The following is a 61,727-nucleotide window of genomic DNA, read 5'->3' as shown; positions in this document are numbered from 1 at the left end:
GGAAAAACCCCCCCCCCCCCCCCCCCCACATACATGCTCAGTATAGCAGGGAGTCATAAGAACCGGATAGATGGGACGTAAAACTTCATTTAATTTAGTTTCTTGTATCTGTTCAAATTCTCAATGTATTTTCAGGGATTTTTTTACTACGTCTGTTAATAACGAAGTCAATATCTAGATTCCTTTACTTACGAAGTATATACAACTTTTTCTGCAGTTTCGGGTGGCGATTACCGATGCATTACTTTGGCATATTACTATGCAAATTATATCTAGTGTTTCAAACATCTTATACTCCCGAATATCAAATCTACAGACCTTTCGACACTCCAACCTCATAAACAATCCAGTAATTACCTACATCAAAATTATGAATTTACATAAAAGTTGGACTGTTGGACTTGTATACCTATAAAAAAAATCCCTTACTTTAGATCAAAAATCACAAATTTGCAACGTCAAGCGACCTATCATTATCCCGGGTTATGTTTGAAATTTTGAAAAATTAAGCCTGAGACCTTATTCACATACACAATCAAGTAATTATCTATAAAAAAATATTCTCTATTTCAAAGTGTGGATCGAATCTTATACTGTCGCGAATACGTGTAAAATGATCACTTACATTCGACCAGAATTCACCTATTTGCAACACCAAGCGCCCTTTTAATATTCGTAATTATGCTTTATGAAATTTGCAATTTCTTTAATACCACACCAAAACACTACTTAAACGTGGACCTTGTCGAAATTTCAATACAATTTGAAAATCATTCCTTATGCCAACTAATAATCTAAAAAATAAAATCAGACGCATTGTATCAAACTTCTTTAAGGTCGGATTTTGATAATGAGAAAACACCACATTTTCGTTAAAAAATGTATTTGTAACACCGAGCGACTGTCACCACCTAAAATTATGCTTGAAATTTCAAAATTTAGAATTTCTTTGAAACTACACCCAAATAAACAATTGTGTATTTACCAACATCAAAAAATAGTTGACTCTACTTAAGAGGTAGAAATATGATAAGTGTCTTGAATGCATGTAAGAAAATCTCTTCTTTTTGAGTAAAAAATCACATATTTGTAACACCAAGCACGCTATTACTTAGGTATTTCTATAGGGGACAAATTATCTACATGTATATCATTGTAAAGCTATGAATAAAAGGGTTATTGGGAACAGATAGAACATTTTGTACCTGCCTATAAAGGATACCTGATCTTAGGGCTCTGACAGCCGCCCTACAGGGTACATATAACATCGTACCATGTAACAAATAACTACAGGTTTTCAATGAAAGGCGATTTCATACGCTAGATGTAATCTTTTATATAAATATGAACTCCTGTGAAATGGATAATTGGTGGGAGGCCTTCAATATATGAATTATTAAGAAAAATAGAGAACGACTGAACATTTTTTTTACGAATCATGGATTTCAAACTTAAGAAGTTTGACGATTGTTGAAATATATGATAACTTGCAACTCAAAAAAGAAAGTATTTGAAGAAGTATCCATTGTATGAATTCAGCAAGCTGAGGGATTTGCATTTATCAGGTTTGTAGAATTCCTCATTTACCAGAAACAGGTCGACATAATTTCAAAATTTACATTTTGATTTCAAGATTTACATTTTGATTTCTAAATTTACATTATAATTTCAAGATTTACATTTTGATTTCTAAATTTACATTATAATTTCAAGATTTACATTTTGATTTCAAAATTTACATTTTGATTTCAAAATTTACATTTTGATTTCTAAATTTACATTATAATTTCAAGATTTACATTTTGAATTCAAAATCTACTCTGTAGATATGATTTCAAAATTTACATGATTATTTCCAAATTGACCAGTTGGATACTATGTCCAAATTTACCAGGCAGACATGATTTTCAATTTACCAGGTAAGTAAATTCAAAAATTAACCCGAAAAATAAATTTTCTTACGAAGAAAGCGCAATACTGAAATTGAGCATAATTCTCAAAATTACCAGTTGGGTGTGATTTTCATAATTTACCAGGAAGGTATGATTTATACATTAATCAGCATGATGCAATTTTCAGACTGGCTCCTAAATTAAGACTAGGATGATGCTGTAAATATGCTGATAATAATGATGTCTGTTGTAAGGTTATATATGTCTAGTTAGACTAGGTGTTGATGTATTATGTCTACTGTCTATATATCATGCTATTATTGCGGTCTGCAATAACACAACTACTCAAGATACTATAGACTTCTTTCAACAAACTCTTTCTCTCTTACTATAAACTAAACCCATAACGTTCACGTTTTCTTCAATTTTTTCGTATTCTAAAAGAACGTTTTTATGCCTTCTTGTATTCATTATGTAAATAGAGAATCTGGCACTCATTGTCGAAATTAATGAAAAGATTTTGACTGAAAAACTACTCCTTATCAGCCTTAATGTAACGATATTTGTGGTAATTTTAGATAGGTTCAAAAATTTTATATACTATTCGATAACGGACATGCTGGTTATAGCCAACATGTATGAAACTTATTTTGTCTGTTGCATTTAGACGGTTAAAAATTGTTACTGTTGCAATAAGTGAGATTCGTGTAATACTCAATTAGGTTCATATTACCAAATCTAAGATATACGGATTTTGAACATTTCATTGATGCATTAAAAAGATAAGCAAAACAGTGGTATGAAAAGCAATTAAGACGTCAAAATCTAAATCTAAATCAAATTATTCTAAAAATGAACTTACTTAATGATTATGTTTTTAAATCGGTATAATTATGAGTAAAAATAGACTGGTTCATATAAACAGTAAACCACCTTCAGAGAAAATCAGAACTAATAATCTTTGTATAAACCAGTCAGATACCTACTGTTCTGTTTTATTAATGTGTTTCCTGTTGTAATATACTGAGAACAGAGACTTGGATAGACATAACACAATGTTATAGTGTGTAAAACTGTTACATACGATAATATAGTTATATTTCGGGGAAGGGAGGGTTTGATTCTCCCAAATGTACAGGCCTAGGGTGGAGCAGACACTTTATTTAGAAATTAGGATTAAGGGTCTTGATATTGGGTTTTCTTCTGTTCTTATTCTGATCTGAAATTAGAAAAAATAACTCGCCCGATGGGCGAGAAGTATAGTATCTGTTATGTACTGATTGTTTTTAGTTTACTATGAAATATATCATATAATATAACGCAATGTTATAATGTATAAGTGTTACACACGACAATGTGATATCGTGTTACAAAACATGATGTAATGTAATGTAATGTTATATCATGATACATTACACGATGCTATGATGTATAACATGTTAATAAAACAATGTGATAGTTTAGATCTATCACGATGCTATGATGTATAACAATATGTTACATAAAACAATGTGATAATTTTAATATATCATGTTACATAACACGATACTATGATGTATAACAATATATTACATAAAATAATGTGATAATTTTAATATATCATGTTACATAACACGATACTATGATGTATAACAATATATTACATAAAATAATGTGATAATTTTAATATATCATATTACATAACACGATGCTATGATGTATAACAATATATTACATAAAACAATGTGATAATTTTAATATATCATGTTACATAACACGATACTATGATGTATAACAATATATTACATAAAATAATGTGATAATTTTAATATATCATGTTACATAACACGATACTATGATGTATAACAATATATTACATAAAATAATGTGATAATTTAAATTTATGATGTAACATAACACGATGTTATGATTTATTTGTTTTATCACATAAAGCCCTTCGCGATTAGTGACGTCATCAAACACTTAGTTTTAGTGCAATTACAGGTTCAGAGACGTCTGACTGAAAATTGGAATGAAGCAAAATGGTGATATCAGTCTCCCCGATACACATAATCTTTTTACAAAACCTCTTTACAATCCCTTTAAAAACAGAATAACTCAGTAATAACGAGATAAAAACAAAGTAAAGTAACCATAATGTAAAACAGAAGGAAGTCGAATTTGAAAACAATTTAATCCACTTTACAACTTCTTTAAGAATTAAATTTAACCGGGTGTTTATTGTTTAGTGGAATTTTTAAACATCCTTTCCACCATTTCTATATTCAAATATATTTCACCTAATGATAAACTGAATGAAGGGAATTTATTTTGAAAAACATCAAAAAGTTTCAAAACGTGTAAAAAATTCCCACACGGCTTAAAATGGATAAGAATGGATATATTAAGATCTTATATTTTTTAAAAATGTATGTGAGGAAAACCTGTAATTCGATGATATAATTCTTCACAGATGTACATAAAAATTGATATAAAATTGTAGTTATTCCATTGTTGACTAAAATAATCCAAAAAAATATATACATGAAATTTTCCAACCACATGCTGTAAAGAGATTTTTTATCAATCGTTCCTAAGTCTCCAAGCTAAGCCAATCAGTAATAGTGTTCATCGGTCGCCGTCGAAATTTGAGGCTTCAAATCCATGTGTACAGAATTATCCGCGTTTGAGAGTCGTTTGAGTCGTCTTTTCTGGGCATTAGAAATTACTAGTTCGAGATATTTTTGAAGAAATATTATTATATACATTTCCATTACTTCTGAAGGCCATTTCTATATAATCAAGACACAATTTAACCAAATGGTACACCTATGTATATGCCAAAATAAGTAGCTTGCAGATAAAGCAGTGTTGTTCATTGCATTTAGTCAGATTTTGTTAGGTTACTTAAAAATGTCTAGAAGCGTCTCGCCTTATCTTCTGAATCGAAAAGGTAAGCATGTCGACGCTGTAAAACATTAACAAGACAATAACAGTGGATGCTTTCCTGCTACCCCTCGCATCACAAAACATCGTACATCCTTTATTATAAATTCCCAGAATTTGTAACGATTTCATACATTTTGATACGAAAAAAAAACCTGAAGACCTAGCCCCTCAAAGTTTTTTTTAATTGCGTCTCAAGAAGAAAATTCAAAAAGCGTAATTGTTAACGATCCAATGTGATGAGATAATGGTCTTAGTTCAAGTACATCATTAAACTGGGTAACAATCGGGTCATAGTTGACATTCGCGGTAATCTTACTTTAATATGTTTACTTAGAAAAATAATAGGTTGACGTGTTTACTTTAGTTGCTCTATAATCATACCACTTCATTTACAAGTACCGTATCGTCCTTACTTTATGACGTATGGTACCGTATAATCAAAGACTGAAAACGTAAGTATTAATGATTCAGTGAAAGCAAGAAGATACTAGAACAAGGATGCAAGCCCTTAAACTTATTGATGAGTGGATATATGGTAAATACGGTACAGTGTTAGTGAAACAATTTCATTTATCCATCTGGATAGTAGGGCATCAACTCGGGGACTGATTTCACTGTGGAATCAAGACATTTCATCCCTCAGGAACAGCAATGTCACTGTATGACTCGGTCTTGTTAACCCTGTTCTTTTCAGAGACAATAAAGCCAAAAAGCCAATAGTTTATTTGACCGAAGCGCTTAAGGGGTCTCCGTCATATGCAACTTGTTTTAGACGTGTCTGAGACCACACAGGATTAAAAAAAAAAGCATTTGAAACATGTAGCCTTGAAATGTCTGTGGTTAAGACGCCCTGTTAGTATGGTAGTGGGTGATGGTATACTAATATATACAATCATAGTGACGAACATACAATTCATGGTGAGTATGATAATAAAGATGGTACTATTACAATAACAGGTGGTGTATGGTCAGTAATATAAGTAATCTAGTATCAACAGACATCTTACAAACACCAGACAAACACTATCAGGGTAAATGCCAATGTTTGACTCATTAAACGTGGTACGTTCCAGCGCAATAGCAAAACTCAGATGCATGGCTCTAGTTTCAAGAGGTAGCTGAAAATACACGTACTGCTATTCTCCGTCGTATTGGACTAATGCAGCATTGTATCACTATTCATTTTGATATCGGCCGATTAGCCTCGCTCTTTCGAAGAGCATATTTCATTTTTGCCCCACTTCGTAGGACCAAAGCTACCGGAAAGTCAAAACAGTAGCCTACAACTCAATTAATGGAATCAATGTAGAATTTCTCTATACTTTACGTGATCCACCAAGTCTGAGGAAGTAATGGGCCAATACGACAGACTCGGAGCCCTTAGTGGTCACTAACTAACTAATCATATTCGAGGAGTTTTCAACTTTATTAGAATTACTGCTGAAGAATCCAAATAGGGTGCTAAATGTTACTCTTTTGTGAAATTCAAGCTTTATTTTCATAAGATTTCCATTTGATTACAACAAAATATTTTACATCATCAACGATTATTTAATCAGAAACCGTTTTGATCATTTGAATGCTTCAACACAACAGGTGGAGCGTCGCCTTTGTAGGTCTAGATAGTATCGAAGATAGGTTCTACTGACACAGAAAGACTAGTCGTATCTAGTCATCAGTCATTAACTAGTATTACTAAAATACAACACCTTATTACTATATCTACTAATATCACGTATCAGTTACTATTACAATATTGGTTTAGATTACTGAAAAGGGGTTCACCGTCATAGATTTTACGTGTAGATAACCCCAGTCAGAAATCCATCCCTGTTGATTTTTAGCGAGATAATCTCACGATGAGCTAAACGTCATCTCATTCAGAGTATCTTATTGTGTTGTCGAAATCAATCTGTCGGAGCGAGCAAATTATCAAGGTTTCAAATGTTGCCGCAATGTTATACGACTGGGTTATATTAACTCTGACATATTTTGATAAGATTAGATTATTTCAGACGGATCGAATCTGTGACCTACATACAAAAAAAAATCATCTTCGTGATCTACTTTCAGAAAACAAAGTCTCTCTCACTTTTACCCTCATTGCTAACATCAGTCCGACATTTTCCAGATTTCAGAACTATATTTTAACCGTGGCTTTATGTCAGAAAAACGCTACTTCTTGGAGCTACTTTCAGAACTAATTTCTCTTCTCGAAATGTTTTCAGAACGATTTCACCTTGTTGGAGTGGAGTGTTGGATCAAGCTTATTTAGACAAAAGCAATGTGCAATTGAAAGCACAGACATTAGCTGAAATCAGAGTAGACTGAGCACTAGCACCCCCAGTAGAACATAGATTAACTCTGAACCACTAGTATTCAAAGATGAAAAATCCAAATGAGTAGGTGAATACGTTCCCTTTTCAGACTCAATTTTGTCCTGAGTTATAGAATGTAAAAGCATTCTATTTGCGTAGCAGTGGACCAGACTTTCATTGGCATTAACGGCACGTATTTATGGTATACCAGCCACTACAGATTGTATGATGATGGCAGATACAACCACAATAAAATGAAAACAGTCACATGGTGATCAATCCAAGGAAGTGGTAATTAACAGAAACAAAAGATTTTCAGTATAGCACCAGGTTATAACTCCGGATCAGTGATCAGGAACAATTAGTGCTATAATTGCTTTGATTAAACATTGATTTGTACTAATATTCACTTTTCTATTTTTAATGGATTTGAATGACTAGAAATTGTCTTAAAAACTAGTCCGAAGCTCTCTTTCATTTTTGTGGAACCAGTTGTCTAGTTATTCGAATGTAATCGAAACAAATATCATTAAACGAAAACAATCAACAGACTTATGAATTGGATGAATCAGTCTGTGTTGATAGTTAAGATTGTAAGAAATATGTAGAACTGTCGGGCATAGCGTTGGATTGATGTCAATATCTTGGTCACGTCAAATGCAGGTCGTGGGTTCTATGCACGTTAGGCGTGAAAAAGACCCATGCCAAGAGGCTTGACCACGGATCAGCTGATAGATAGGACTCTCATGAATCTTAGTTGTTATCCTTGTAAAGAAAAGGTGGTCGTTTCTTTCCTTCTGTAGAATACAATGCAAGGAAATGATGACGTTACACGGATTATCATTAACCTGGGAGATTATTGATTAAGGCGGGAAATATCGAGTCCATATATATGATATTCGATCCAAACACTTCATTTAAATCGTCTGCTTCACAGATTTCAAACATACCAGAAATATAAACATCAATGGTGCAAGTGAAGTGTAACATCACACGTTGATTATTATAGTATTTCAAAATGGCTGAACTTTTTACCTGTTGACATATGTCGACTGTTCGTTAAAAGTCGTCTGGTCGATTTTGATCGTCTGCTGAATGAAGTCAATAATATTTACGTCTTGAACATGTTCATCATGCACGTCAATCAAACCTCCATATTGGAGTAGTTATTATCACCTTAGATAAGATAAAAACGTTTAAAATTGAAAGAAACCAAGCTGGATATCACTACCTATCATGATGTAGGATGTCTTTCTAACGATAACACCCAAAGAACGGAATTCCGTTATTATCTAATCAAATGAGTCATTATTCGGATTGATCAGCGGCATTCATTAACGCATTGCAATGTTAACATGAACTGTGCACCAGTTTAGATATTCGAATTTGTGTACATGTATGAGTTAAAAATGCAATATATATTGTTTATTAGTCTGTCCATAGCTTAGAAGAAGAAAAATAAATTGTAACCCAACTGTTTTATTCCTTATTGACACAACTTTAAGACAAACCGGACATCAAATTTTCATTCCGAAAATTCCTTCGGATAGCTGAATTAAAACTCTTATCACTTGGAAAGTGCCCTTTGTTATCTTTTTCATACCGTATTGAAAGATTGAGCAAGAACATGCGAACTCTATTTTTGTGATCACGTCTGTTAACGAACAATACGAACCGACTTTAAGTTGTATTATATTCCAATTAAGTAAATGTTAAAGTTTCTGGTATTCCTTTATAGTTGACGGAATCAAAAAGAAACAAGGGCGATCTGATTACTGCACCCATCTTAAAGCACTTTCATAAACTCAAAACATCTCCAACATATCTTGTACACATTTTTAACAACCATTTGTTCGCCATATTTTAATAATTTCGACACAATGTACAATGTTCTTCTTATGTCAAATCTTCAATTTAGATCTATGTTAATTATTTTTATGTGTTAAAAAAAAGAGTGCAAAAAGATATATTTCAACGTAAATTTACAACCTGTTAAGCAAAATGTAGTATTTTTTTTGTGCGATTCATTAAATACACCCATTTGTTCATGTATTTCGATTTCAAACATTCTATGTCAGCCAATAGAAGATGTAAAAGATTTTAACATAAAATTATGCCTATGTTTCAAATGCGTTTCATGCGAATTAATTTAGGGTAATGTATATGGAGTTGTTGGCGCAAAACGCTACAAAAACCAAATTAATAAGCAAATAATTGTGTTTCTCCGAATTCGTTATTACAAAATGTAGGTTGAACCTATTCAACTCAGCACAAACATCGTAAGCTATTTTGGTGGAGATGGATATCTGCATTTTTGAGCAGCAATCGATTTATAGATTTCAATTGATTATATCCTTATGGATCTTTCGAGATTTTAGGCATGATTAAAGCTTCTATAGGATCGACATCAGAATACATCATATCGATATCTCACACCCAAGACTTGAATTTGCGAACAATCTAAGGACTAATTTCTGCAAAGTGTGGATTATGAGTGGAACACTACACAATTAAAAGTATACTTATGTGTACCTTAAAGTGTACTTATGTAAGTGGGGGTAAGTGCCTCACCCGAGTGAAGTATATAATTGATTCCATTCATTATCAACTTCAAACAGGTCTGAAGAATAGGAATTACATAGTAGGACTAATTAGAAATACGGCGTTATTCACTCAATGTCCAAGATATACCTTGTTTGTTACAATGTTTATTGTCATAACAAGAAGTAATATCTATTCGATATAGAGAGTTATAGTTTACATACTTTTTCTTATCACCATAGGTGTGAAAATGTATGTAAGTTTATTTACCGAATCATCATTGGTATTGCCCCCATTTTTCATGTATTTCGTTTTGCCCCGATTAACTAAGACGTTCCAGCAACACAAGTTCAAGTAGTAAAGTATGTCAATGTCTTTTGCAGTAAAATAAAAAGCAAAATCCCTTGGCTCTCTCATCCTCAATTTCTTTCCATTGAGTACTTTAATGCCCGGATCTGCGAGCCCTCTTAGCAATTCTTTGACCCCTCACCCCCCCCCCCACCCCCGTAACGATTCATAGAAACGTTACCGCTAGACAAACACCGCTTATAGCATACACTCGTACACTCATTAAATACTAAAATACCAATATATTATCACTGGACATAAACACTTTCAAACTAGTGGAACAGTCACCATTTCCAGATATTCAATTCGAATCAGCTGTAACACTCTCTAAATCGAAAATAGCCACAATTTTTCGAAAATTGCATCAAAGGCTTTCAATAACTACTCAATATACAAAGTTGTTGAAAGGCCAAAAGCTTTATGTTTACTAAACAGACTTGAAAGTAATAACTTTTTCTTTACAATCATATAAATAATGTTCCTACACAAAGACTGTGTGGTCAAGTTATTTAAAGCAAGGCAATAAACAAAATCAAAATGTCCATTGACAAAATGACTACGGGCCGTGAAAGTGTCCTGTAAAGGTATTCAAAAGGCGTGGTTTCTAGTGGAAAGTAAACAAATTCCCAAACACAATTTCATGGAACGCTTAATTTTATTGAATCAGTACATACCGAGGACATTAAATTGACAAAACCTATGACATATTAAAAGGTGGTCGATATGATACATAAGAAGTAATCAGTAGAAAATTAACATAATAGGATTATCAAGACTACCTCAAGAAGTCACCAAGGCTCGCTTCTGTTGCCTTGAACAACCTTCTCTATTTTGGTTCCTTCATGCATTTAGACATACCCATCCGTTTCCAGGTCGGATGTGGTTGTTTGTATTGGGAACGTGAAATATACCGTAAAGGTATTGTAAAGAGGATTTCTTAGTTGTTTATACTTATCGGGGACACTGATAGCATCAATTTGCACCATTCCAATTTTCAATTAGACGTTCCCGTAATTCCATTAAAATTAAGTATATTATGACGCCACCCCAGCAAAAAAGACCTTTGCGGGGATGACGTCATAAAACAGTTTAATTTGTAGAGAATTGTAAATTCGTATATTTGATGCTGCTGATACTCAAAAATATATCTCAAAGCCTATAACATTAAGTATTAAGTGAAAGTCAAAAACTTTTTCATGGAAATATCGAACATATCCCAAGTTTACTCCAATTGAAAACAAGGTACAGCACAAGTGATGTGAAACTAATAAACGAGTGGGCCCATTGTTTACCGGCAGATCTGACATTAATCAAGCGAAAATTACTACAAATAAAATGTTTTAACGAATTTAACCAGCAACAATCGACTTTTCTTGACGTTAATACAAGTCCTTCCGGCCAAAACTTCTTGGTTAGTAATTAAGTTAATAAGCAATTTCTTTTATATATATGATCAATTTATCTGTTGTTAACCCCCTTCAATATAACCCTTTTATAAGCTTTTAAATATAACCCCATACGGTCAGCGTACAATGCCTAATATGGCCGACAGCTGACACTTGTAAAGAAAAACGTTCAAATATAAAACATATTTTAATAATAATGGTGTTTGAAGTCCACGGGATGTCCGAGGTGGTCATTAATCAATGAGTGACCAACAATGTCCACACCACTTTCACGGCTAACATACTTTATTCTTTGCAAACGACTGGTCAGTCAACTGTGAGATTCGTCTATTCAGTCCAGTTTTTAAAGAATTCATTATTGAACGTTAGACGAAATCGAAGCAATAATGAAGTGAGGTACACATTTATCATTTCTGGTCAATGGGAAAAAGGTTATTTCCACTTGTCTGAGTAAACTTGGGTTACTCTCTATAAAAGATGGGGTCATGTAGCAATGTTTGATTTGGGGGTTCTAAGAAACCATTGACTGAATACGTTTATATTGAAGTCTATAAAATGAAGCCATCAATTGTCCACAGAATGTTTCCGCGCTAGTATTTTCGATACGTAATTGATAATCTGGGGCTTCTGGTCTACAAAGTTCGAACTTTAACATTCTCGTATAAATTCCCTGATTGGACACTATTATCACTCCAGTCTGCTGAAATAACATCAATCAAGTTGCAAATGTACCATTATTTTAAAGGTACAATGATCCGGACCTGTTACTACTATCAGAGAATGAATATTAAAAAATTGGAACTTTTAAAACAATTCGAAAAAGGACGACCGTGGTTGTTACCTCCACGTATCATTAGATCTGATACCTGTTTATATATATTAAATACAGTGAACAATGCAGCCACGTTTTCGAGTGGACTGCTCGAAATGGAGATCCAGAAGAAAACCAGCCAAAAAGCGACATCATTTGCATCAGGTGGAATCGACTGAGGAAGTGAGACGAACATTCCAATGGATCTTAAACGACGTTATTGAGGCCACAGTTGGAAGGTCATTTCAACTATAGTCAGTTTTAACTCGATGGTTTACGATTTCATAGGTCGGACAGCTTTGACACGGTTGGACACGTTGTTAGACTGATCGCCTTACGACCATCAATATTTTAATCGCAAGGTAATAAGGTAGTATCAAGTAATCTGTCCTCCCCATATGTCCTACCTTAACCCTAATTACCCCAGGTGTATCACTGACACCATAATTAGAGTCCGGTCGACTGATGACATGACGTGAGACCGGCCTATTAAGGTGTTTAAAACCACAAAAGAAGGAAAAGGTACCCAAGAATAGCTCTACATCTGTTAGTGGTCTGTAAAACGTCACCCCTATTTGGCTGGTCACGTCCCTAGGCGTGCCTAATACTCAATTACCGTCAAGCCTAATATGTCTTCAGGCATGCGCAACAACTAATTATTCTTTAATGAATCTACAGGATAAGAGGAAATTAAAAAGATAAAAAGACGGTTGACCTCGGGGATAATTTTGTGTACTTCAAATCATCGACATCTTGCCAGTTTATCAAATGTACCTAAAGAGAAACATAACAATTAATCCTAACCAGATCGTACTTGAAAACGTTGCAGGCAATGAAATTGATAGCGAGCAAACTTTTCTCAGAAATACTTTTCTCCTACGTCTAAGGGCATGAATATTAGATGAAATATGCACAGAATATTAGATGAAATATGCACAAGACTAAGAATAGGAGATACTGCTTGCACTGTAGGAACATGGGCAGAACTTCAGAATGGCAATATGCCAATTGACTGAAATGAAATATAAACTTCAAATAGAATTAGATTGTCTTTGAGTTGGTTGAAATCCTCACCAATAACTTCATTTGGAAAGTTTAAAGAGGGGGCAACCAGAAGGGCATTGACAGTGGTACATAGATTGACACCTTGCGATTATATTTAGATAAAAGAGAATGCAAACTGTCAACAACAAGGAAAGGTTCTCATGTGAACCAGATATTTTGAAGATATCAACATAGCTGTAAATATATGAGTATCCATGCTGTACCATACATGTTTAATGTATTCCCATTAGGTGGTATTAGGAAAGGTATTACTGAACTATTTAAAACACATTATTCTGTCAGTCGACTAAAGCTAGAAATATAACAAGATTTACTCCTTATATAGAAGGGGATTAGCGTTTACTTTGTCTGTGATGGGCATAATGTCATATGTACATACCTATACAGATAAAATCTTATGTGAATGTCTATAATAAAGATAATGTCTATTGGAATTTACCAAAAGAGTCCCATGCTTTTAAACCAATGTCTTTTCTTTCTATTACCCCTTTCAGGATCGCTGATCGATCGTATTACCTTCCTTTTCGTAAAAATCCTACTATTTCGTGATTTTCTTTTTCATGTTGGACAATATTATACTCATGCTAAATAACAAAGCGCCTCAACCCCTAGGTTGAAAACTCCTGTTTCATACCTATAACTTTAATCATTGAATATTTGGGCAAATCTCCCAAGTTTTTTTTGTCCCTTTTTGAAAAGTGTTAAAGTGTGCTTTAAAAAATCACGAAGTCAAAGTCATCCTTAGTATCATTGTGCCGGAAGTCACAATTGTCTCGATCAACAAGGCTACAGATTGAGATCTAAATAGTTATAATCCTACTTATCCAGACTGAAATCTTACGACCAAGGTAGTCCTAACCCTCTATAGTGTAATAAATCTAAGAAATTTACCATATTTTATAATAAGGTATCCTCATACCCATAGCGATTACCAGTTGCGTATGGTTGCGAATAATAAAAGTGACCATGAATTCGTTCGATATTTATGACCATTATGCGCAACTTCTGATCGCTATTGGGTGACTTTAGTCTTCAGCTATGTAGAATCGGAGTATAACAAAATTACAACCACTTCCCCTTATGTGTTCGCTATGTTTTGTAGATGATTTTGTCTTGTAATACCACATGTTCTATAAGCAATTTAAGTTCACCTATTTTTTTTCTGATATATTTTCACATGTCAGTCTGTAAACAGAATAAATTTATAACTGTATTTAATGTGAGAAATAAAAAAAACTAGGGTGTATTTTAAGATTAACTTCTAATTTGTTTAAAGACAAACCTTGTGAACTTATGATAAATAAAGTTAGGTTTATTGTCATGTCTGAACGTTGACATCCGTCTGAAATTGAATAATTTAAAACATGAAATGGAGTTTTACGTCCTCCTTTTCTGCTCCTAGTGCATTTTTTCTTAATTTTAAAATTTCTTACTAAATCAAATGAAATGGAATTTGAAGTTCTGTTTTTCTGCTACATCAGCCATTATCTGAACTTGTACAAGCCGAAACACATAACATTGGATGGAGGTTTATGTCCTACTTTTCTGCAATGAAATTAAATGGAGTTTTATGGCTTCGCAGACAATTCCAGTACAAAGGCATATTAGCAAAGCCAGCGGATTAAGATGTAACCAAGTCAACATAATTTTACACACAGAAAAACATAATTTTACACACAAAAAATCCCATATTTTACAACAACTAAAAGAAATTCACAAAAAAAAAAAAAAAAAATTCGGGATTCACAACCTAATCGACATTTAACTTTCTATAGACTTAGCTAACGAGATAATTCGCCAGCTTATTTTCAAATAGTTGAAAACTATTCAGGTTTGAATTTGTTGAAGGTTTTAATTATGCTAGTATTACCTCGTTATGTTCTGTAGTATGTTTGATATTTGGTCTGAACATGTATTATTGCAGCTGTTTAAGTGTATTATCAAACATCAGTTGTGAATTAGAATTCAAGTAATAAGTTAACACATTTGATAATTAATTGCAGCTGCGTATAATGGATAATGTTTTGCAGATTTTTCAATATTATTCTAAATTCCACACATATTAAAAGTTATTTTTCATAAAATTAAATGTAATGGAGATTTTGGAGTCCCTTACACCATGAAAATAACTTTATAAATAATCCGATGATACACGAAGACCATCGTTGATTTCTACTGGCGATACGGAAGCTGGATATTAAAGAGGTTTTCTAAACTTTTTATGTGAATCAGGGACATAGATAGCATTTTCAATCAGACATCTGTGTATCTTTGAAATTTTCACTTAAATTAAGATTTCGAGGAAGAGATGGTTTGATTATCACATATGTAGAGGCTTATGTTAGATATTAAAAAACCATAGACATCAGAAAATTTGAATGGCGTTAAATAGAAGGCACAAACACACATAAAAACCTCCTTACAACAACTGTAAAAAAACTCTTATGTGACATTGACACATGCATTCCGTATACTTTTTAGAATTTTACTAGATTACATATGTTCCTGTTTATCATTGTAATTGGGGGTAATATAGTTTGTAAGACACCTTTTTAACACTAAGACAATAATCCTGCTATCCATTTAAACCACCAACGAATGTACTAGCTCAAATGGTTTCCTGCATGGTGAAACTTTCAAACGCAAATTGTTGAATCTGCAAATCGCTTAAGGCTCAACAGTATAGAATCAAAAGGGTTTTCTGAAGGGGTAAACAAGTCTTATGCTACGGTTTTGTGACTCGTTGGAATGTCCGACCTCAAATTTTTATATCCGAGCTCTATTTTAATGCATTTTTCCAGTGAATACAATTATACGATTAGTGTTATATATAGAAAATTGCCGCATAGTCACGAACTGGGATAGAAATAACATAGAGGATCATTCCCTGGAAATTGCGACACTAAAATGTAGACACAAAGTGCACAACAGTAGGCGAAAGCAAATGCAACAGTTGGCAAGAGCAACTATGGCGGGAAGATAGGTTCCGAAAACTGTGCGAATTTTGCAAAAGAGGGGATCGTCATAGTTTCTTTGGGCTGGTTGGACGAACATGACATCACCTTTCCATCATATTCTACGTCATTGGCATATCATCATAATCATAGCAATGTTTGTTTACTTCCTGAATGCGAGATTGGGCTAATAGGATATTAACTAGCACAATCCCATAGAAAAACACGTAGAAAAGCATATGTTTGATTGAACATAATTACTACAAGTGACTTTAAGTCTAGTTTATGTACAAAGGAGATAGATTGAACCGGACTTAAAACAGATCACGAATGTATTTGCTCCATGTGTTACAATATTAGGCAGGTGTCGAATGGTAACGAGCATCTGTTTTGAGAAAGAAATTGATGTTTGAGAAAAAGAGTAATGTAACTTTAATTAGCTTACATCCTATTCATAAACAACACCGCACCAGAAAAAGATCTGTATTCAACAGTTCGCACTTCCAGAAGCTATGACGTTAATTGAAGCAGTTCACAAAATGTCACTAGGGTATATAATTGTATATAGCATACGGCTATTTTTATACTGTGACAAATCAGTCATAATCAAACGATCATATTATGTAATATCAGTAACTTTCATTTTAAGTAACAAAGGTTTTGTCATGAAAAATGAAATGCAATTTTACGCTGAAAATTTGTCAGGACGCAATTTAGTTATATACCAAAGGACACCGGTTTCACTTATTATAAATTTCATTTTTATCGTAATTCATAAATCAGATACAGAATGACAGGTTTGTAGCCAATAGATTCGAGACATAAGAAGTAGTAAGAAAAAAATACATTCGAACTTTCCATAGGAAATTAAGAACAAGATATGGCATACAATTCTAACAATTCAAATTTCACATTATGGATTGGTGGGACTGTCGATGTTACGCAGATCACAGGGAAAGGGATAGAGCCATCTGAGAACTATATATGGCGTATAATATGAAAATTTCACATCATGGACTGTCGATGTTATGCAGAGAACACTAGGAAAGGGATAGAACTATCTGAGAAGTTAAGAACTAGATATGGCATACATGTATATGTAATTTAATAATTTCACATTTTATGGGCTGGTCAAACTGTCGAGCACTGTACTATCTTAGAATTTAAGTTCAGAGAATAAATGCTTATGTAGTCAAAGGTAATTGAAATCATAAATTCACCTAAAGTATGCCACTCTAAGATAAAAAATTAGGTAGTCAATAATTTTCTTTATTACAGATATTGATCAAAAGAAGAACCAGAATTAGGCCGCTAACGTAATACAAGAAAATAATTACTATTGCATGATGCGCTTTACGAATTAAAAATATAGCTTAATTAAAGATGGATTGCTTGAAAATCTTTTCTTTTTTTGACATTTTATATCGTATTTCAAGTTGGATTGCTTTGGTGAACAAAGCTGTTATTTGTCAAATTTTATACTTAAACAACTTTCAGGGGACGGGATGTAGCTAATCGATAAGAGTATTGTAATATTTACATGTCGCCAGTTTCAATTGGTTACGTCGAATGAATAGTGTCGTGAGTTGTAAATTGTAATCGTGGTTGTAAGAAAGTCCGATGATCTTCAGTAAGTGATTATTATTCCAATCACAGTGCAAATGGATCTTTCCCAGCTGGTAGACAGTAGCTAAAACATCAGGCATCACTACCAGATCTTCACAAATAAAGACATACAGTGGTAACTATATTGTCGTTAAAATATTGTGACAAAGCCAGGCAAGTCCAACTTTAATAGTTGTTGTCATAAACGATTATCATTTTCCAACCAATTTATAGCCTAATAACTTGCTGTTACATGCAAATAATTGGAGAAAAAAATACGCCAAATAATATCCTAATGATTCCAATAATTGACTTTCAAAATGCTTGGTTTCAGATTGAAGAAATAGATTTCTCAATTTCCGGTTTGATGAAAGGAAAATGGAATTGACTTGAGGGTATTTGAGAGTTTAGATAATTATTGTCATATCAGTATGGATGTCTTTATTGATTCCTTTATAAAGTTTTTTTTTGTTTACTTAAAGGGGGTATCCTACTTTAATCTTCTATTTCCAATTTGTCTTTAAAGGAAACTAGTAAGATAAATCATTGTGCCATACCCTAGGAGTATATTTTCTCTTTGGTCATACCCTATTATCCCTAATATGGAGTTGTACGCCCTACTTTTCTGCACCATGTGGGCTAATGAAGACGGGCAACGCCATGCAGGGTGCAATGAGGGAATGCCAGAACAGAGGCATCATCTTGCTCTTTTTCGATTTCCAACTGTCGAGCCTGTAGCACACGGGGCCTCGGTTTAATGTCCCATCGGAACGACTAGACGCTTTTTCCAAGTCGGTCCCTTTTACCTGCATCACTGACAGGAGGAAACTGGGTTGAAAAACCCGAAGTTATTTATTCGAATTGAGCTTCTGTCTAAAGTTACCTTTTGCTCTGTGATATTCAAATTACAACTTAATTTCTAAAATAATTATTCAGATTAACAACTAAAATTTATTGTTGCACACTGGTCTATAACACCTATAACTGGTTGCTTAGAAAAGGGACAATAATAGTTACAGAATTGGATGGTTTCCACACTTTGATTATTTCCAAATGTCCACAATTGAGCAAATTGTTTGAAAAGCAGAATCTCAGATGATGGTAGAAGCTGAAAAACGACATTCTTCCCCTGCAAAGAAGACAAGCTTGGTACGGAAGTGTTCAATGGAAAAACCCAATTCCTTTCATATCCGATGGACTAATTCCGTTCTCGCTTCCTGATGTCTATGTCTTTAACGAATGGATGATTCTAGTTAATCAGGTAAACTGTCAATAAATCTATGAATTAATATCAGATGAATGATTTTTCTGGGTCAACAAGTTGTGTCAATATAGCACCTTGTTAACAGTTGTACAGTCACAATATCAATTTAGAATATAATAGCAATATATCAATGGTGTGTTATAATTGGACTTTTATATAATATCTACGTGTATATTTACTTAAAGGATGACAGTCTAGGAATTTCTAAATGAAAATCAAAATTAGTTGATACATTGTATTCCATTGAATCGAGAAAAACATCAAATAATATGAAATACTATGAAAATTTCGACAAAAACATAAATCCAAAAGGAACTTTTTTTATACAAGTCATGATGAAAGAAGACGTTTTATGTGATTGTGGCATTTCTGAATGATCCGAAGACTTAAAACAACTAGAATAGATGAAAAGTAATAACTTTATTGCGACGAGTCACCTCCATTCGCGAGAATACAACCTGATGGGTACATCTTTTAGTCCAAAACAGTCTTTTTTTTAATCTCTAAGTGAGATTTCACAGTTTTCAGCTCATGTCTGTTTACTGTTCACAAGAAGAAACAAACCTATTTCAATCTAAACTTAGCCTGCGGTTATATCAATCTTATATGAATTGATTAGAGCCAGTGGAAAATTTCAATACACTTGAGGTTGGACAAGGAGGGAGAAGGGGTGCTGTGAGGAGCATTGATTCATCACTTTTCGACTTGTTAAGATCTTTATTACTGCTTTGGGCACTCTCATTTCAAATAAACCACATACATAGGTGTTGGCTTTCAGAAATTGAGAATATGTATATGAATTTAATAATTGCTTTTATTGGACAAAAAGAATGGGTTTTGTGTATGAATAAGTTTGACCCTGAAGCCCCAAAAATCATTAATAAATCTATTAGAAGGGCATGAGGGAGTTGAGGGTCAGTTTGAAATGAAATATTAGTTCTTTTCAAGCCAAATACATTGAAAAACACTTTAATATGTGTCAATTTGTCGGAGATATTGTGCTTAAGGTCATTATTATGTTTTGCTGCTTGTGTGTATAAGTGTAAAAAATATTATTATTCAGTAAGTTTGTTTGAGATCATGTGTATAAATGTGAAAATTTCAGTATTATGTTTGATTGAGATCATGTGTATAAATGTGAAAATTTCAGTATTATGTTTGATTGAGATCATGTGTATAAATGTGAAAATTTCAGTAGTATGTTTGATCGAGATCGTCTGTATAAGTATAAAAATTTCATAAGGGGTTCATGTTTGATCGAGATCGTCTGTATAAGTGTACAAATTTCATAAGGGGTTCATGTTTGATTGAGATCGTGTGTATACTGTATAAATGTAAAAAATTCAGTATTATGTTTGATTGAGATCGTGTTTATAAATGTAAAAAATTCAGTATTATGTTTGATTGAGATCGTGTTTATAAATGTAAAAAAAATCAGTATTATGTTTGATTGAGATCGTGTGTATAAGTCTATAAAAATTCAGTATTATGTTTGATTGAGATCGTGTGTATAAGTCTATAAAAAATCAGTATTATGTTTGATTGAGATCGTGTGTATAAGTCTATAAAAATTCAGTATTATGTTTGATTGAGATCGTGTTTATAAATGTAATAAATTCAGTATAATGTTTGATTGAGATCGTGTTTATAAATGTAAAAAAATCAGTATTATGTTTGATTGAGATCGTGTGTATAAGTCTATAAAAAATCAGTATTATGTTTGATTGAGATCGTGTGTATAAGTCTATAAAAATTCAGTATTATGTTTGATTGAGATCGTGTTTATAAATGTAATAAATTCAGTATAATGTTTGATTGAGATCGTGTTTATAAATGTAAAAAAATCAGTATTATGTTTGATTGAGATCGTGTGTATAAGTCTATAAAAAATCAGTATTATGTTTGATTGAGATCGTGTGTATAAGTCTATAAAAATTCAGTATTATGTTTGATTGAGATCGTGTTTATAAATGTAATAAATTCAGTATAATGTTTGATTGAGATCGTGTTTATAAATGTAAAAAAATCAGTATTATGTTTGATTGAGATCGTGTGTATAAGTCTATAAAAATTCAGTATTATGTTTGATTGAGATCGTGTTTATAAATGTAAAAAATTCAGTATTATGTTTGATTGAGATCGTGTTTATAAATATAAAAAAATCAGTATTATGTTTGATTGAGATTGTGTGTATAATTCTATAAAAATTCAGTATTATGTTTGATTGAGATCGTGTTTAAAAATGAAAAAAAATCAGTATTATGTTTGATTGAGATCGTGTTTATAAATATAAAAAATTCAGTATTATGTTTGATTGAGATCGTGTTTATAAATGTAAAAAAATCAGTATTATGTTTGATTGAGATCGTGTGTATAAGTCTATAAAAATTCAATACTATGTTTGATTGAGATCGTATGTATCAATCTGTAAAAGCTAAGAACTATAAGTTTGATTGAGATCATCAGTATAAGTGTAAAATATTTCAGTAGTCCTGCCATGTTTGATTGTGATCGTGTGTATAAGTAAACAAAAGTTGCCTACAGTATTATGTTTGATTGAGATCATTTATAAGTGTTTAGTTCAGTATATTTGCTTGAGATCGTGTATCATTGTGAAAAGCTCACCATTGTGTTGGATTGAGATTGAGTGTGACAAATTCACTACCATGTTTGATTGCGATCGCTGGTATATATGTATGTATGTGGTTCGTCATGTTAACGTCGTGCTTGGCATTCTAGCAGCGTAAAATCAAACTTACCAGATTTCGATTACCCGTGTCCATCATCTTGTAATCTGAATTGGATTTCTGTTTTCTTTTTCTGCATCCACATTTTCCTTTGTTTGTCCCTTTTCTTATTAAAAACGCCCCCCCTTTTCTTCTTCAATGATAAATTTGACATATTTCTAAAATTAAAAAAAAATTATAAGAAACTTTGCAAAAATCAAAGTGAAATTTAGATCCATGTCCTATCTTGTTTCTTTCTTCTTTGTGATGAAGGGCTACATCATGCAGTGTGCAATGGAAGAAACTTGCCAAGATAAGGTCATAAGTTACCCTTTTCTATTTCTAAATGTTAAGGGAGCCGCTGTGGTTAGTGAGTTAGACGCTTGCTCGCTAACCTGAAGGTCCAGGGTTCAATCCCGGCATAGATCGAGATAATACCTTCGGATTTTTCAACCCGGTTTCCCCCTGTCAGTGATGCAGGTAAGAGGGGCTGACATGGAAAAAGCGTCTAGTCGTTCGGATGGGACAATAAACCGAGGCCCCGTGTACGTTAAAGATCCTTCGACAGTTGGAAATCTAAAAAGAGCAGGCTAATGCCGCTGTCCTGACAAAATTTCCCTCATCGCACTCTGCATGGCGTTGCCCGTCTTCATTAGCCCACATGGTGCAGAAAAGTAGGACGTAAAACTCCATTCATTTCATTTCATTTTTTTTTCCTAAATGTTAAGAGATCCTTAATGTGCATAATCCGTAACTCAACGATACGAACAACTAGATGCTTTGCCCTTTCCCTCTGCTCTGGAACTTTGCAGCTACTGTTTTGACTAAAACCGAGATAGAACAGTTCCTTAAAGATGCAAATCAAGAACAACTTATTGAGTAACCCAAGAGACATATTTTGAAATCTGGAAAAGCAAACCATAGAAAGCCTTGCAAGTATGGCATATTCCTGTGGTGTTTCCGTCCTTTGAATAATTGTTGTTAGAAACATACAGCAAATTGGGTTAATTAAAGAAATAAATGGTATTCCTGTATCAAAGACGGATTGTGATTATGGTCTATAAAAACAAATAGTACCATGCCCAATACACCAATAGAAAAAATAACAGTCATGCCTAATTGTCTACTCCAAAAAATCATATGGTTGATAGTTATATGTGTTTTCATGTATCAACGAAGCCATTTGTGACCATCTCAAATTGTGATTTCAATAATATTTATTACTGCATGAAACGATATCAATTGCATTACATTAACATAACATTTGTGATCAAGAAAACCACTTTTGACGGAGAAGAGCACGACAATAGGAGACGAAGCTCTTATTTTTGTCTTTGCGAAAATGGAAATAAATAGCTATTTGCAACAAAGCTTCTCAAAAGCTATAAACGAAATATACTTGAACTTCGGCATCTGCGTAACATCGTCATTTGCCTTCCCAGAAAACATGAAACTTAAGGTGAATTGCTAATTATGATTTCTATATATAAAACATCAAAGAGGTTTTGTGTTTTCTTTCTTTATCTCTTACAGTCTCTTACCTTTAACTTACATCTAATTCGCCCTTTCATGTAATGTGTTAATTAGGCATAAGTCAAATACATGTATAGAAAAAAATACATAAAGAATTGCATCCATCAGAATCAGACGTCTATCCAAAGTCTGTGGGAAGACGTACGAAATGAAATAGATATATTAATGTTATAATTTCCAGCATCATCTTATTTCTGTAGTGGCTCACTTTCTTGTTTCACGATCAGCGATTTGATTGGCGTGTAAGTCAGCGAATGCAACCAATCAGAGCCCTCGTTTTCATCTGTAATTTTCATCACAAACTTGTTTTAATACAATGGCCCACTGTAGTCAATGTATAAGATAAAGACGTAGGCTAATGCCTTGACAATATTGTGCAGATTGCTTCCAGAACGGATAGCATTTTTAAGTACAAAATTCTATTCATTTCACACATTTTACAAATATGATAAATGCACATGATAAATTGCATACCAGCTTCACTGCACATCAGAAATTTTTGACATTTCATTCTTTCACCAAATTATAACAATGCCTAGAGAAGCGCATGCTTTATGCGACAAGCGGCCCGTGGTTATGATTATTTGTGCTCGGTTGGGAGTGAGAATAGTGTTCGGTTTATTTCTATACACAAATTGGCCCACTGGGAACACAGCTGTTTTACGAGCACCTTGAACATCATGTTATTTGTAAAGATACCACAGATTTAAGACCCAATTAATTTCAAATTTATGTGAAAGTAAAATGTAAACTGTGGTAAAACTTGCAGAAAGCTCTAACAATGGACACAATTTTAAGATGAATATACATGTACAGTATACTCTGTGATATCCGACTAGGTCCCGATTGATTTCTTTCTTATGTCAGCTTTAAAAACTCCCGAGTACAAATGAGAAAATAGCACAATGCATAATGATCACGGGGCAATATTAACGCCGGATCGGTGGCGTTATTAGTCACAATGACTGATTTACGTTGCATATTTGGGAATATAAACGTCATATATAGTTGAATGGCATAAATAACAATGTTATAGGGGAACACATTTGAAAATTGAACAGATTCATGAAACAATAATCACTTAAATTTATCGACATTATTGGAAAAACTTACATAATATTCATATAAATTAATATGTTATTGGCTAATAGAGACGAAACTTTGTCAAAATTTATGTTTTTAAAAGCTGGTAGGCCTACAAAGGCTTCCTTTAACTTTTTAAGAGAAAAAAATCTATTCGTTCACACTATCTTCATGCTTTATGTCTGGCTAACATAATGTGCTATACCACATATTTCTTGGAAAAGATATATTGTGGGGAAGCTCTGTATTGATAAAAATGGCGATTGCAGCGAAAAGAGGTGTGGAGGTTATTCATCCAAAACTTCTTGAACATGTCATCTTTATATAAATCGTTTTGACATTTTTTAATATAAAGTTCACTTAACACACGAATTAACATTGAGAAAAAATACAATTAGACCCCTATAGACTGAATGAACCTTCACACACATTCACCGATCTTGTTTGTTTGTATTTGGGACCATAGAAGTATTTTTCTGCCAATTACCCACGAAAAATAGCGATTTTTACACCATGAACCCTGGTCCTTTCATTAGCATAAAATGAGATTTATTAAAAAGATTAGTGGTGTTATGGGCGGAGTATGCACTAGCGTCTAAAAGAAGTGAATTCTTCTCCTTTTGTTCAATGAGTTATCAGTTTTTGTTAACACCATATTATCAATTTAGGTTTCTAAATAAATCTAAATTTACAGGTTTATATTTAGGTCTTAATTTTCTAGCATGATTTGTAGCACTATTGATCTCAGTTTTAAATGGATCTACGTTTAAATATTACAGTGGATCTCAGTCTTAAAGCACAATGGGTCATTTTTTTTATAGTTGGGTCTTAACACCAATCACAGTAATACACAAAACTGTTGATCTGACTAAAGACAACAGCTGAGCATTGAATTAACTTTAGTTTAAGACGAGTTATGTCCCATTTATAATCAATATCCAAAATGGGTGCACACCGCTACGTTAATCAGACAAATCTTCTGAAGATTGGTTCAAACTTTCGGATTTAATTGGTGATGACATATTCATACAGAAATTGACTGTATTTTGTATCGTTATATCAGGATCTTCTTCGATTGCAGTCGGTTGGTAGAAAATAGAGAATTGTCTTTGCATGTGCTTCTTTCGATATCTTTGATGTTGACGTTGTCTGTACAGCCTATTCAGGTCGAGAAATTTTTTTTTTACCCCAACATTTTGACTTATATACTTTATGGGCAGCCTGGAAACATTAGTCGGTGTCGAGTCGTGGAACGTAAGATTTTCGCGATTTTTATACTTCGATGTCACGGCTGGAAATGTCACATAGTCGCTGATTTGTTCCGCCATTGACTGCTGTACTAGGGTCTCTTCTGCTTCTCGTCTATCTACGTAATTACCGTAACATTCCTCGTCGATCTGCGGAGCATGAAGCATCGTTGGTAAACTATGGCAAGTGTCACCATCCGCAAAAATAGATTCGTTGGAAATACGAATTGAACTAAAGTTGTGGATCGTGTCCTCGTATATTTGCAAGGTAGAAAAATCCGGAAGAACTTTATCACACAGGGGTAGAGTCCATTTCTTCTTCCGTTCTGGCGATAGACCACGACTTGGTGATGTAAAACCGTCGCAGGTGATACAAGCTTTTGATGGCAGCTTCTTACGTAGATCTATTAGATGAGATGTTAAAGCTAACCTCTTGACAAAATCCTTAGCAGCTTTTAGAAAACATGGGTTACTATGTAGAGACAGGAATGGCATTATAGCAAACAGAGCCTGGTACTTGGTAATCAAAGAAATATACTTGTTGGTCTGCTTTGGTGGTGATGTTGCTTCATCAGAAGTGTTGTCCGAATCATCTCGTTCACCTAATTCCTCCGCCGACGCCGTTCGCTCTCTCATATCCAACACATCGTTTGGATCAACCATTCTCATCTTCCGATTCAATGCATCTATATCAAAGTCCATTGCCTCTGAAATTAGTAAAACGGGGCCTTCTGCAACTCTAATCTTGAAGAGAAACATTTCTGGTGAAACAATAAAACGGATGAGGAAAGCGTTTAACTTAAACCTGTCTAAGGAGCTCAGATACCATTTGGACCTCTTCGACATCTTTCTAGTATCCTGATTATATTTTTTGGAATTATGAGGAAAGCTTATGAAAGATGGATGCAACAGTAACCATTACATTAACCCAAGCTACCCTACATTAAGGAGACAAAGTAGGCTATAAGATCTTAGGCAGCTATAATTATTTATAATTAGACTGTAATAATCATGCACAATAACGAAAGGGCTTATCTGATGGTTTTGACTGGCGTGCTCGCTAAATTATCTCTTTTTAGGACGTTTTATCTCCTACTACAAGCTCACATAAAGGAAAGAAAAGAATTAATTCAACTTACGTGTTTCAGGGTGTTGTATTCAAAGCTAATCTTCACAAATATTTAAAGTTTTGCAACAAGAAAAATACGCGATGAAATTAACGTGACATCAAAACTACCTGCATCACGTCGATACGTCATTGCAACTTTCGAGCGCTAGGCACCATTTCAAATGAATTACTCAGAAAACATATCACACTCGACCAACTATTTTGTAATTAAGAATTGAACAGGGTCGGTTGATTGTACATTACTTAAATTGAAATACTTCATGATAGCTGTCAGGCAAGGTAAACACAGCAACCTTGTTAAGTTTTCAGATGAAATAAAAAGCAGCATGCATCATGATGATTAGGCCTAATCTGTGAAGGTCATTCAATACATGAAGCAATAACATGTCCATTGCAAAAGGAATCGACTTGTAAATCATTCTAAATGCTCAAACCAAAATAGATAGAAATTCAACATTTTGAACAAACAGATATCCCACTCAAAACAGTTTTTCGAAAATCTGTCTAATTCAAGATCTAATCATCATACCTAATTTCATTTAAATCCGATGAGAAGCACTGTGCTCACTAAAGATTTGACGAGTCTGTACGAAGTCAAGGAAAGAACCGGTAACTCTAAAAACGTTCATTAAAATCGCCCAATTTTAGTTTTCACTGAACTCAAGAACAAAACTTCATCGTTTTTACTACATGAACAACACAAAAACCTTTTATCACAAATCTTCACATTCGAACTAATCCAAGATCTCAACAATAGCCTATAAATGATCACATCCAATTTTATTAAAAAGCAGATGGAAACTGTTGGCATGCTGCTCACAAGAAATGTTGACGTACCAACAGACTGGGGCGACTGCAAAATATGCATGCCATCATGAAAAATATATCCCTTACCATTTGTGAAAGTTTCATCTAAAAATATCCAAGCATTAAGTCAAAACCAGCCAAAAACATTCGTCCTTTTCCGTAAACATTTCGAATCCAGCGGGCTCCATTTTCACTTTTGGAGCAGACAGATTGGACCAATCAGCAATAATTTCACATACGAACCTCCGGAGGTGAAGAGTTGAAGGTTCGTAGTCCGATGTACTCTGTCCACACAAGTCACATCTTGTATTATTGAAAAAAACAAAAACAATAATTGCCGTATGTTGTGTTATTTTGTCGAGAACTATAATTTTTTTCGAAGAACATTATTTGTAGGCAATGTTTTCACTTGGTAGGCCTGAAGAATACATTAATTACTGGAAATCAAACTCAAGAGTCCACCTGTGTGTTTGATTTGAATTGTTGTAAACTTCAACTCTAAATTGACCTCGATATCACGTGCGATGATCTCAAATTCAGATATAGGACGAGTCCACGATATTGTTTTGGTGTTAGGTCAACTTTGTGAACGTTTACCACCCCCATCCTTTTCTTCAGCGTAGCCGTGATATAGAAGACATGCATGACTTGAGTAGGACAATTGGTTGGACAAACCACTCTTACAACTGTTAAAGTTGTGTATCATGTGATACGCAAACCACCTCTATGACATCATCTCCTATTGGAGTACAGTTAAAAACACACCTATAGAAAGATCTCAAGATAGTTGAGAAGGGTAAATTTTGAGTATGACATACTCAGTACCGTTCGAATGAAACCAGAACTGGCACAGGCGGAACCTGACCAGAATTGACCAATCGAGCGCCACCATTGTGCATTACCTTGTGGGTATAAAGAAGAATCGAAAATCAGAATGCTGCTTATTTTAGTCTCCTTTCCAGTAATATTTTACATGCTCTTTGAGAAAATGAGAAAAGAATGAGGAAAACCTTAGCAACAATTTAATGTTGAAAACAAAAAATTACAATTAGTATATACTATAGGATCCACATGCAAAATGCCTTATAAAATATCTTTAATATAAGGTCATTGGAAATAAATACTGGAACTCTATCAATATCAGGAAGAAATGAAATACATAGATATAGGAATGCTGCCTTTTATAATGATATTTGATTTGTTTTGTCACAGTTTATAGAAAAGATGTAGTTGAAGAAAAATGTTGATTTTATGTTCAAATTTAGTATTTCAGAAATTTAGCCTTCTATATTTCAATAGGCATCAAAGAGCGAAAATATGAACAGAGGTCTGATATGCTGATATTTTAAAAACAATTAGATTTGTTTTGTTCATAGCTTCTAGGATGAACCATATTGATGTCAAAAACCCTACAAGGTTCACATGGACCGATTAAATCTGAAAACAAATTGTCTTTTTCAGTCAAATTCGTATTGATATCTTATTTGGCATGTTAGTAATTATCTTTGTACTTTCTGGATTGAATATTACTGATTATTTTTTTCTAAATTGAAATGTCCGCTTCAAAATAGTAGTGATATTACTTGGAATAACTTGACAATTTACTGTTTTAAAACCAGGATTCCAATTCTCATCGCAAAATCAGAAACTTCAATTTACCAATTCCAATTCGCACATAAAAACTTTTGAAATTCACTTTACAGAAAAAAGTGCAAGGACAAATGCATAGATTTCCTTCATTTACTAATAAAATGAATTACTGTTTTGGATTAAATTTTTATAAGATAAATAAAATATAAATATATTTGATTCACTGAACTAAATAGCACTTAAATTTCAATTCTAAAAATAAAACAAAAGTCCTACTACATTTTCAGGACATGTTTAATATAATCAAACAATGTTAAAGTATTTAATTGATTTTATTAAGAATATGCAAATTTGTTTATTTTAAAGGAGAGAAATCCCCAAAATTAATAAATACAATAGAGTGAAAATATATCTTCAATGTCAACAAATTACCAATAATAAAAATATTTACAACAAATCCTTGTAAACAATGTATAACAAGTACTTGGAAAAGTAATTTTTAACTAGGGGAAATTTTAGAAGAATGGACCTAATAATGAGGTCTACTACTTTTCATAATGCCTTGCTTATTAAATGCAAAATTAGTACACTTGTGTTTTGAATAACTTGTCTTTTATGATTCATGTTATAAATAGGTCTTAATGAACTGAATAATTGTAGGTCTGTGGCTTTACAACGTAGATGTATAGTCAAGCAAATGGATTCAAAACACAAACACGAGCAGTCCATTTAATTTCAGGGTAAAATTGATAGTAATATAATCCATGCAGACTAAACTTACATCGTGTTGATAACTACTTAAACTACCTAAAATAAAGTGGACTACTCGTTTTATGTTTAGAATCTGAAGATGAGCAGAAATATCTTTGCTTTGAACAGCAAGGAGGATTAATGTAAAAAGTAACAACCACAAGAATTAAGATTTCAAACAGAACTATTCAGGCTCTGGCAGTGTAATGCATATGGTTCTGAACAGTCAGTATCAGTTAGGTTGTGCCTTATTTGTTAGCTGTTTTCATAGCATCTAACATAGCTCGATAGGAAACTTTAGGTTTAGGTCTTCTAGCATCCTGTACAACATTAGAATAGAACATATCATATCTTCTTTCTGTAGCTGTCGACTGAAAAATAATGTTGTAACAGAATAAAATAACCATCTTAAAGTTTCCACAATATTGATTAATGTAAATTGTCAACTGCCTTTGCAATCTTATTAATAAATAAAATTACACCAATTATATTTAGTAGGAATTTTTTTTTAATTTTTCAGAATTCCTCTATAATCTGAGAAATTCACAAAACTACAAGTAATGATAATTTTAACACAGCAAAAAAATTAATTTCTTATGCCTTGACTTTCCAAGCTCTGAAAGGGGAAAAGTATGATGTTGAAATAGAGTAACTCACCATTTTAGCTCGGATATGTTTAGGAATATCTTCATCTTCTGTCCACACATCTGTTCTTTTAGCTATAACTTGACTTCTATCTTCAAACTCAATCTGTTAAAACAAATGGCTCCGTTTTACTATACCAGGCAAATTACAATAAATAAGCTTTTCTTTGTAAGACATATAGAATTAGGAAGGCAAACATAAATAACACAAGATATACTTAGTATGTAATAAACTCAGAAGTAGTATATCCATATATCTTGTGTTATTTACTAAATAAGCTGTTTGAAGGCTGTAGTTGATGAGTTTGTTCAAAATCAACATCTTTTGAAGCAGCATGGTAAGGCACGGCTATCAACAGCTTTTTATTTATTAAGTTTAGTGATTATGACTGAATGTTAGACAGAACTTTCAAGGTTTAAGACAAAGACTAACAAAGTATCGTTCAATTTTAAATTTTGGTGTAATTAAGATAAGTATCTCTTTAATAAAGCAAAACATCTCTTTAATGAATTGTATATATCTATAGTAAAGTGAAACATTGCGATGACATCAGCCACATTGATAATCAACTAAAATCTTGTTAAGAGAATGGTAACTTACTGTGTAGACATCTTGACAGTTGATACCTCTAAATACAGCACCATAAATATCACCATCAGTCCATTTAATATTCACAGGTGTACCAGTTGGTGGTGGGCCATTATTTACACAGTCAAAATTCTACAAAATAAACATAACATGACATAATTTTTCCTATTTATGTTTTTAATTTGAACAACTTCTCTGCTGGGACCATAGGATTTTTGATATAATTTGCATATCTGATTGCATTCTGATCATTAAAAAACTGCAATTTTCTCAAGCTTTGAGCATCCATGTTAGGCATTTTGAGATGAAGCTAAGATTTGAATGATCTCATTTCTCCACATTTCTGTGTCCTTTCAACAACTGTTTGAGAAGTGAATGTGTTTTATGATGTCCTCTGCAATGAGAAACCCCAAAATCCAAGTTCATGCAAATTTGAATTGAACGGTTGAGAAAACATTGTGATTCAGTCAAGATTCATTCAGATCTTTCAACTGCAGGTGAACTATTTTCAGTCATATGTTAAAATATTCTTACAACACAAAACACCACATCAGTGTCGTATGCAGGCCTACTACACACAAATAAATGGCTGCTCACTGCTATTGAGTCACACAATCTGCCAGCCAGTTGGACACAATGGGTATTTCATAAGTATATCATACATACCTCAATATCTTCGGGAAAAAGATTATCACTATATGATCCATCATTAAAATCCACTTCATAATATAAATGGGGTTCAACATCTACTACTTCGGCCTTGTAGAAGCGGCCATTTTTATATTTAGCAAACGCCCAATCTCCAAGTTTTAATCTATCAGCTTTTTTGGGTTTGACCTGAAATACAAAATGGAAAATATAATAATACATATAAACTGCCTGAAAAAATTGCACAGATGAAGCTCCACCCTTTTTTCAACAAAACCCTTGACATGCACAAGCTTCTTTTTCTTTGGATAAATAAGAAGTTCAAAGTGCATATTTTGGTTTTTATGAAGTTAATTTAGTCACGCTACTCTTACCTGTTTTGAAGTGTGTTTGGTACAAGTTACATAAACTGGATGTGGCCAATCACTGGTTTCAAACTGCATGCCAGCTGCATGAGCACATGTTACATGAAACGCCGTAAAACACTTTCCATGTGAACACTGCATACATGGTGTCATTTTACTCCAGTTCTTTGTCAGTGGGGAACAGTAACAGCATTTCTACAAAAAATTCAAGAAGAAAATAAAATTACTATCTGAAAACGCAATGAATCTAATAGGTGTCAATAAGAGTTATGCAAATTTCACCAAACTTTCTGATGATGGTAAGACATAAAGCTGAATTTGACAAATATAGGAGGCACTTCGCATATTTTGATTCTGAAGGAGAGATGATTTTGCTAATACTCACTCACATTGAGATGATCACTCCACATGCTGACTTCATAAATTATGGAAGTCATCTCATAACCTTGAACCATTGCTTCCATGAGAACAGTTAAAAGATTTGTCAACTTACTAATTTATATCTGGCTTGTGGTATATTGTCTATAACTATATCTTTCTTTTCTTCTACATTTCTTATCTTGATATCATTTAATGATAGAGCACAGATTAGATGTACCCATTGCTGCGATGTTGTTTGCTTTAAGGCTCCTCCTTTTAAGAAACATACTTCACATTCCTGTAACAGAACCCATATCCATATCAATCTCAATATAGAATAGCAATATATCATTATCACAGTACATACAGCACTGAAACTCAAACTTGGAGAAAATCAAGAATCATTTCAATACTTACAGCATTTACAGCATTTTCTTGGCATCTATCACATTTCCAAGAGATATCAGTTTGAACATCTTTAACACCATAGCAACCTGCAAATTTTCAACAATTTTAACTTAAACGTTAACATGAAACCCATTAATTGCCCAAAATTTTATCATAGAACAACAAACATTTGCAAGGAGTTCTATCAGTTAGCTATTCCAATTACCCGTATACTTTTTCATTTGCTGTTATTTGTATTGTTAATGCACATCACTTTATGTCTTTGTCACACCAAAGAATCTATTGGTCGTGGGATTTTTAGAATAGGCTAAAATTCCTAAATATTTGGGATAAGGCATTGACAAATTTTTCTTCAATTTTACAGAGAATTTGAAATGTTTTACTGTATTATCAAATTAGAATCATACACAAATGTTGAATGGAAAATCAACAATCGTCGATCACTTACTGGCATGTACACAGACTTGACAATCCTCACAAACCAATAGTGGACTACAACCATCAGTATCCATTGAGGGATGAACACCAAATACACTTGGGGATTCTGCACTGCTAACAAAGACAGCATCTGGTATCATCGGTAAGGTTTTCTCTGGTACACTGATGGTGTTAGATTTTTGTAAACTGGCTTTACTAATCTCTATACTTCCAGGCTAAAATTTGATGAAGAATTAAAATATAGTCAAAAATAAAACCAAAAAAGATACATGACATATGATTTTATGGCAAGTCAAAATTTAAAGATAATATCCCAAAATATCTTTTCAAAGTCCATAGAATTTATTTCCATTCTGGAATTTTGAAATAATTTTTTATATAACCTACATAATCAAGACATTTGTGAAGACTTGAATAATCAGACTTTTTGCCATTGTTAACACTGAACTCTTGAGCTTAAAATATATAGGGTTTGTTTCCCCCTGATTTATGCAGTTACGTCCAATATCTTGTTATATCATACATCGTTAATATGATATATATATATATCAATGACCATTTTAATCTAATAGTGGAATAGCTTTGTCTGTAGATTTGAATATTGATCTGCTTGACAAGTGTGGTTTCAAGTTTTCCACATGGTAAGAAAATTATTAATGCAGAGTCAGTTCATGTCCGCTTTCAACACATCACAATACTTATATTTTAAAAATGAAGTCATCAAAACAAGTTGCACCTACCTCCACTGCTCTGAACATAGAGCACACAGCACAAAAAGGCATTCTTCTTGACATAATGGAATTATAGATCTCTTCACTTTCAAAATCTAATGGCTGATTTTGCCATAGCCTGTTTAGTGGATGTGCCCATTCATCTAACACTGAGACATCATTTTTCTTTACTTTCTGGACTGGCATTGCTGTTTCTGTTGAACTCTCTGTAACCAAAATTATAATCAATATAGCACATAATTGTTCTGAGCTAGAAAAATAATATCAAGTTAGCAAAATATTGTCCATGAGTAGAATCATTTAGCTATATGAACTTCGAATGGGGACACAGAATGGAAAAAAACCTTGTCCATCAATAGAATAATTGGCTAACTGGTATGTTTTTATGTACCAATTAAATGTTATGTCTTGTGGAATCTGCAGACTATATGTCTATCAATGTGATTCAAAAAGGCTTTAGTTTTATTTTGAAAATCTATTTCAAATCATCATAATGATTATGTGGAGACCAATAAAATCCATCTTTGGCACAAATCTGGCACTTCTTATAGCTCTGCCTGAAAAAAAAAAAACCCAAAATACTATGGATCTTACCATCATCAGTACTGTTATATTTACTACTGTTTTTCTTTTTCTTGATATTTTTATCACTGGGTTTTGTTGATATTGGTTTATTTTCATTCTTAATCATATTACTAATTTTATTTACATTTTTCATCTTTTTCTTTGTGGCTTTCAGTTGGTGCGAGTCAATGGACAGTGACATCTTGTGGTCACCAGAAATATCCTGGCCAACCATAGGGATACCATCCTGAAAATAAACAAAAAAATAAATTTAGAATTACAATATATTACAAACAAAAAAACAATTTAGCAATGTATGGTTTGCTATTCTTTTAATGAATTACAGGCAACTGTTGTTGTCGGAAATATTTATCAAAACTTTTTGATTTGAATTAGATTAATGTCAAGTTGATAATTATTACAGTCCAATTTGCCATGTGGACTCAGGAATGTTGAGTTGACAAGCCCAGTCACTTGAGAGTGGTATCTGGTGTCTAGAAAGAAGAGTAAACATACCCTTTCAAACACTCACAATACTTAGCTTAAATTCACACATTTTTGGGACTTATTACAATGACAATAATAAGCTTAATCGATGGACTAGTAAGTGAAATTGCCGTAAAAAAGCTCCAGAAAGCAACTTTTCAAATCATAAAGAATGCCAAAATGACCACACCCATATTTTTGTCCTACTCAGCCATTCAAAATAAAGCATCAAGCATCATAATAAATTAAAGGGATACAAGGAAAAGAGTAAATTGATGATGAATGGAAAGACATGATAGGAAACAGTTGCATGCAGACTGGCACTTTCACTATACTCAGTTATTGTTTTCAAGTAAATGTTATGAAATAACATCAAGTTAAAGTCCATGAGAACTTCTAATTCAGAAGCATTTCCTTTAAAAGCGTACTATGATGCTAAAAATATGCTATGATTGAATGAATTTTAAGGTTGTAAAAGGAGATTTAAACCACATCAAGGACATTATTTCATGCAAAATTTTTTTTTAAGCCAGTCTCTACATTTAAATGGAGATGAAGAGGTATGGTGTACAAATAAACATAAAAGATAGCTTGCTAGGCTAGATAACAAACACCCACAACAGCAGATCAGATTGTCATTAATTTCATTTTGCTGAGTGAATTAAATTCAATAAATTGTACGAATCAAGACCAGTAAAATAATTCGCCAAAGTTGACAGGATATTGTTAAAGTTTCTTCTATGTCAGTTATGGACAATAGTCTCTTTTTGTTTTGAAGTTTCCTCGTAAAGAAAAACGTTTAAGGACACTGGACAGACAAGTGACAATATAAGTTCACATTTTCATGTGAGCATTAAAACAAGAGAAAGGTAAAAAGATGAGTGAGCCAAAGGCTAATAAAAACACTTGTTAACATATACCTTGTTACCTGAGTTATAATATGGTACCATGGGATTATTCGTGCTGGCAACACTACCCGAATCACTAGTCGACAGATTACTCACACCATTGTTATTTACACTAGGTGTATTACACGCTAAAATACTGTTAGGGTTCACACTGGATGTAATGTCAGGGGGCAAGGCATAATTATGTACCCCAACAGGTGAAGTCATAATTTCGGCCTTCAGAGTAGGGGGCGACACTTGAGAACTAGGGACAATAGGTTGAGGTATAAGTTGCATCGTGTTATAATTTGAATTCAATGTCTGGGTGGGGGATAATGATAATTGGAAATCACTTCTAGAAGTCTTTGCAGGAGATTTCCAAGAATTTTTCACAGTTAAAGGTAGTCCAGATGATCCAGTCACTGTGGATTGTGGAACACCCACAGCACCACGTATTGTTTCACTAGGGTTCACTGTATTTAGCGGAGTTTTGACACAATAATTAGATGATGGTGAGGTCACGTCTATTTTTAATGGTTGATACAGACTTGATGAATGCTGCTGTGGCATAGCTCTTGGTGATTTTGGATTAATTTGTTGAACACCTTGCAAAATAAACCTCGGATGAGAAGATGGAATTTGTTGGGACGGTATTTGTGGTGTTGGTATGCCAGATGGTGCTGCATATGAATGGTGATTCTGAGATGCTATTTGCTGTGATGATGACTGGCTGATAGTCTTGGTAGATGTATTATTTGATGCCGGTTTGACAATGGTGTATTTTGGAATAATGTTCACACCACTGTTAGGAGATATCTTTTCATGTGCCATTTGTTGAGCAGCTTTCTGAATATGTTCCATCTGTGCAGCAAGGGCTTGTCGCAAACTTTGAATTTCTTCATCAGAGAGAGGAATCTTTTTTCCTTTCACAATATAGCACTCTTGAGCTAGAACCTGCCTAATCTGCTTCTGAATATGGATTGCATGAGCAGCTGCCTGAATGTCAGTATTGAGTAAAGGAATTTGGGCAGCTTCATTTTTAGGTGTTTTCAGAATGGTTGTTTTGCTATTATGCATCACTACTCTCTGTTTAGGGTTGTCTTTGGGTTTCACTAAATTCAATGGAGAAGCATTAAAAGATGTAGCAGAAGGAGAATAAACAGGTTTTGTAGCCACCAAGTTATACAATTTCGATTGAGGATGGACCGACTCAGAGCCAGTAACATGAGGTCTTTCTGGAGACTGAAATAGCTTGGCTTGAGCAGCTGCTATAGTTTGATCTAAAGAATGACCATTATTGGTAGCAACAGGTGATGTTTGTGGTTTAATTGGTAACACTGGATAAACAACATGCTGTTTTATTACTTGTTGCTGAATCTTTCCACCACATCGTTGCTGTTGGGCTTGAAGTTTTCGCACAAAGTCAATGGTATCCAATGGTATTGATGAAGGTCCTTGTTTGCCCTGGATTTCAACCACTTTAGCTTGTGCTTTCTTTGTTTTCTTAACAGGAGGTTCTGATGAAGTTTCTAAAGATTTTGATGCTTGATCTTTGGACTCATTTACTTCAGGGCCATCACCTTCCTGCTCCTCCACATTTGTAGCTTTGTCAGGGGATTTAATCTTATTGATGTCAATACCAAACTGTTTGGCAAAAGCATCTTGGAAGGATGATGACATGTTTGGACCTAAAGCTGCTTTGGGACGAGCATTATTCTTGCAATATTTCTCGATCTTTCTTTTGGAAGGAACAACAGACTTCTCTCCTTTTTCTGATTTCACAGCATCAGCTTCATCTTCTTCATTAGCTTTCTCTTCTTTGATTTTCTTTTTCTTCTTCTCTGGTTTCTCTTCTTCTGTTGGCGTGGCACAATTTGAGTCAATGGAACCTTCTTTCTCCAATTTCACTCCGATATTTTTGGGCTTTTTCCCTCGTTTTTCAAAGTTCTTGGATGGGGGATGTCGTTTGGAAACTGTTCCTGATCCAGACTCTGTTTCCCTGAAAATAAAATCAAATTCTTTTAATACAATTTCAAAACTTAGACAACAAATGAGGAAGGATGTTCCAAGTTAATATTATTGTCAATTCTAAGTTGAGTCTGCTCAATTCAGGGTCTTTTCTATGACCTATTCCAGTTTCTTCTAAGGCCTAATAGCCTTCAACCAGAAATTTGCTACCAAAATCATGCCAATATTAGGAATATTCATGCCAATCCAAAATAAATCTAAAACAACAATGAAAATTCAGAGACCGATAAAACAAAATTTATAACTGATTTCCTTATTTCAATTTGTTGACTGGTACTGGAACCCTAAAATCATCTCAAGTTCCAGCAACAAGGTTCAGCGGTTCTGTTTTTCTGGTTCATTAATTCTGAAATCATCTAACCCTGATCTGATATTTTTCTTGTATCTATCTTCTGGATGAGGACCAATGTCTTCACCAGCCTTCCATAATGGATAACGATCAGGTTGAAATCTTTTTATAAAACAGTCCATACTAATCTTTACACCATCCTTTCTACATATACACTACAAAGTAAATATTAATTATGTAGATGCTTGAAGAAGATAGGGTAAATATGATGAATTTTGGAACTGTTGATCAGTTAGACATAGAATAATTTAATTCTCCAAAAATTTGAAACCAGAATGGCAGATCTATTTAAAGACATGATAATGCAAGCTATCTATTGTGGCATGCAAGAAATTCTGCTTTGATTATCAAGTAGTTTTCTCACATGATTTATTTAGTTGCAATTGATGGTTTCATTGTCTGTTTAATCAATAGTTCTAACTATATTAATCACTTACCTGAAGACATCTTTTACCATACTCGATCCATCTTTCAGTAGCAAAATTAGTAGATTCAGCACAATTAAAACCATGATTATATCCCGAATGATAACCATAAGGAAATGTTATCATAAACTCACCAGCCTCTTGGGTTATCTGTAAATATCAGAATCCGAATTACAATAATGACATATTAGAATAATGACATATTACACATATTACACTATTGACATATTCCACTATGTATAACCTCTGCATCAAAATAAATAAATAAAAGAAGCAATCAAGTAAGATATGTTTTTAATGTGACACAATAAGTGATTCAATTCAACAGCTTCTTGAGCTCAATTTCAACTGTAGGTAATATTTGTCAGTAGTAAAATGTACTGAAGCACAATATAAATGTCTTGGTACATTAATATCAAGAAGATGTCATTGACTAACAAAAACACCCCCCATTTCTGAGCTCACTACAGATGTATTTGTTGAAAAAAAATTGAAAGTTGGGCTCTTAGCTGGACATCAGCAAAATAGATTCAAAGAATGTTTTTCTGTGCCAGTGACACAAAGTAACAGGCTATAATCTTTGTGGAAATTGTTTGCTTTCCTTCTTTCCCTTTTCAAATGTCTAACTCAGTGAGCCATCCCAACTCAACATCAGTTAAGAGATGTATATCTAAATACTGACCTTGTTAACAGGAATAGAATACTGTTTTAAAATATGAGGTGATATCAGTGTCATTTTATGGCGTAAAAAGGCAGGACATGCTTGAAAACTTCCTGGGAAAAAACCTGCAAAATGACATATTTTGGAATATGAAAATCAGACAGAATTTGTTCCACAGAAAGATCTATACCATTAACTAATTTGAAACATTATTTCATATAAACATAGCTTTACATTTAGATTCACATCAATGATCTATGATATAATTATTCAAATCAATGATTTTTAATCATCTGATCATTCATACTTCAGCAAAGAATGGATATATCTATGGTTATTGTTAATGTAACACACTTTATTACTTGGAGTTCAAGTTATATGAAGATTTTAAGTTGTATTACCGGTACTTGAAGTGCAAGACTTCTAGTTATATGACTTGGAGTTAAGGGTATACGAAGATTTCATTGTTGTTCATAGGATTCAGATTACCTTGAGCGAGTCTTTCAAGTCGTTTTCCATGTTCTGGAGGAACAGCATACCATGATTTCGGAGCACCAAAATGAAGATAATTAATACTATATAGATCCATGTCCTCTGTGTGCCAGGCGAAGGTAGTCTTCCACATACCAAAATATAGATAGGCTGTATTAACACCTTCAATATGGATACCATAATCACCTGCTACATAGTCTAGAATGGTACCTACAAAATACAGCATAAATTTCACTTGGACATGCGAAAAACAATGATCCATCGAACATTCATTTGTATTATTTGCTAGCGTACAATCCAATCAAATCGCTGCATTTTGTGATGGTGAAGGTGGCTATTATTCAAGGTATAAGACATAGTTTGTAATAGATTGAAATTGTGAAGAGGTCTTTTTATGTGCAAGTTTGTCATTTTCAGTCAGCACATCAGCTGATATCATAAATCAATAAGATACATCATATATCATTTTCGTCTATGGCATCATGCTTACGACAAATGTCAAAGAAAAGTTTCACATCCCACTTTTCTGCTATAGATTTGGTTAAAGCAGATGATCAAATGCCAAGCCAAATAAGGGAAATGTCAGAAAAGAGACATAACAGTCCATTATTATTACTTCTAATTCTTCAAATGTCAAGGGGTCTTGCTATGTCTTATCCATGTCACCCCTTCTATCCTGTATAAATGAAAGTGGAAAATCAGGTAGAAAATCTGATGGTATCATCTTGACCAATTCTGGGATTGAAATATCAAAACTACTTACCAAGCCTATTGATATTCCACTCATTCTGATCCTCATCATAAATACTTCCGGATATATCAGCACCGTAAATTGGTGCTCCAAATGTTATATTCTTCCAATACTTTCTTTCTAATTCCTCATAATCAAAATGTTTGGGTGTCCGATATCTACAGATAAAAAATAGAAATTAAAATGAAATGGGTTTTACATCCGACTTTGCTACAATGAAAACAGGCATCACTTGATGTCATGAAGTATAAAATGAGAACTGCCATAATATTACTGAGCTTATGTAAATAGTTTTAAGAAATAAGCTTACTACAACTATGCGAAAATTGAATCTGTTAACACCATTATTGCTTGTCTTGTCTAAAAACATTTTGAGACAGGTACGATTGGTCAAACAAAGGGGAAACCTGTCACTCTAAGACAGACAATTCTTGTAAGAATTAAGCTAGCTTTGTGACGTCACTGGTCTTGAAATTACAAACTTATTGAACTAATACTTACTTGTCACTATTGGCCAATTTCTCAAACTCTTTAACTGTAAGAGGTTTTTTCTGTATGTTATACTGTGTGTATAGACCCTGACAGCCATTGACCATCTGACTAATAGGTGCTGGTATAGTAATATCTATATCATCATAACCATTACGTCTTGGTTTCCATTCAGGTGGTGGTATAACCTTTCAAATATACAAATTGTAATCAAATAGACTGGTACTAATATTCTCTACTTCTCGCTCATGGCACTTTCACAAGCTTTAGGCTCTTTCCTTGAACCGAGTATCACAAAATTTTGTTAGTGCAGCAATTTGATTGGACAGTACGCTACAAAATACAGTCAATCAGAGTCATATACAGAAAGTCTGTAAATTAGAAGTCATAATGTTTACAGTCTTTATGTCAAGGGCTCTGAAACACTACCTCTCAAGTAATCTGTCTCTGCATTTGTAATATGTTCACAAATTTGCTTTTTCAATCAAAAAGAAAACTCTACAAGCTTAAGCTCTTTATAGGTATTTGAATGAAAAAAACATTGCAAATTGCAATTTAGCACAAAACTGGAATTGAAATATGTGTGATATTAAGTACTGATTAAATACAATACCTTTGCCAGCCCAGCTTTATGAGCTCCTTGTGACTCAATGTATTTAATAAACTTAGGAAAATTCTGAAATTCTTCCCATGTTGGTCTGAATACCATTATCTTTGGGGTACTATTCGAATTATTTCCACCACTTGACTCCATCTTGCCATTTGCTAACTATTTCTTCAATTGCCTGTAAATACAAATATGCCAATATGATTACATATATCAATATCAAACTGTTTGTTTATTTAATGTTGAAAAACATATTGCCTATGCAGTAAAAAACATATTGATGGCAGATACAGTCTGTTGATGATGCAGAAATACTATTAGATTATTTTGGTGGATTAAGCCTTTTGGTGAAAAGAAAAAGAGCATGACAAATAATGTAAGCTTTATACATGAAATAATTTTATGCTTCAGTAGGCCTACATTAGCTATGCACACACATAATCTACCTATGTACATGTTCTTGCATTTCTGATTTCAAAACAGTTTAAGTATTTTGTTATAAATTCATAAGCACACATAACACTGGTATTCATCATATGGTAAGACTTACTATCAGTTGTGGGTGTTAACTTTATTTTTTCATGCATGTTACACGTATTTCAAACCTACCAGGTTGCCAAATAACATGTAAGCTTACTTTTTTAAGTGCAACTTGAGGAAGAGAGTCCTATATTGGTTTTAAATAGGCTTTACTCTCTGACCAAAGTGAGCACAGAATTTGCATTTTCCTGTCATTAAAAATACACCGGTACCGGTACTCAAAATTAAATTTTTAATTGCATGTCATTTGCTTTTGGGTCAAAAGAAATATTTGATAACAAATTTGCTGATTTTATATTTGAAATAAGCACACACTGACCAGTGGTCAGTAGGCCTATCTGAAACTGAGTTGGTTAAATAGACCAGTTGTCAGGTAACAGGTTGTCCTAAACATAGTTTTGTGTGTATGCAATGCATATCTTTATACTAGTGGGCAATGTCACTGTACCATATGTCAAAGTGTCCAATTTTTCATCCAACTAAATACCTTGAACTCAAGGTTTATTGCTATCTAGTATATATGCTAGAGTAATCATCTATAGTAAATCAGACTTATCTATGGGTATAGTCCGTTCCAGGTTAGTATCGTAATTTAATTTTTCGATCTGTAGCTAAATCTGCGCCTTAAATTTCATGAACAAGGTACTGAATCTGACAATAATAACGAAATACACTAACTAATTCTAGTGAAACTAGCTGGAGAGTTTAATATTATAAAATTTTGCTAACTCTTCCGGTCTAATAAACATTATCCAAAATGGCGTCGTCCTCATAGAAATAAAACAAGTGGGTCATTTGTTTATCTTTGGCTGAGAAGAACACCCAAGTCCATTCAATGACTAATTCAAAGCTAGTTAAAATCTCAAATAATCGCTTGTAATAATGCAGTAAAAAATTTTAAAAGCATAGATAAGACACTACTACATAGGGGGAAAACTTTGAACAGGGAAACGGCTTCATTGGATAGTTGATTGTTTTGTTGAAAATGACAACAAATGATCTCCTAAATTGATAGATAAAATTTTGGACAGACCACTTATGGGGGCCAAAATATCATCAACGCAAAGTTGTGAACTTGCAATTTATGTTCCAGGAATTCAAAAGTTGTAAGATACTTGCCTATGAATGAAAATAACAGATAAATTCAAAGTAATTTTCGGTTTGTCTACGTGCTAGCACCATGTTTAGCAACCAAATAACAGCTACCTTGAATATGGCCAAAAGAAAATAGTCCCTTCAGTTATTCTATTTAATAGAAACAACTTAATCTTTATTTTCAAAAGCAGAATATATTTGTCTGAACATGTTAATATTTATGAAAACTTTGAGATTATAACATTAATATATCATCAAATGTAAGAATTGTTAATTGAGCGCATTGATATTAATTTCATGTAATTAATGCAAGGATTTTCTTGACTTTTTGTCATTATAGCCCATTTCATTTTTCTGCTTTTCAATTGAATAAAATCTATTCATTAGTTTGTAAGCTTTTAATGCTTTCAAAGATATCAAATTAAATTTGATTTAATTTGAACTGGAAAATTCACACGAAAAATTGGCGATGCTCTTTCCTACATAACAGATAAAGTCTTCTTACGGTTCATAGGTTCTGGAGAACAGTCCAGGGGAGGCAACTCTCTTTTTCAGACCAAAATAAATAACCAAGCAGACATTGAATAAATAAATATCAAGTTTCGATGGTCTCTGGAATTTCCGCCAAACTAATGTGTCTTTGAACCCCAGCTAATCACAGCCTGTACGTAATTGTTCAATATACAATAGGACCAAGGGTGCAAAGTTGACAAACCCAGTAGCAGAATGGCAACAGAACATCCTTAGTCTTGCATAGCTAACCACACGCAATCCTTCGGTATTATTGATTGTAGCTGGGCTCTAAAACCTAAGGTTTTTTTTACTTGGATACATAACTTGCTGTTCAGTTTTCTGTAGTTTAGAAAATGAAAGTGTGCGTTGTTGGTGCTGGTGTAATAGGTCTATCCTCAGCAATAAGAATACAAGAAGAGGTTCTAGGATGTGATGTAACTCTTATTGCTGATCGGTTTTCTCCGGATACAACGTTTGATGGTGCTGGTGGTATGATACTGGTCTTTGCTGCTGGTACAACCCCTGTGCAGTTACTGAGGTGAATGAAATTTTGATTCTCTAATACCATGATGTGAAGCTTTATCTTCTCTATTTTTACATTTGATTTGAATGGGAAATAGAATTTATAGTATTCACAAATCTTTTTAAATGATTTGTCATACCTGCCCGGTCACGGTCTAATAGAAGTTTCAAAATCACCGCTGTTCGACGACCTTATGTGCTTTACCGGCCGAACATAGTTCAAGCTATTTAATTTTTTTTTTATCAGAAGACAGGCCAGGGCTATCTCGAATTCAATCTTGACCTACGATCCAACTTTTTTCCCATATGGTTTGTCTTGCATTGTCATCTTAACGCAAAGCTAAATTTTGCAGGAAATGGTCTTTAGATACAAAAGCTCACCTTGAATCACTGACGAGGTCAGCTGAAGCATCCGAAGTGGCAGTACATTTATTATCTGGTTTTCAAATGGGTGATGATGAAAATAAACAGGTATCTTACCATAGACCTATTTTTGCCCGATGGAAAGTCTTTGGATTTTTTGGCTAATTATTTTTTTTTAAATCTGCAACACATCTATCAAGGTAAAGGTGTACGAGCCATTGACATCCATAAGGACCCACTTTGGGCCAGCTCTATGTTCACCATTTCGATCGCGTAACATGTGGAATGAAGAGTGGGCATTTTGCAGAACGTCCAGAAATGGCTTGATGGATTCATTAATTCATCGATACCAAATGTTTTGCCAAATTTGGCTTTTGCCATGGTGAAAATTCTCAAAAGCTATCAATCCATAATCCTATAAAATGTGACCTTTTCCCCTAACTGTGACAATTTATATAACATCCGGGGAACGGGTAAGACCAGATTTGTCTGGCTAAATAGTTAGAGTATCTTTGAATTTTAGTTCTCTAAATGCCCAGAAGTTTTATATGGAGTAAGAGATCTGAGTCAAGAGGAAAAGAAATGGTTCCCTTCTGCAAGGTAGGCTCATTGCAAAACATAAAAAACATAGCCATACAGGCATGGATTCTCCAGAAAAAATACACGGTGTCCTATATTGAATTGAATTCGTAACAAGAAAATTTAATTGGATGAAAAGTATATGACCCCAAAAATTCAATTCATGAAAAAAAAAACATTTGATTGGGTGGATAGGGTAGTATATGACCCACATGCCTAATTCCTCAATCAGATCATGGATGGCATATGAAGTAACGCACATAATTTGCATTTTGAAATAGGCCTAATCAGTTTTATATGGTGAATAATAATTTGCATCGATTTTTGTAGATGGGCAAAGTTTTTTACATCTATTAAAGTCGATTGTACATCGTATTTAGCTTGGTTAAAACGAAGGTAAGGATTGTTATTGTGTTTATGTTGAGTTATTGAAGGTGTTAAGATCATATTCAACTCCAAACCCTTGAGTCATAAGTGAGATATTTAACAAGAAACCTTACCACTTTCCTGACGTTACATATTGGGTGATTTCAAAGTTGGGTGTAAGTGTTGGTATTAGTGTTAACACTTGGTGATTCGGATTAAGTACAAGAGAATAAATCTCTGATTTCAGATTTGAGAGAAATGGTGGAAAAATAACCAAGAAGAAAATTCATTCTCTATCAGAGGTATGCATAGGTCTTTTTTGAATTCTTCAGTTTGGTTAATCTAGTAGTTTACGGCTTTTGGTTAAATGCTAACCATTTCCGCTTAAAGGAATAGTAAAGAGGTTTATTAAACTTTGTATGTGTATCGGGGACACTGTTATAGAATCGATTTGCACAATTTCAATTTTCAGTCAGACGTGTGTGGTTTCTGCAATTCCACTAAAACTATAAAGCGTTTTATGACGTCACTATTGCAAAAGGTCTTATATTACAAAAGCAGGAGGTTTTGCGGCGAAATATTAAATTCTATTTCGATCAGATTATATATATTTTTTTTTTTACAGTTATCAGCAGTCTATGATATCATTGTGAACTGTACAGGATTGAATTCAATAGATCTTATTGGTGATAAAGAACTGTCACCAACTCGTGGAGAGACGATAAGAGTTGAGTCATTCTCTTTTTTTTTCATGCGGAAAGGGCATGTTCCTTTAGCAACGGTACAATGATTATCCACATTGATAGGTTCTTATCTCGGTCGGCTTGTGAAAGTTTAATGAATAATTGGTCACTTTCACTCAAATATCAAAACAGAGAGTTTTGGCCACGGACAAGCTGGTAGAAGGGCTTTTCGTGAACCCACGTTATCATCGTTATAAATTAGAGTTGTTTCTTTCTTTTTATTCCATGATATCGACCTTTATTGATAATTTGTTATAGGTAAAAGCACCATGGATTAAACATTTCTATGCCAATGATGAAAGTGGAAATCTGGCGTATGTTATACCAGGGTAGGACTTTTTATATTTTTTTAAAACCGTCTTAATGGAAAAATAAAAGGGTGTTTTCAGGTAACGCCATGCATCGTGCAATAAGGAAAGAACAAATACACATAGCCTCATTTAATTTGCAATTACTGGTGTATCCCTTCGCTTCTTATGTGCAAAAACGCCAGTGCTGCCTGGCAAGCTATTGTTCTATTTTTTGTAGAAGTAAAAATGTTGTTCTTGGCGGCACCTACCAAGAAGGAAACTGGAACATGCAAGCGAGTAAATCAGATAGCACTGGTGTATGGGAAAGATGTTTAAAACTTGTTCCAAGCTTAAAGGTATGAAGACTTTCTAAAAGGTCTTTAGGATATCATACACATTCATCTTGACAATTTGTATCATTTCAGAGGCTTTAATCTTGCATCATGTGATGTGATGTGATGTGATGTGATGTGCTTCAACGCATAAACTATCTTTAAGCCAACCTGGTTGAACATTAGTTAAACCATCTCTAGCTCATTGCTCATTTCAGTTTGAAAGTCCTACGTACTGTTCGTAATCAAATAAAAACATTTTTAAGGAAGTGACTTATCATTTATTCAATACTAATTTTCAAATAACCTATAGCACGTGATTTGAATATTGATCTTTTTCAGAACAGCGAAATAGATTATCATTGGGTTGGATTGAGACCAACAAGAACACAGATTAGACTTGAATTAGACGAAACCACATCTTCTAATTGTCCCGTAAGTTAAGAATTTATTGAACGAAGCATGCCATGCATGCAATTCCGGATATATGAATGTGACAGAAAATGCAGTCTCTGAGGCCCAGAGTAAACCTGTCGTGTTTAGACGGAGAGGGACTGGATGATAGAGGCTACAGAAACCCATCTTTTTTTTTCCATCTGCCACTTTGCTTTTTTCGCTCCCTCTCATTTTATAGTCGCCACTGATAGATATATTTTGTTATTGCCTTTTTTCAATTTCTGGCTTTACTTTGACATGCATATGGGCTCATGGATCCTACCCACGAGAGCAAAATGGCCTAGGCCTATTACATGTATAGGCTAAATATGATTGTAGCCTACATATTTTTTCAGATTATACATAACTATGGACATGGTGGTAGTGGCGTCACTCTACACTGGGGATGTGCAGGGGAAGTTGTCAAACTGGTAAATCACGTACTAGTAAAGAGGAATAAGGCGAAGTTGTAGGCATATTTGCATATAACCAAATCCATAACAAAGTAGAACTACAACTCAATGTTATTAAGGGCTGCAGCGAAAATTTGTTATTGGTCCTATACATAACAGAATATTAACTGAAAGACTACAATAGCAATAAATCAAAAGCTTACAAATATTCTAGAATAATGTTTGAAGGTTGCAAGAATTTGTTCTACTAAAATTTTAATTATATATTAATTTTCTTATAATTGACAATGTTTTGTTTTATAAATGCAGTGATTTATATGATATAATGATAGACCATCTTTAAATTTCAAGCTATTACAAAACGTAGTCCTACCTATGCCATAACGTTTACAGAGGGCTCTCATTGGCTGTATTCACTGGCATACAACTCAATCAAATCGATGCATTCAGGGATACAAGAATAACGTGAAATTTTAATGGAATATTTTCCGTATATCCGAAAATTGTATGTTTTGCAAAAACATATATACCTAAGTCTAAGCTATATCATATTATAACTCTATGGTCTATATATAGTTTGCAGGACCCTTTAATTTCACATCATTAATTCAATTTTTAAATTTTGTCCTGAACAAGTTTTGTTTGAAATAAATGTTTTATACAAACTTGACCTCAATTTTTTATTGGCCAATCTAAAGGCCTAGTACACCATTCTGTAAACAGCCCATGTCCATCATGCATTGGATTGACAGTGACAATATTATGTTTGGGTTACGAGATTTAATTTTAATTTTGGTCCCATTAATAGAAATAAAATGTATTTTTGTAGGCCTACACTTTTTCTCCAACTTTGCCTTTGACTTTGTTTGGTTGCAGACGACGTGGAACTATCAAATGACCTGTGTAACCTGACTGGTCGCTTTAATCAAAACAAGATGGCAAATTTTAGATCCAGTAACATTATCCTTGATTGTGAACTATAAAGTTCATTTTATGATGTCAAACAGCACCTTTTTCAATTTCTCAGTCTGCAAAAGTACGTAAAACTCCATTCATTTATGATATAATATAACCTGATAGTAGAACGAAGGTGTCAAGTGCCCGGATCAAAATCACGTGATTCAAATCTAATAAAGTGTAAATAGAAAAACATTTGATTTGTAATTCAAAAGAGGAGTCTAAAAGGAATATTAGAATGTTGAATCAATGTAGATGTGAGGAATTTCATTTTTGTAACTATTGTAGCCACATCTTTTCTTTGTATGATAACATCAAGCCATAACAAGTGCAGTCCTTTTCAAGAGCAAGACGAACGAAGAGTAAAGTGGTGCAATATGTGCAGGGTGCATATCGACATTAATTAGTCTGTTCACTGACTATTCACTTGTGACTTTTTCGAGATTTGGTTAATCAGTAGTCCTTTGTTATAATCCTCAAAAATCCTGTAGTGATTGTGTTTTTTGATTTCAACTTCGAGAACTTATTTGCTTTTGGGTTAGGTGTTCGTGTGCTGCTGCTAGGTTTAGCCATAGGAACCACTTTACTACACTTAGACCAACCACATTTTGAGATTAACAAATCAAAGCTAAACAAGCTTATATTAGGCCTATCTATATTAATCCAGTCTGGAGTCTCAGCTCACATGTTATGTTTTGTGAAATTACACAAGATGATAGGTCTACAATCATTGAAATAGTGACAGTTTTGTGATAGAACTTGAAGCAATCAAAGAATGCATCCAGAAATGTCTGCTGCAGTTTCCACCAGCAGCAATAATAGTGATGATAGTCAAAGAATTTATGTGATAAAAGAAAGACAGATTAGAACCTATTATGAAGATGGCTTCAGAAAAAGAGCAGCTTGTTTATGTTTTAAAGATAAATCTCAGACAGAGGTTAGTTATTATATTCTATCATGATTTGAGACAAACCACAAAGCATGCCTCTCAGATTAAAAATGTATGCTTTGAAGGGGCATTAGACATCATGTTTTAATTAACAGAAAGCAAATAGGGGACCAAAATTCACAGGCAAATCGATCTTTTCCTGACATCCATACCCATTTACAGCTGGGTCGACTTGAATCATAAAGAGAGATAACTTATTCAAGGTCACCAGAGTTTCAGACGCCAACAGAGATTAAAACCCACGATCACCATTTGTTTGCCATAACCAGCTGTAACAATGATGTGAAGTTTCCAATATTCTAACTGACTATGCCCTAGAACCTCCAAGGTCTAAATATATTAATGATAAAAGACTTGTACCGGTATATTTGTAGTTATTGTTGATCTCCAGTAACAGATATAAAGACAAATGGATCATACCAGGTGGTGGTGTGGAACCCAATGAAGATATCAGAATTACTGCTACTAGAGAGGTCCTGGAAGAGGCTGGAGCTCTTGGAAAAATTGAGAGACTTTTAGGAGAAGTAGAGGTTAGTACCTCTTAAAGAGATTGTAAAGAGATTTTCAAAGTTTTATAGGTATCCGGGACACTGATATCATCAATTTGCACCATTCAAAGTTTCAGTCAGACATATATGTTTCCTGCAATTCCACTATAAGTAAGCGTCAATAATGCAAAAGCTACTATTGATATAAGGACCCTTTTGATAGTGATGTCATAAAACGAATAGTTAAAATGGAATTGTAGGAACCAAGGAAGTCTGATTGAAAATTAGAATGGTGCTAATCAATGCTATAAGCTTACACATTAACTTTTGAGGAAATCTTCTTACCTCATAGAAGAACAGACATGTATTCAAATTATTAACCTTGGCCAATTAGTGTATATATTCGAAGATCCTCAGCTAATATTTTCAAAGACAAAATATAGCTTTATATTGGGTGTGTCATAATAATATGATGGTTTTAAATTTATTGAACAGAATAAAGATAAGAAGACTAGAACAACAGTGTTTACCTTTATTGTCACTGATTTATCAGAAGAGTGGGAAGACAATAAAAATCTAGGTAAGAATTTACTTATTGGTTAAGCCCAACATAGAAAATCCTGTCAAGCCATTATGAACTGTGTCCAATACCTTGACTTCATTTGGACTCTTTTCATGTTTCACGGAATGCACCAACTAAATTGTAATTGGCTTTATTCAATAGTGTACAACCCAATCAAATCGCTACATTTACAAATACTGTAATATTAGCTTACATCTGATGAAGTCAAGGTATTAGACATAGTTCGTAATAGCTTGACATTGTGAAGATGCTTAGCTGTGGATGAATTGAACACATTATTGTAGATGATGAAGTTGAAATTTATTGTATTCTTTGCGAAGATATTTTGACAATATTGTCTCATTAGCAGCACCTTTAACTTAGAGGACTTTTATCCCCCAGATTGGAGTAATTTTTCGTCTATAACATATCCTTTCATTTTATTATTGGAATTCTTTCTGGGACAGAACTGTAACTAAGTAAGTGTCTGATTTTGTTTTAATATAATTTTTTTTGTTTTGAAAACTTTTCTCAAAAGGATACTCAATATTAGGATCTGATAGAACTCTATTTTAGCTATCCATAACACTTTTTTAAAATCCATATTTTTTTTTGTTGAACTTGCTGATAACATAACATATGTCTTCTTTATTTTCCAGGCAGACAAAGAGAATGGTTTACTATAGAAGAGGCTAGAGAGAAATTAGCTCACAGTTCTCAAGTGAATTATCTTAATTTATTAACTAACCCATATTGATATTAGCTAGATATTAATATATTACGTAGATATTACTTAAAGGGGCAGTAGGCAAAATTTCCATTATCAAAAACGTCCTGAATTATACCTGAAAATATTTCTAAAGGATGCTATTTTTGTCTAAGTATCTTCTAGTTAAACATTCAGATGCTTTAAGGGACACATTTCTCTAGATTTTAGTGTATAGCTTTCACAAATTATAGAAATTTTTTTTTTCAACCAAACTGAATGCCCCTTCAAAGCATCTGGAAAGAAGTCCCAAAAATTCTTGTCAAGAATTTCTGTCTTCAATAATTTGAAATATTTTTTAAAGGGATTTAAAAGATTTTCAAGATTTGTAAATGAATCCCTGAAAGCTTTTATTTGCACTGTCAAATTTAAGTCATGTCTTTGATCCGAGATGACTATTGAAGCATTATTGTATTTGTGATCTGGTCAAGTTTTTCTGAAAATACAGAGAGCAAAATGGGAAGTAGAAAAAAGGAAAGTAGGAACTATAAATGTCTTGAATTCACATATAGGCAGAAAAAGTTCTTCTGAATCCCCTTAAGAAACAGAATACAATATAACAGAAGCCATGAGAATATTAACAAATGGTTGACCTAATCTCCATAAAATTTGTCACAAAATTTAAGTGATATATAAGTCACATATTACGCATGATTAAGATATCAATGCATAATTAGCATATTTATTTCTTGATATCAGGGACAATAGAATATATATTTAGAGATTAGAAGTACTGAGTTGATATATTGATTAAAGAGTAAGAGCAAGAGGCCCACCAAGTATAATATTGTAGAGGTTAAATTTATTATTAATAAGAAAGATATTTAGTTATTAGATCTGAAATACTGTCTGGATATCACACAAAGTCTGATATTATTTGCATAATACAATGAATATACTAATATTATGTAATTTATGATTTTGGTAAGGTTGTGATATATAAACCTGGTAGTAATGTGAATATTGCATCCCTAAGGTTTTTAAATTGTCAACTGAAAAAAATTGTTGTATTAAGGCACGGGCACACGAATGGTCTTGGTCGTGTATTTTTTTGTCCCCAACTACAGCCTTGTCAGACAGGCTGTGGACACTCGAGGAGACAAAAATCTCCAGTCAATCGTTTTCTACCCTGTGGATAATCACATGCAGAGCATGCAATTAAAAGGAAAGTGAATCTGATTGGATGATGACGTTGCAGACGATAAAATTATCAGAGACTTGTTTGATATTATAAATCCACACGGCAACACGATAATCTTGTCGTGGAAACACAGGCACATGTGAGATTTTACTCAAGACTCTAATCGGCGGCAAAAAACTATGACCAAGACCGCTCGTGTGCCCACACCTTTAAATGACAATACCAATGAAGGAAGACAAAATGGCGGATCCTCAACATCGATTCACGGTATTTATTTCACTGTGTATAGTGGGATCCCTTTGGTAACAGGCCCATTATCGGGTAAAAAAACTGCACATTATATTCAGAAATATACAGTAGTTTCCTTGACAATTTACCCCTTATTCATTTATCATTTATTATTTACTGGAAAACAAATGTACATACACAGACATATAAATAGCGAAGATCAAGATCTACACATTTTGTTTCTTTGTTTTTAAATCAAAAAATAGGAATTTAGTTAAAGAATTTGTTATTAGATTACAGATTATATTTTTTTTATGTTACATCTGAATAAATTGGTTATATAATGTATTTTACGCATGGTTATTAATGTTTTAGTTATATGATATGTTGGTTATATTTATTTGTTTTACGCATGGTAATAGTTTACGCTAGTTAAAAAAAAAACAAGCCAGTGATCAAAGAATATGCTCATTATACATAATGCTATAATGCTCTTCTGTTTGATTCTGATAAATGTTTGTGATGTATTACTACATGATGTCTTCCAAAAATACACAAAAATATCAGGCAAATGTGTTAAGGGTTTGTAAAGCTTTCTAATGATTTTATGTATTGGGGACACTGATAGCTTCATTTTTCACCATTTCAAATTTTCAATTGGACGCCTTTGGTTCTTGCACTTCCACTAAACTAATCGTTTGATGACGTCACTAATCGTAAAATATGCTGTATCACATAAGGACTTTGCAATTAGTGGAATTGCAGGGATCACAGACTTTGGAATGAAAATTGGAATGGTGCGAATTGATGCTGTCAGTGTCCCTGATACATGTAAACCAAATTTAGAAAAACATCCTTACAATCCTATAAGATAATAAATGGTTCCACCTTATGAAGTAGTCTCGAATAAAAAAAAATGTAGTCACTCTTAAAGGGTGTCTATTTACTTCAATTATTATATTAGTGCTTACTTGATTTTTTCTAATTATTTACTCCTAGCTTTATGAACTAATGCAAAATAACATGTTAAAAAATGTTGTGTCAGCATAGACTTCTTTTTTATGCTAATGTGTTGAATTAAGCTTATTTTTGACGTGAAGAATGTAGCAAATCTTCTTTTTGTGCTTCCAAGATACTCCCTTCAAGTTTGATTTGTTTATTATGTTAAAGGAATACTACCTCTTAAAATGGACATAAAATTTAAAGTCTAAAACTTGGTCAACAAGTGTATATATTCATCAGTTGGATTTACCAGGTACCATGACTAAAGAATAGAATCTCTATATAAGACAATATCTCCATTAAACTAAATAATTATTGAATTATTATTTTCAGCATATTTCAAAATTACTAAATTTAATGAATTATTACTTAGTTTGATGAACAAAGACTCATTTCAATTTTTTGGTCATCTTAAGAGGTAGTATACCTTTAAGAAGGAAAAAAATGGTTGAACTTTGCTTTTCTAATGATTAGTCTCATTTTTCAGTGACAAAAATTTGATATATGGTTCATCTGCAATTTATACAAAATGTTTAAAGGGTCATAGTATCAAGGTGGTTTAATTGCAGACAAACAGAAAATGGTTAGCTTTATCATCTGGAAACTTAAAATTCAGAAGACCTAATGTTGAAGAATAACTATGGGATACTTTTTTGACTCATTTTATGCTTATTAAAGTTGACTTTTCTTAAGTTGTGGACTCATATTTATTTAATTATGTTTTGGACTCCTGTCTAGATTTATTAAAGTTAAAGTGATTTTTTTAAAATATGGTTTGGACTCCAGTATAGATTTATTAAGTTAATGTGATTTATTTACATATGTTTTGGACTCCTGTAGAGATTTATAAAAGTTAATTTTATTTTTTTTACTTATGTTTTGGACTCCTATATAGATTTATTAAAGTTAATGTGATTTATTTACTTATGTTGTGGACTTGTGTATGTCTTTTAAAGGTTAATATGCTTTATTTACTTACTTATATTTTTGACTCCTGTATACTTTTATTGAAGTTAATGATTTATTTACTTATGTTTTGCCCTCAGATATAATGCCTATAAAAGTTAGGTTGATCTATTTACTTATGTTCTGAAGTTGTGAACGTCTTTTAAAGGTTAATGTCATTTATTTACTTATGTTCTTGACTCGTTAAGTTGTACTGAATTGTTTATATGCCTATTTAAGTTGATGTGATTAATTTACTTATGTTAAGTTTATATTAACCCTTTCAACACTGATTTTCAGAGAATTAAACATCATCTGATACCTAGCTATTAAATCAAGTGATTGCTTTGAAAATATTCAAAATATTTTTAAATAAAAGTTCTTTAGCAAGATTTATATCAAAGCTACTAATAAACATGCCTTACTAATGAAGAAATTGATCTATAGTGTTGAAAGGGTTAACTTAATAATAATTATCTCAAAATAATATATAAATTAGTTTGATTTTATTATTTTGCTTCTGGTTTCATAGTTTGTTTTATTTATTATATTTAAGCATATAAGAGATCTTATTTCATATCTAGTCTTAGATTAACATCATATTTCCTCATATTTATTGTTATCATTATAATATCATATTATTAAGCTTATATTAATCTTGCCAAATAAAGTGTTAGTTACATCAATTCCAATATCATTTGGGTTGTATTTCGTTGCCTACCAAAAATCATTTGGGTTGTATTTGGTTGCCTGCCAAAAATCATTTGGGTTGTATTTGGTTGCCTACCAAAAATCATTTGGGTTGTATTTGGTTGCCTGCCAAAAATCATTTGGGTTGTATTCGGTTCCTGCCAAATATCATATGGGTTGTATTTGGTTTCTGCCGTTGCCTACCAAAAATCATACAGGTTGTATTTGGATTCCTGCCAAAAATCATTTGGGTTGTATTTGGTTGCCTGCCAAATATCATTTGGGTTGTATTCTCAGTCTTTGGTTCCTGCAATTCCACAAAAAATGATTTTGATATGCTTTATCACATAAGGTCCTTCGCTATTAGTGACATGATTGAACTTTTAGCTAAAGTTCTTTCCTGATGTATCCATAATTATCCATGATTGAAAGGTGTGCCTAGATCACTGTGCCTTAATGATATGTGCCTTAATGACATGTGCCTAAAAGAAGTGTGTCTCAAATTTTCTGAATTAAATATTTGTGCCCAAATGACTGCATACCATTGTGTTATGTCACTTTTACCATATATCCCTTAAAATTCAAGAAAAATATTGAAATAAGATCAGCATATTATTTACCATTTTACTCTAGGATAAGAAGGGGTGCAAATAAAAATCACCCTTTCAATCCACTTTATTTTTGTATATTTACAAATTTTATACAATACTCTTCTGGAAAAATATGCAAAAGTAAAAATGACTTCTAAACTGAAGACTGACAAGAATAAAAAGGACAAAATTAAATATTCAATTTTTTAAATAATTATCTGCATGGCATGATTAAATTCAAAGGAAAATTCTGATATTCTTTTCAATTGTACATTTAATTTGAAAACCTTGCTATAGCATAACTCAGTTTGAGTATATCTTAAAAGATTGTAAAGAAGTTTTCTAAAATTCGGCAGTTGGGACAATGGTAACATTAATTGCCACCATTCCAATTTTCTGACAGATTTCAACAAGCCAATGCACATGAAAATCTGCAAATAACCACCATTAATCCATGAGTGCAAGCAGAAATTTCACAAGTTTTTAAATCAAAACTTATTTTTCACGTTTCCATAATTCTTATATTTCAAATAACTTCCAAAATCTAAAAAAGGTCTCCTTATAAACTGGTAAGAAGCATGTCCATATTCATAAATTAATATCCAATGTAGATATAGCCCCGAGTCACTGGTCCCAATAAATTAACAGTATACTGTATATACTAGGTGGTATCAAGTTATATCTTTCTGTGTCGGTGGTCTATCCATACTGTTTCGTTTTATTCCTTCTACAATCCATTCTATACCTTCCATTACACCGTCTCTGTTAAAATCGATACTATCATTGTATATCATAGGACTTAAAGGGACAGATTTATCATCATTTTGACCAATCGTACCTTAGTATTAGAATAATTGTTTTTAGCTAAGGTAATCAGTAATAGTGTTTACAGCTCTCTGTTGAAATTTTAGCCTTCAAATCCATGTGTGTCCAGAATTTTCCGCATTTGAAAGTTAAAACTATGACTTGTCTTTTCTTGAGACTGTGCCATATATAGAAAAGAGAGGGGTAAAAGGGAGACAGAGTGGGAAATATTGAAAATAAAGGGCTTAAATAATGCATATTTCCAACCCAACCTTTGGAGCTTCCATGGATGATTGCTATTACAGGATTAAATCACAGTTTTTTATAATGTTACTTTATCATGATATAGCATTATATTTATATCAAAACTGAACTGCAATCTTTTATATCTTGTTGAAAAAACTGTCATTTTATGATTTTTTAATCAAAACTTGAAATGGTGCAGAAATTAGTAATAAGTGAAAAATAATTCAACAGAAAACAAAGTGAAATTGTATATTAGTCTGAAACCAAATTCTTACCCTTTTAATGCTGAGGCGCCTAAAATATGTGAATCTCTGGAACCGAGTAAATCTTTAACTGGAGTAAATAATTCTTTCATGGTACCAATTGTAATACACCCCTAAAATACATAAAAAAAAAAATTATCAAATGAGTAACATAATATTATTTGTCAGTCCTTCGTCAGAATATTTAGAGTAAATTGTAAGAACATAACTTACTAAGCACCTCCGGGTTTGAATGCAGGAGTGATCCCAGACTGGGGTTGTAGAACAATCAGTTACAGTGTTGAAATTGGATTCAATACATGATATCATTTGGTGAGTCACTATCTTCCCTCATTATTCCAGTCCACCCAGAAAATGGGTTCAAAGAATCCCAGAAAAATCAATGCCAAGACATGTGGAACTAAGTTGTTATACTTGTAAAAAATGGTTATTCTTTGATCTTCTATCTTTTCTATTGCCATGAGTATTATGTAATATTCCCCTGGAAATGAAACTGTTAAACACTTACATCTAAATCTTGTTTATTGCCTACTAACAGCAGTGGAACACCATTTAATGAGTCATTCTTTAACATTCTATCTGAAATTTAAATGACAAATTTTTAACTAAATGTAATCATAATTTTTTGGACAATGGAGAAAAACCATATTTGAAAAAAAAAATAATTCAGATATGACATAAAAACAGAGAATGCATAACCAAATAACCAATTCTACTCACCGAAAGCTATTTTAGATTCATCTAATCTTTCTTTATCAGATGTGTCTACTATATAGATAACAGCATGGGATTCAGCATAGTACTACAAAATAAAAACCCAGGTTGTTTAAATGGCATGCAAAATCACAAATAGGTCCCATTCATGCTGGATTATGACCATGCCCTTTGAATGCAATTTGAAATTATGTTTCAAAAAAGGTCTAAATTTCATCCAATAATGATTGTAATTTGACACATACCTTATCCCATAATGATTGTAATTTGACCCATACCTTATCCCATAATAATTGTAATTTGACACATATCTTATCGCATAAAGATTGTAATTTGACCCATACCTTATCCCATAATGATTGTAATTTGACACATACCTTATCCCATAAGGATTGTAATTCTTCTTGGCCTCCTAAATCCCAGAAATTTAATCTCATATTACCAATATCTATCTTACCAACTACAATATAAAACATATTTATTTGACTATACCCATTACAATAACTTTCAAAATGCCCCATGCCAACCTAACAAATTGGTCATATCACAGTGCCTGACAAACCATATCATCATTAGGCCAACAAGTGTAGTTATTTTAGAGACAGATGTGCCATTTTGGGGGGTTGATTTTAGTCTTCAGAAGTACTACAAATGTACGAAAATCGCATAATTCCTTTAAAATACTTCAAACTAGAAATTTTACTCTCCATTTCTATAAATATCTTTTCTATATATCACAGAGTATCTTAAATTGACGAGTCGTCATTTTAACATTCAATCGTGGATAATTTTAGACATACATGGAATTGAAGGCTAAAATTTCGACAGTGAGCTTTGAACACTTTTACTGATTGTCTTAGCTAAAAAATTCCTGTTTCTCTGAGATTAAAGTATGATTGATGAAAAAAAATAGCCTATCTCTCCTTTTAAATATATGGCTTATTTTGATAGGGTGGAAATTTTCCATGCCATTCTATTGAAGGGTGGAATAAGTATGCTTTTTTTTATCCTTTGAATTAGTAAACTGAACAAGAAAAAATGTAAACAAAAGCAGAATAAAGCAACATATTACTTACTATTAAGGCCAACAGTACTTGTTATTTTACTTATGTTCATTCCTTTATAATTCTTGTTAAACTTAGTTTTGGTTTGTTCTAAATATGTCTGCAAAAAATAAACACAAATTACCTGGTTAGTTATGTGTTATAGAAGACACTCTCTTATAGAAGCACTGAAGCACTAGAAGCCTAGGTCACAAGTAGAGACTATGGATTTCAACATGAAATTCAAACAGAATATGTTTTACTGAAGATTATTCATAGATTATTACTTCTGGAGAGATTACAAGAAAAAATATATTCAACTCAAATTAGTAAAAGACCACAAAAATATCATATTTCATGGGAACTTTTTGCCTTGATTTTTGGAAGGAATTGTGAGCATTTTCAACAGCAGGGCCACATTGTTAAGGGGTTTTCTCTTTTTTATGAGTATAGGTGTTATTTACAGCTTCTTTGTCTGTGGTTCTTGTAATTGTTGGAATGCTTAACCATATATGATTCACTAATTACACAGGCCACTAATAATATCTTAGGACCTTTGATATAGATACAAACACTTAGTTTGTGACCCACCAATGTTTGAATGAAAATTGGAAGTGTCAGTGTCAGTCAGTGTCCCTTACAATCCCTTTTAAAGTCTAGCAACAGTACATACTGAAGCTAAGGATTATCAATATCCAAATAAAACTACAGTACAGGTACTTACAGTTTTACCAGCATTGTCTAAACCAAGGATCAAGACAAAATACTGTTCTTTTTGAAACAAATATTTCCATAGACCTGATAACAATGTATACATCTGAAAAAAAAAAAGAAAAGAAAATAAAGAATCAATGAATACTAACATTAAAAAGTATTCAGCTATCTTTTCCCAAATTCCCACTTAGGGAGAGTTTATGTATGGTAGCATATTTAGGAGAGGGTAGGGTTGGCTAGGAAAATAAGATACCGGTACACCCTGAAAAATGGAAATTAGCAACTACAGCAAAGGATTAGAACAGTTGAATCTTGACAGAGTGAGACTGAGCAGTGAATGCTCTTTGACTCTGACTGACGTCGAGTTCAGTTTCATTTGGCAGACTGAATTCTCAATAAAGCATTTGAATCTTCTGTACACATACCTATAGGTCTACTGCTATTGACTGTAAAGCAACTTACATTTAAATCTAGTTTTCGGCAACAAATTAAAACATTTCAAATAGTTACACGAATTATGAGATGCAAAATCTTCTACGTGTTTGTAAACATCAATTTTATTTTTAGTTTGTAATTAAGGGGAGACAATTCGTGTTTTACTTTATGCTGATTTGCCAGAATTTACAAGGCAGTGTTGCCAGATTAAATGTTGAGGATGCAACTTTTGTTATTTCTGCGAATTAAGTTCTGGAAGATGAGGCATGTAAACTCTACAAGATGACAGACCTACAAAAAAGAAGAGAAAATGGTGGGTTTGCATGGTCCGACACCAAGTAAATTTTTTTGTATTTTTCTCATTAGTTCAATTCAGTGCAGAGGAGACGTAACCTACAACTAAATATTGATATAATATTTGGAAAATTGGTTTGAAGGTGCTTTTATAGAAAATATATTGACTCTGCAATCGCGTAATTGTAGTCTGACAAGTAGCTTCCCTTTAATTGTATCATTTCCCCAGGCCTAATATCTCAATATTATCACAAAGATCTTATTTAAAGTAATCTTAGCTGAACAGTCTGTCTTGAAAAAGTCTGTCTTGAAAAAATGTCGTAACGTTTTTAGAACAAGCTAACTAAAAAAAATACTCAAAACGAAGACGTAGATATGTAGTAAGGCCTATATTAACTTAAAAAATAAGCAAAAAGTAGAATGGAATTCAAGAATATTGATGAGATAAGATAGTTATTTCCCTTGCATCGTCGTTTAAAAAATTCAAGGCTCTATAACCACAGCTACTGAAGGGAAGAGGTTTTGGTAATCACAGGAAGGATTACTGAAAAAGAATGATTTTCCAACTGTCTGGGTTCGGGGGTTCACCATTTCTTCTCGGTTTTAGTGAATCCATCTGGATGTATAGGGCTTGGCAAATCGCATCTTCACAATGTCAGTATTAGACGCAGTTCGTGATAGTTGGACTTTGTGAAGGCGGGAGAAGCGGTTCCCATTTTGAATCTCCCTAGTAATTGTACCCATATGAGCAACAGTGTGAGAATCTCTTGGAGTTTTTCGCTCGGG

The 61,727-nt window shown here is 33.1% G+C and overlaps 7 protein-coding genes across 7 annotated transcripts; 2 read left to right on the top strand and 5 right to left on the bottom strand.

The window, feature by feature from the left end:
• Positions 1-21,330: 21,330 nt before the first annotated feature.
• LOTGIDRAFT_120784 (hypothetical protein) lies at positions 21,331-21,516 on the bottom strand (the record flags this gene model as incomplete). The annotated part of the gene is made up of 1 exon (XM_009058730.1): positions 21,331-21,516. A coding segment is annotated over one exon (186 nt), but the record flags the coding sequence as incomplete, so codon positions are not given.
• A 3,920-nt stretch (positions 21,517-25,436) lies between these two features.
• On the bottom strand, positions 25,437-26,980 carry LOTGIDRAFT_233174 (hypothetical protein; the record flags this gene model as incomplete). Its single annotated transcript, XM_009058729.1, has 2 exons — positions 25,437-26,428; positions 26,959-26,980. 2 exons carry the CDS (start codon positions 26,978-26,980, stop codon positions 25,437-25,439), a joined length of 1,014 nt encoding a protein of 337 aa, XP_009056977.1.
• A 2,582-nt stretch (positions 26,981-29,562) lies between these two features.
• On the bottom strand, positions 29,563-34,366 carry LOTGIDRAFT_216950 (hypothetical protein; the record flags this gene model as incomplete). Its single annotated transcript, XM_009058728.1, has 9 exons — positions 29,563-30,368; positions 30,655-30,747; positions 31,243-31,362; positions 31,897-32,067; positions 32,253-32,438; positions 32,737-32,901; positions 33,021-33,097; positions 33,460-33,649; positions 34,196-34,366. The coding sequence occupies 9 exons, from the start codon at positions 34,364-34,366 to the stop codon at positions 30,246-30,248; spliced, it is 1,296 nt and encodes a 431-aa protein (XP_009056976.1). The 3' UTR covers positions 29,563-30,245.
• Positions 34,367-38,460: 4,094 nt separating this feature from the next.
• Positions 38,461-42,066, bottom strand: LOTGIDRAFT_121093 (hypothetical protein; the record flags this gene model as incomplete). The annotated part of the gene is made up of 7 exons (XM_009058727.1): positions 38,461-38,649; positions 38,932-39,069; positions 39,602-39,705; positions 40,070-40,282; positions 40,836-40,981; positions 41,325-41,500; positions 41,926-42,066. The coding sequence occupies 7 exons, from the start codon at positions 42,064-42,066 to the stop codon at positions 38,461-38,463; spliced, it is 1,107 nt and encodes a 368-aa protein (XP_009056975.1).
• A 2,354-nt stretch (positions 42,067-44,420) lies between these two features.
• LOTGIDRAFT_120886 (hypothetical protein) lies at positions 44,421-48,170 on the top strand (the record flags this gene model as incomplete). The annotated part of the gene is made up of 10 exons (XM_009058726.1): positions 44,421-44,605; positions 44,943-45,060; positions 45,476-45,552; positions 45,862-45,927; positions 46,145-46,199; positions 46,523-46,624; positions 46,899-46,969; positions 47,169-47,286; positions 47,605-47,697; positions 48,054-48,170. The coding sequence occupies 10 exons, from the start codon at positions 44,421-44,423 to the stop codon at positions 48,168-48,170; spliced, it is 1,002 nt and encodes a 333-aa protein (XP_009056974.1).
• A 1,684-nt stretch (positions 48,171-49,854) lies between these two features.
• LOTGIDRAFT_121057 (hypothetical protein) lies at positions 49,855-51,823 on the top strand (the record flags this gene model as incomplete). Its single annotated transcript, XM_009058725.1, has 4 exons — positions 49,855-50,004; positions 50,391-50,546; positions 51,000-51,084; positions 51,726-51,823. The coding sequence occupies 4 exons, from the start codon at positions 49,855-49,857 to the stop codon at positions 51,821-51,823; spliced, it is 489 nt and encodes a 162-aa protein (XP_009056973.1).
• Positions 51,824-56,497: 4,674 nt separating this feature from the next.
• Positions 56,498-60,771, bottom strand: LOTGIDRAFT_204069 (hypothetical protein). Its single transcript, XM_009058724.1, has 8 exons — positions 60,675-60,771; positions 60,223-60,315; positions 59,532-59,619; positions 58,833-58,915; positions 58,462-58,543; positions 58,250-58,320; positions 57,754-57,854; positions 56,498-57,190 (listed from the first exon to the last, which is right to left on the bottom strand). Exons 2-8 carry the CDS (start codon positions 60,313-60,315, stop codon positions 57,100-57,102), a joined length of 609 nt encoding a protein of 202 aa, XP_009056972.1. The 5' UTR covers positions 60,675-60,771; the 3' UTR covers positions 56,498-57,099.
• Positions 60,772-61,727: the final 956 nt, after the last annotated feature.

This window comes from Lottia gigantea, assembly GCF_000327385.1.
Source record: "Lottia gigantea unplaced genomic scaffold LOTGIsca_35, whole genome shotgun sequence".
In the NCBI taxonomy this organism is placed as follows: Eukaryota; Metazoa; Mollusca; class Gastropoda; family Lottiidae; genus Lottia; species Lottia gigantea.
This window is presented reverse-complemented; position numbering and strand designations above follow the sequence as displayed.

Coding starts and splice junctions, on each gene's coding strand:
- LOTGIDRAFT_204069 (XM_009058724.1), bottom strand. CDS start 60,315: ATGTATACATTGTTATCAGGTCTATGGAAATATTTGTTTCAAAAAGAA. Junction 59,620..60,222: donor TAGACAATGCTGGTAAAACT/GTAAGTACCTGT, acceptor TATTTTTTGCAG/ACATATTTAGAACAAACCAA. Junction 57,855..58,249: donor GCAATAAACAAGATTTAGAT/GTAAGTGTTTAA, acceptor TATGTATTTTAG/GGGTGTATTACAATTGGTAC.